Source organism: Phoenix dactylifera, chromosome 1 (assembly GCF_051530095.1).
Source record: "Phoenix dactylifera cultivar Ajwa chromosome 1, Ajwa_hap1_PhDact_Kaust_v1.1, whole genome shotgun sequence".
In the NCBI taxonomy this organism is placed as follows: domain Eukaryota; kingdom Viridiplantae; phylum Streptophyta; class Magnoliopsida; order Arecales; family Arecaceae; genus Phoenix; species Phoenix dactylifera.
The window spans coordinates 42,930,708-43,001,253 of NC_143190.1; the positions used below are offsets into that span (position 1 = coordinate 42,930,708).

At 43.3% G+C, this 70,546-nt stretch overlaps 5 protein-coding genes and 2 pseudogenes across 23 annotated transcripts; 4 read left to right on the forward strand and 3 right to left on the reverse strand.

Annotated features, from left to right (window-relative positions):
- The first annotated feature begins 2,548 nt into the window (after window positions 1-2,548).
- LOC103721054 (alpha/beta-Hydrolases superfamily protein) lies at window positions 2,549-3,888 on the forward strand. Its single transcript, XM_008811087.5, has one exon. It carries the CDS (start codon window positions 2,684-2,686, stop codon window positions 3,674-3,676), a length of 993 nt encoding a protein of 330 aa, XP_008809309.3. The 5' UTR covers window positions 2,549-2,683; the 3' UTR covers window positions 3,677-3,888.
- Window positions 3,889-4,290: 402 nt separating this feature from the next.
- Window positions 4,291-7,631, reverse strand: LOC103721056 (zinc/iron-chelating domain protein). The gene is made up of 5 exons (XM_026810010.4): window positions 7,317-7,631; window positions 7,168-7,246; window positions 7,000-7,087; window positions 6,794-6,906; window positions 4,291-4,585 (listed from the first exon to the last, which is right to left on the reverse strand). The coding sequence occupies exons 1-4, from the start codon at window positions 7,629-7,631 to the stop codon at window positions 6,819-6,821; spliced, it is 570 nt and encodes a 189-aa protein (XP_026665811.3). The 3' UTR covers window positions 4,291-4,585; window positions 6,794-6,818.
- On the reverse strand, window positions 7,453-22,239 carry LOC103721055 (Cyclophilin-like peptidyl-prolyl cis-trans isomerase family protein). Of its 17 annotated transcripts, none has more exons than XR_015967644.2 (14): window positions 21,708-22,039; window positions 15,870-15,944; window positions 15,503-15,763; window positions 15,312-15,401; window positions 13,500-13,595; window positions 13,173-13,280; window positions 13,004-13,053; window positions 10,747-10,849; window positions 9,922-9,975; window positions 9,537-9,692; window positions 9,321-9,443; window positions 8,784-8,833; window positions 8,438-8,636; window positions 7,453-7,771 (listed from the first exon to the last, which is right to left on the reverse strand). XR_015967644.2 is itself a non-coding variant. In XM_039125774.3 (13 exons), exons 1-13 carry the CDS (start codon window positions 21,903-21,905, stop codon window positions 8,525-8,527), a joined length of 1,476 nt encoding a protein of 491 aa, XP_038981702.3. In that variant the 5' UTR covers window positions 21,906-22,039; the 3' UTR covers window positions 8,272-8,524. The 17 variants fall into 17 exon arrangements, 10 of the variants coding, with proteins under 10 accessions (XP_038981702.3, XP_088558213.2, XP_038981704.3 ...); XR_015967643.2 differs by having other exon boundaries at window positions 7,453-7,777; XR_015967646.2 differs by lacking the exon at window positions 15,870-15,944 and having other exon boundaries at window positions 7,453-7,777; window positions 21,708-22,112.
- Window positions 22,240-26,773: 4,534 nt separating this feature from the next.
- On the forward strand, window positions 26,774-27,154 carry LOC148715296 (ent-kaur-16-ene synthase, chloroplastic-like). The gene has a single exon (XM_088704207.2). It carries the CDS (start codon window positions 26,774-26,776, stop codon window positions 27,152-27,154), a length of 381 nt encoding a protein of 126 aa, XP_088560333.2.
- Window positions 27,155-29,429: 2,275 nt separating this feature from the next.
- LOC149768679 (uncharacterized) lies at window positions 29,430-31,368 on the forward strand (annotated as a pseudogene). The gene is made up of 2 exons (XR_016396158.1): window positions 29,430-30,402; window positions 31,171-31,368. The product of XR_016396158.1 is annotated as an uncharacterized LOC149768679 (transcript).
- Window positions 31,369-48,018: 16,650 nt separating this feature from the next.
- On the reverse strand, window positions 48,019-49,050 carry LOC149768680 (kinesin-like protein KIN-14H). Its single transcript, XM_089923964.1, has 3 exons — window positions 48,716-49,050; window positions 48,567-48,643; window positions 48,019-48,186 (listed from the first exon to the last, which is right to left on the reverse strand). Exons 1-3 carry the CDS (start codon window positions 48,860-48,862, stop codon window positions 48,135-48,137), a joined length of 276 nt encoding a protein of 91 aa, XP_089780090.1. The 5' UTR covers window positions 48,863-49,050; the 3' UTR covers window positions 48,019-48,134.
- Window positions 49,051-52,559: 3,509 nt separating this feature from the next.
- LOC149768681 (S-linalool synthase-like) lies at window positions 52,560-58,707 on the forward strand (annotated as a pseudogene). The gene is made up of 16 exons (XR_016395774.1): window positions 52,560-52,702; window positions 52,777-53,077; window positions 53,187-53,585; window positions 53,886-53,968; window positions 54,253-54,341; window positions 54,427-54,500; window positions 54,584-54,634; window positions 54,726-54,938; window positions 55,408-55,575; window positions 56,355-56,470; window positions 56,679-56,908; window positions 57,335-57,450; window positions 57,531-57,623; window positions 57,824-58,037; window positions 58,119-58,248; window positions 58,349-58,707. The product of XR_016395774.1 is annotated as an S-linalool synthase-like (transcript).
- The last annotated feature ends 11,839 nt before the right edge of the window (window positions 58,708-70,546 follow it).

Consider the following 70,546-nt stretch of genomic DNA (forward strand, 5'->3'; position numbering starts at 1 on the left):
ATTCCTAATGGCCAATAAACCTACGGTCAGGACGGGGACAGGAAGGGGGGAAAGACCGGAGCGACTGGAGTACACTAGTATAAGAGGGGAAAGTATGGAGAGCCCTAAGTAGAAGAATGGGGAAAACTCACCGGAAAAGAGGTAAGAACGGCTCCGAGAGCGCCAAAGGAGAAACAAGTGAACAGTCCGACGGCAGCAACAGCTGCGCAAAGGGGAAACTTGAAAATATCTGTAAAGAAGAAGACGGACGGGGAAAGGCCCCCGATTAAATAGGCGGAAAGGCAAGTGACGCCTCGATGACGCCAGAGGACGCCTGGCTGCCGAAGGGTCGCTCGCGCCCCAAAGGCGAATCGACACCATTAAGAAAGGATGTCCGCCGAAATCCTCAGACTGCCAGGTCAGCAATAACCGCCATACGCCATAAAAAGGGCGGGGAGCTCGAAGCGCGCGCGCCTCTCCGAGGAACGGCGGCAATCCCGAAACATCACTCCCTTCACCTGTTCCCCTTCTGGTTCCAGGCTCGGAAGTGGGGGGCTACTGTTACGGGGAAAATAAGCCGCCATGCCCCACGTGACCGGCACGCGCGCCCAGGAAGACTACGGCTGCCCTTTGATCCAGCAATCCGACCCCGAGTCGGACATCCTCGGCTCCGCAGCCCGACCCCGAGTCGGCTGCCCTTTGATCCAGCGCTCCGACCCCGAGTCGGACGTCCTCGGCTCCGCAGCCCGACCCCGAGTTGGCTGCCCTTTGATCCAGCAATCCGACTCCGAGTCGGATATCCTCGGCTCCGCAGCCCGACCCCGAGTCGGCTGCCCCTTGATCCAGCGCTCCGACCCCGAGTCGGAGATCTCTTGATAACGACAGGCTATTCCCCAGAGGCACGCCGCGGCCTCCTGCTCCACTACTCCCTGCAACGGCTGTATCCGATGCTGCTCCACGATCTCCTGCATCAGCCGTACAAAGCGGAGCCCCACTATGCCCTGACGTGGCCGTACCCGGTGCTGCTCCACGACGCCCTGTAACGGCCATGTCAGTGGCCACACCATCGTGCCCCACGATAACGAACCCCCCTGAGAGACCCCCCAGCCAGGTATATATGCGGCTGGGGGGAGAAAGGGGGGGTGAGCAATATCTCCCATAGCACTCTCTTACTTGCGATTATCACCTCTCCTCCTCCTCCAATCTCCTCTGACTTGACCGTCGGAGGGCCATCACCACCCTGGTGGTGGTGCAAGGCTTGTTTGCAGGTTTCTTGGCGGAAGGTGGAGCGCAACCAACACCAACCAAGACAACTCAGACGGAACCCCGTTCACACCGCAGTGCCAATCGTTCTCGGTTTGGACCACCAGCAACAAGATTTATAACCCACAAAGTTTTAAAAGAATTGTTGTAACCTCTAGGTATTTCTAATTTCATTTGGAAGTTTCAAAACTCCCCATTATATCTTATTATGGCCTTAATAAGACCTTAAATATTCAACCATTATGGTTGAATTACAAAAGGCCTATATATAGGAGCCATTTCTTGCACCTAAAAACACACACACTTAGTCTTCTTCTTGCTCTCATAATCTCTCCCTACCACCATTCTCTCTTATACAATTACATATATTAGAAAGAGGAGCAATATAATTTGCTTTAACCTTGAGAACTACCTTTTTAAGTTCGAGACTAATTGGCCAGTCATGAAACTTTTTGTGGCAAGCTGGATAATGTCGTTGGGGCATGTCAGCCAACAGTTTGGCATAAAGCATTTGACATTACAAACCATGGTGTGTACATACACCGATTACTTCATTGCCATGGCTGTTACCTGCAAGAGGAAGATTTTTCAATCCATGGATTATAGCCTTTACTTCTTTCTATGAACATCCGGTGCTCCAGATGATCCATTTGTGCTAAGCACAACTGCTTCAATTCGTGCTCAATCTGGTTCAGTATGTAAACATAAAAAAGTTTCCAAATTGAATTACCATATTGTTAAAACCATAATTTAGATTGTCGATCCATTTTACGGTTTAGAGGCAACAATATCACTCTTTATTATCACATATAACATCAGAATAATACATAACACCTTGATATTATAAAACATAATTTAGATCTTTAACACGTATTAATTATATCGGAAATGATAATCATAATTTCAGCGAAAAAGCAACCATATCACCATGTCGTCAAAAATTGAAGTAGATTACATTTCAAATTATTAATAGCAGTCACCTTGACACTATCATTTCTTAATAATTTTAATAATTATAGTGTCCCATCATTAAATGTATAATTGCATTGTAGTTAAACACGAAAGATATCCAGATTATTTCCATAGCACAACCAAAACCAATAATTTAATTATATTGTATCAGCCCAAAGAGTCCCAACCTTTGGTTGGGCCTCCCTGTAAGAGCCCAAAGAGTCGGAGAATGATAAAATCATTCCCAAACTTTTTTTTTTTTTTTTTTTTTGCGCCCCATAAATAAAATCATGACCGTCAATCAAAAAATGATGCCCTCTCAGCCACCTCGGATCACAGTCGTAGAGGCAGATGCCTTTTAGGTTAGCCACTCGAGAGTCAAAATGTTGATCGCTCTTATTGGACAAAACAAACCCCATTCTCCGGTAGGTTCAGCGAGGACCCTCCTCCCCCTCTCGACCGTCGCCAAATCACTCCTAATCGGTTCGGGATGGAGGAGGCGGCCGGCCGCAACCAACACCACCACCAGCAGCAGCGCCACTTCTGGGGGGACGATCCCGCGGACGAGGAAGAGTACTACGCATCGCAGGGCATCCGCGGCACGAGCTCGTCCTTCGCCTCGCCGGGGGGCTTGTCCCTCTTCGCCCGCTCCTGGCTGCCCTCTTCTTCGCCCCCCCGCGCCCTCGTCTGCATGATCCACGGCTACGGCAACGACATCAGCTGGACCTTCCAGGCCACCCCCATCTTCCTCGCCAGCCACGGCTTCGCCTGCTGCGCCATCGACCTCCCCGGCCACGGCCGCTCCCCCGGCCTTCGCGCCTTCCTCCCCGACCTCTCCGCCGTCGCCGACGACTGCCTCGCCTACTTCGACTCCGTCCGCCGCTCCCCGGAGCTCCGCGGCCTCCCCTGCTTCCTCTACGGCGAGTCCATGGGCGGCGCCCTCTGCCTCCTGATCCACCTCCGCGACCGCCGCCCCGAGGCTGTCTGGCGCGGCGCCGTCCTCGTCGCCCCCATGTGCAAGATCTCCGACAGCATCCGCCCCCGGTGGCCCATTCCGCAAGTCCTGACCTTCGTTGCCCGGCTCGCTCCCACGCTGCCCATAGTTCCCACGGCCGACCTCGTCGACAAGTCGGTGAGGGTCGAGGCGAAGCGGAAGGTGGCCGCGAGCAACCCCCTGCGGTACCGGGGGAAGCCGAGGCTGGGCACCGTGGTGGAGCTGCTCCGGGCCACCGACGACCTGGGATCCCGCCTCTCGGAGGTGACCCTTCCCTTCCTCGTGCTCCACGGCAGCGCCGACGTCGTTACCGACCCGGCGGTGAGCCGGGCGCTGTACGACGCGGCCCGGAGCGAAGACAAGACCATCAGGATCTACGAGGGGATGATGCACTCCCTGCTCTTCGGCGAGACGGACGAGAACGTCGCCCTCGTCCGCAACGATATCCTCGCCTGGCTCAACGAGAGGTGCGGAGGAGCTCGACGATGAAAGAACAAAACAAAACAAAAATTACATTGTGCTCCCTTCTTCATAGCTGACACTTTCTGAAGAAACCGATCTTGTATTATTTTGATGCTGCTATTATCTGAAACAGTACATCACAAAAAACTAAATTGGTCCTTTTTTTTCCCCCCTTTTGGATGTTCCATTCCGAAATAAAGCATACGAAACACCCAATCGATCATTGATTTCTCGCTTTCTGTTGTCTGTTTCGTGCTTACATCCAATTTCCCAAAGGTTGATACAGGGTAGATCCAATTTCTGATGTCTAATATTCCAGTAGATAATAATCACAAGCCAGACTTGATCTCACCAGTTCGATCAATGGCTTGTATGAATGTATGCTTCCAAAGATTGATAGCTTATTAAAAAAGAATAAGATGATTCTGAACAGAGGAAGGATCAGCTTTAGCTTCTACGAGTGATTAAGATGCCAGAGTAAGAGCAAGTCCGTTGCAAGACACCTGCAGCTGTGAGCTGGCATGACTTTGTGAACGTCAGTACTACTAGTTGTTTACAGATGTTACTGTACGACGCGTCCAAATATTACTCTGGATGAGCTTGCTCATATGCAAATCCAGTGCTCTTGAAACACGGCATCAGATTCTTAAACATTTGTAAGTATTAGAATATTTTTACATAAAAAACATTACAATGTCCAAACTGCAGAGTGCAGAGTAGTAGATGGAAGCATCATACTTGCGATTTAAAAGCAATTCCTTAATGTGACAATAATAATGATAATAATGACAATAATAATGAAAGCAACATGTTCAGCAGCCAAGCAGATTTAAGTTCGATCTGGTAATAAAAGGTTCCTGTGCTTTTGCAGAAACTTTGCTAATGGAATCAAGTCCATCGTTTAATCTGTGCTGGTATTTCTCTCCTGTTACATATCTGTATACCAAAACAGAATATATATAACACACCGCATTTGCAAGAATGAGGAATCACTTATTATTTTCATGAACTGATCTTTATAAAGGGATTCACATAAAGAGTCATTAACCAGTAAGTATAATACATGACGTCGCAGCAGTAGTAGATTCAAGGAATACCCCAGAACAGAAAATCAACCTTGTAAAAAGATAATCATCCTAAGCCATAGTGCAGGGTGGGGGAAATTACAATTAGAACTATACGATTGACAAAACAATAGCACTTGTGGCATAAATAGGGTTTTGATAAAACTACAAACATGAAAGTGGCATGCAAGAAACTAAGATACCCATGACAATGTTGATTTAAATTATATGCCAGCTTCAGAATCACTGTGAGTTACAACACCCATCAGTGACAAAAATTGACAAAAATTCAGGAATATAATTCAATGTTCTCCAAGTTCTAGCACACAAAGCAAATGAACTTTTCAGAAATTATGTAAAACCATTGAATCAACATAAGAACTAGAATATCTTTACATATGTCAGCACTCACATGTGCAAATAGATGAAGCAGATCAGTTGACTTTGGACCAACATAATATTAATACATGAAGTGTTCACAGCATGAAATCTTGTCCCTTAGTGCTACATTATGTTCGTAAGAGGAACCAAGTTATCATAGTTCACAGAACAAGAGTGCCCACATCATGATGCCAATTATGTCATTGTACAATTTATAAATCCAAAAACAGTCCTATACATCTTTATATTGGTAAGAGTATTTGACCATATATCGGGATTGAGTTAAAACTTGAAAAAAGAGGTCTGATAGCATCAAATTCTCAAAGAAGAGAACAAATATATATGTAGAAAACCCTCTATCTCAATTTCCATAGAAAACCAACCAAAGCCTATCCACATGTCATATCTGTACTGGAAAGCTGCTGAAAAAGTGTAGTGCTTACATTTTTCTGATCATAGAGCTTAAGGAATAATTAAGATGGTTATGCATACATTGCACAGTCCACATTATATGCCACTGCAACTGCTCCATGTACGAGTAGTTTAACATTGCACCATATCAAGGAAAAATGGATCAATTGGGGCCTTTATATCGTCAAAATTTGGGGAATCAACGTTTTTCAGGTAAGATGGGTTATATATTTATGTAATGACCATTTGGAAATGTATAGGCACCTTTAAGTTTTAACCATCCAAATAAAAGAAGCTGTGCTGCAGTCAACCAACTGTAGCAGAAGAGATGCCAGATCTCCATTGTTGCAGAATTTCTTGATTTGTTTTTAGGGTTATTTCTATAGCATTCCTGGAGTAGTCATGTGACATTTAAATTTCCATATAACTTTCTGAAGTCGTGCAAATTTTAAATCAGTTATGCAAGTTTTTAGTTTGTGAGACAAGGAGGTAAAATTCAACAGGAAGAGTTTAGGTATGGTCCAGTAATACATCATTTCACAAAGTTTGGACTGAGTATAGACTATAGACCAGTTTTGAATTCTTCAAAACACATGTTATGGAAACGATAATTGGAATTAGAAATCCATGGAAGAATCAGATTTATTCTTATTTTTTCAATGATCTGGCTCCAAGATGAGAGCGTGCACTCCAAGTGATGACCCTAGACCCTTATTCTTGGTAGCAAACAGTCTAACATAGCTACTGCTGCAACTCAAGCTACCTCTTCCATGTGTGGAGTGATATCTGTAGGTTGAGTCTTATCATCATTTATTTAAGGAGAAGTCCACCATATTTTTTATTTCTCTCTTTTATATGCAAGTACTCTGTTGTCTTTTGATTACTTTAATCGAGCAAACATTACATTTCTGGTTCTCCCCCCACTCCCTCTTTAGCCTAATTAAGACTTAATTGGTGTTCTGTAAGGATGATGGTTTCACATCGCGCCCTGAGAAGAGCTCTATCACAGGCTCTAGTTTTCGTCCCGCAGGGGATTACCAAAGACAACAATTGCAAAATTCATCTTCTGGGACGAACGGCTGTGAGCTTGTGGATTAATCCTGAAGAGTAATGGGAAACAAGGTAATCGGAGAATGTTTGGCGAGAAGAAGAAAACCAACCCCAAAACCCCAGTGCATATGAGCAATTGAGGAGAAGCTTTTTGCAGGCAGACAAAGATAAAATCATGCAAACGAAGAGATCCTATTCTGAGAACGGTAATCGCGGACGAAGCAAGAGCAGAACTCACCACCACTGAGTATAACAGCAAGCATTTATTTGGGATTTCTAGTGAGACGGTCAAAGTTCTTGAGCTCCTCCGAACCGGAGCCATAAACTGCTTTGATGGTATCCCTGCAGGAGCTGCAAAAAGTGTTAAGTGTGAGCAAGTACGCAGAAGAGGGAGGGAAGTGCCGATTGTGACAATGGGGGAAAGCATCGGAGAGGAGGGCTGACCTGCAAGCCTCTCTATTGAATCTCCTCTCGTCGATGCCGTAGAGCTTCCGGAAGACAGCAGGCTCAACCCGGCAGAAGAAGGGCCGGTCTGCGCAGCACCAGCAGAAAGATCTTGTGCTCAGGAAAACAGAGAGAGGGAAGGAAAAAAAGAACGTGATGCAGACCGACCTGGGTAGATGGAACAGGTCCGGGTCGGATGATGGTAGTGGACGCACCAGCCGTCAGGGCCTATCAGGCTTTTGTAAAGCTGCAATAAAGAAACAGAATAAGAATGACCGGGCGAGCGAGGTTCCGATAACAAAGGGAGAAGAGCAGACCTGGAGGTGGGATGGGTCGTCGGCGAAGATTTCCTCCGGGGCGGGGAAGGCGGGGCCCTTGTCCAGCTTGCAGCAGGCGCCGCAGCCCCGAGCGCACTGCCACACCACCTCGACCTTCTCCTTCTTCCTCTTCTTCTTCTTCTTGCCCGCCGCTCCCCCGAGCCCGAACCCCAGCATCCCTCGGCGCATGTCCCCCTCGGCCTCCATCTTGAACTCCGCACTCTCCGCCTCCTTCCGAGCCCCACATCTCACCAGAGGAGGCGGCGGCGGCCGGGCAACGGCAGCAGCAATGGCACCGCCCGCAGCCAACATCATCCTCGCGTGCCCCCGCAGGATATATCGGTAACCGTATATAATGAGAAGCTACGATGCCGGTGCCGATACCTGGGTATATACAAACGTACAAGAAGCATCCGTCGGGGCCCGTCGCATAACGCTGTTGTAGCCGAGTATACCTATCCCTAAAAAACAATCCACTCCATCATCCCTCGCAAACGAAACGGTAACAGATAAAACAGTAGAACTAATATCTCGTGTAGCGCTTCAAATATTGTAATTGGAAAAAACATGTAATTGAGGTTAACTGTAGTTGCTGTATTTGTAAATGCATTTTTAGCGTTTGGTTCAGGAGATTTCAAATTGTAATAAAATAAAATCTTAAATTTATTCGTCTAAAAAAGAGAATTTAATTATATTAGATTATATTATAAGGACAACATTAAATATTACTGCACTAAGATATCTCTAAAATGTTTTTCAGTTGCAATAATTTATCTTATAACCAATTTGATATTAAATACTGCAAATGGACTCTCAAAATGTATTTAAGTCGATTTATAACAATCCAGAAACGGACCACCTCCTGCAACTAAGATTCACTTACATCCAGTTACAGGTGTCCAAGCGCTATCTAAATAAAATGTAGTGAATCAAAACCAAAAAGAAAATTTAGATGTGATGATAACACACTAAACGAGCTTTTCACCAGAACTGACATGTAAAACGGAAAAATGGAGGTCATGAAAGTATGCTACAAGCAACCACAAGTGCTTGTGTTAAGCACGAAATGCTCGTGATTTTGATGTACAATAAATACATAAGCAATTCATCAATGGCCCGACCTGCAGCTGCCAGAAAACAGATCCATGCCTTCTCTGGAGCAATGCACAAAAGAACGAAAGGAACATAATCAGCAGCAGCAGAGTGGATCAATTTGCATCTGGCAGTATAAGGCGATCTTGGCCTTGTACTAACTTTGCTGATCGAATCAAGTCTCCCGTTTTAATCTGCGAAAGTACTTCTCTTCCAGCAGTTGTATATCTATGTATTGAAACAGCATATGTAGAAGAATTATATTAAAAGACATGTCTAAGTCTAACTCACACAGTAATATATCTACACAGTCTCATGTCATTAATTTCAACGGGAATTACGCATCATTTCGCGTTAGAGGGTTTCGGGGAATACCCAAAAACAGAAAATTGACCTTCGTCAAAAGACAACCCACCTAAGCCGGCCTGCAAGGGGAAAAGGATTTTATAGATATCATATTAAGAATGGGCAAAAGAAATAGCATTTGCGGCAAAGATAGAATCGTAACAAGATCACGTAGCATGAATTCAAAGATACAACAAAATACTCAAAATTATAGTACAACATACTGAACGTGTTTTTCATAGAATGATGCAAAATTCTGATTAGAATGAAAAGTAAAATATAATCGTGTTCCTTGATTGCACATTTTAAATGAATGAATTAGATAATCACATGTCAACTACGGACTAACATAGGCAATATCATATATGGATGCCAACCATAGGCATTAGATTGCAAACTATCCGATGATAGGTTAGGCTCGACTGAAAAATTCATAGAAAGACACTGTAGAATCTCAAAAGGGAGACATTTAGAGAATCTAGTATTTGAGGAGAGAACTTATCAAAAATCATTTACAAATCATTCCATTTAGTAGACAAATGAACAAAACTGTAGCACATGACTCACATTTCTCTTATCATAGAGATAGAAGAAAAACTGAGATGGTGAAGAATACTCATCAGAGTCCACACTATGTGCCATTGCAATTGCTCCATATACAGATAAAGGAAGCACGGGGAGCTCCCCATCCTATACCGATGGAAAAGAGAGAAAAAACAATAAAATATGCAAAGGCCAGAATTCTAATAACTGTAGATAACTGCCAATATCTACGAAACAGACCTGAACACTGAGAGTTGTCTTGTATAGTGGTTCAAACTGTCCAGAAGGCATTACTTCTAGGGGCACACTGTATCCATACCTCTCGGGTTCATTATCTGAAAGAATAGCTTGGTTTGTACATTTCAGCCTCACCCCATCATATCCACCATCAAGCACCTAAAAGAACAACTTGATATTTCAATTTGAAATTTCTGATAAATGATGACGTAACTAAAAAGGCAACAAGTATTTACTTTGAATTTTACAACATGTGTGATTTTAAAAAATAAATTGCCTATAAAGCTTTTTGTTGCCATTAGTTCAAACTTCAAATTAAGCAGATGCCAACATTTCCAAACAGAAAATGGAAAAGAACAAAGCACCAAGACAGATTTAGCTACCTTACCAATTTCGCAAAATTTCCTGCTGTCAGTGGAGCAGAATATCCATCAATGACAACCTAAACATGTCAATAGTGAATTGAACAGCATAGCCAAGCTTAAGAAACTCATACTCATTAACCGTTCCAAATTAAGGCATATGAATCAAATATAGAAGTATTCATACTAGAATATAATCAAGTGAAAAATCACCAATATCGAAGATTAAATAAAGGACCAATGGTGTTGTCAATGCGACATTTTACCATCAAAATGGTATCAGTTTTTGTTATGCTGGTCGATACAGTAAAGTGGGTGGATTACTTGTACATTTTTCTAGGCCCTATGTTGCAAATGTTGTCACAAATCCTTGCATCATAATGTGCTTTTAGTTGCTCCAGCCAAATCTTTCAAGGTCTCACTAGGCCAATAAGAGATATTGCCTAAGTAATCAATCCATCTATAAACTTGTTTCTCAATCCACCACTTATGTATCTTGACGTAGTGCACTTATAAATCTCTTCAAAGCCTACAGTATCATACAAGAGCAAGTAGTGCCTAAGCAGCTTAACAGTTGACTAGAAATGTTTCATCTCAGTTCATTAGATTTGTCGGCGTTTAGGCTAACGCTTTTATGAAGTTAGTTTTTTTTCCTGAAATATTTAGCTCTTTTACATATATATTGACTACAAGCACCGTTTATCTATTTCAATATGGAATCTGCTACAATGCTAGTTCTCATCCAAGGTCAAGCCCTCCTACAAGAAAATATCTTATCTCATATACAGAAATAGAAGTTTGCATGAGCTAATGTTAAACGTTTGTCATCCACAAAATCGACTTAGGCAAACCTGAACTGTAGCAAGGCTTTTTGGTTCACCGCCAGCTGTCGGAAAGAATGTGGAACCATCACCTCTCTCAATGGTGAATTCAACAGTTCCCCTCCCTGTTAACCTATAAAGTGCATAATATGTTATGCCTGATGTGAGCGTCAGTAAACATGCAATAGATTCCAGAACTTCAGCCTTTCCACCAAGGCAAAATATATACATTGATCAAAGCAATATATAGCAAAACAAACTGCAAGGAGATTGCGTACATAAGGCACTTTAACCTCCCTCCCCTTCTGATGCATAAGACACTTATTTTTATGTTTTCACGTCAAGAGTTGTTTACAAACAATCAATTTATCAATGCAGCTTTCCTGATACTGCAGCAATAGCATCATTAGAATGTAATACGGATTATGAGCCCCCCCCCCAAAACAACAACAAAAAAACACTAGAATATTGACATTGACATTAGCTTTCCAAAGGAAAGGCATTGCAAAAACCAAGAAATGCACAATATAATAAAATTCAAGAAGCTAGTCTAAAATAATTTCTATTTGGATAATTCAGCATATTTGTTCCAATTACAAACAAGCCATGTTGTGGTTGCCTGAAACAATTGTATATCTGATTAATGAATTACAAAACAGAGATAAGGAGACTAGAGATCTGTCAAGATGGATGAATGTATTGATAGACAGATGGATAGTTGAATGGAATCATATTTGATATATAGAAATTGTACGAATAGGCACCCCCATTCCTTTGATTGAAGTCTAAATTCCAATATAATGAATATGGAACATCATGCTATATTAGAATTTAAATTCGCCACTACCGTGAGGAAAATATGGAAAGCCTCTTTCTTAAATCAGAAAAGCTTTAGAATTATTGGGCTCCAGTTTCATCATTCATCCTCGAAAATTAACAATATCCTCGAACATTAGCAATACAAACAGAAATAACAATATATTTCTTTGCACCAAGCTAGCAATATGAAGTTAAACCATGATTTTTTTGTCCCTAAGTTTCATGGCCCTCAACAACATTTGGGCACAAAATTAACTTTATCGATATTAAAAAGCCAGTCTATATGCCCCACATTAGAATTACAAGCAACCAAGGTCCGCCGTACCGGGTCCGGTAGGCGTACCGGTTGCCTACCGGTCGGTATGGGCCGGTTCGTACCGTGCTCCGGGCGGTACGAACCAGGAAGCTCTTTCCCGCCGGAACCGGGGAAGAAGAAGAGAACCAGAGAGAGCGCGGGGAAGAGGGAAAGAGCCCACCTTCGGCCGCTATCGGAGAGCCGCGGAGGGGCGTCGGAGGGCGGTGGGGGGCGGCGGAGCCCGGCGGGGGATGGGGGAACCCGCGGGGGCAACCGATTTGCCAACTTCACTTAAAATCCCTAAATTAAAAAACGCGGCCGCGGCCGCGGCCTCCGCAGCGCCCCCGCGGGTTCCCCCATCCCCCGCCGGGCTCCGCCGCCCCCCACCGGCCTCCGACGCCCCTTCGCGGCTCTCCGATGGCGGCCGAAGGTGGGCTCCCTCCCTCTCTTCCCCGCGCTCTCTTTTTCTCCTCGTCTTCTTCGTCTCTGGCGAGGAACCGGCCTGTACCAGTTTCAACGGCTCCGGCGTACCGGTAGCTGGCCGGACCGGTTTGTACCGGCCCGTACCGGCCGGTACGGGCCGGTTCGGCATACGCTGCAAGCAACATTTCCTTGACATATGGCACTATCATCCATCTTCAATAACCAGTAATAGGACTTTGCAATGAAAGCAAAAGGAGCTAGAGAAAAATAAGGAGCAGAATTGCCAGAGGCAGAACTTCCACCAAATTTAATTTTTATGCCAGTTCCAACACCTTATAGTAGAAAAGATGCTTCAAGAGGTTAAATCCGAAACATGTCATGTCTTACCATTTTTTAAATAAACTTTCTGCCACTTATTTGTGTTAATGGGTTATAAATCCACATAGGATTTTTTTCAGTAGATAATCCACAGAGAATTTATGAAAACTATTTAAAGCACTTGTGAATTTCACCTATGGCTTTTAAATGCTTATGCATCTCTGTAGTCATTAAATGAATATACCAGAATATCAGAATAACTTTCAACATCCATAACAAACAAATGATATTGTACATCAAGTAACAATACCAAGTACTAACACATAGAAGTCAAATTACAGAACCAAAAAGTGAATGTCAAGTATTAATCTTGATACCAGGGCAGAAGGGGAAGAGGAGGAGGGAGGAGGTGGGGAGAGAGCTCGATGTCACCTTGGATATTTCAAGTACTGCTCAGGCAATAGAAATGACAATCCTGGAGCCTATACCACGAAGTGCACATATTAGACATCCATAAGTTTAAGATGTTACTATAATAGGATGTTTTTGTCTTCTCACTCACATTTTCTAGTGTTCATAATATAACATGAAATAATGTTACCTGCAATAACTCCAGTTCCGCAACAGTGTCAAGAGATAAAGACAGACCTAAAGATACCTTATCTGGGTCCTTTTCCTTTATAAACTCAATGAGGTTCTGCAATCCCCCCTGAAAAATTTACAAAAAAAATAATGTAGTCAATAACAAATCTTCTTTTAACTAGGTTGACCTCCATCTTCTATAACATTACATGGGATCCCAAAATCAAAACAGTAGTAGTGTCAATAAGAAACCAAAAACCAGATGGACAATATTGAGCTCCAGCATCAATTTGGAACCAATTTTTATGAAAAAAACTGCATTTTTTTCTTTTGACGACTGATGCACCTTTCCATCTAGAAGAGAAGCATACAGCATAGAACCCTTTTCCTTAAATTCTTTTGGTATACTGCCCAAGATTGATTCTTGCTCCTCAGTTGCAATCTGAAGACCAGAACAACTCTAGTTTAGTAGTAGATTCCATTGTTAGGAAAAGCAAACAGTGTATATCAGTAACTTTAGTATATATTCACAGGATTCTTTACTGAAATTGCGTAAAAGTTATAAGTTTTGCATATGCAAATTCAAATCTTTTAACTATAATATCTGGCCATATTAGGACACTGATTAAAAACTACAGCCATCCAAACAATACAGACTACATTATATGCCTACCAACAGATGTCATTAATTTTTTGTTGGGAAAGAAAAAGCAATATGACAGGAAGAAAAACAATGTCAAATGCAAGCCATTTGCTCATAACATTATGCAACATGTGATCATGGAAGCATAATTTCATCACCATAGTAATTCCTTGATTTATGGAAAGAATATTCATTGTCCGTTAAGTCCACAAAAAATCATCTTAATTATTCTCTAAATTTTCTCTAAAGAGTTCAAGCATGACTTAACATAAGTAAAAGTTTTTTAAAGTGATCTACAAAAGCACAATGATTATTGACCAAGACATCAATTATTCCTCTAATGGTACCTGAAGTAGACACTTAATTTTTTCATGAACCCTAGAAATCTATAATCCGTCTAATACTATCTAATGAGCTGTAATTTTTTTGTTCTTCAAATGATCCCAGAACCTGGCAGTTTTGCACCCCAAACAAACCGAATAGATTAAGAAGATATCCACATATTTCATCCCTCACTGTCCAAATCAACCATGGATTAGACTCAACAGGTAAAGATTGCTGCCCTTCAGCATCAACAAAGGAATATTGAAGCACTTCCCATTTTCACCACATGCAAGAACCATCTTGTGCTTAGTAAATGGAAACAGTACCAATGACATTATGTGTAACAATTATACCATGTTTCCAGCCTAGCTTCTAAAGGTTGTCAAGCATGGGCTTTCAAGAAAAAACACCAAGTTATAACAAATATTTCCATGATAGCTTTTATTTGCAAATTAGTTCAAGAATTGAATATGACAAGCCATGACTAGTCAAGAACATAGTGAGCCCCACAACAATGTCCCCTTTGACCTCCTTTTTCCAGCACATTATCCATCCTGGATGAATTGGATGAACTGAAGGCTCTACTCAAATCCAAGCACCTCTATTTTTCAGTCTAAATGACCACTAAATCACCACCATCCAGGGGATAGACATACATTCAACCTGTTCATGTAACGTCTTCACTCCCTTCCTCAAATTTTTAAGCTTGCCATAGAATACTCCAGTCAAAGAGAGAACCAGGCTATACCTCTGCAAACTCCTGTCTTCCCTATGCTTTCCAAGTCTTAACCTCTAGGACCATTTTCCTGGAGATGCTAGGTTCATGCCTCTTAATTCACTTGTTCATGTTTTATTACTTCCTTTTGAGTATCTTCAAATTCTACCAATCGAAGGAGAATGCCACTAACTTTAATTTATCAAATCTAATTGATGATATTAGCACAGTAAAGATATATAGATTGAAACAAAAAAAAGAACAATTCTGCAGTGTACGACCTACTTTGAAGAACATTTCGATAGAAATGTTCGACTGATGCTTAAATGAATTATATCGCCGTTATGGAAATAGAGACAAATTAATCAATCAAGTCAATATGTTCATAGCTGACAGCAGCATAAATTTCTAAATATATACAGGTTAGCGACATTTTGTGCATATGAATAGTGCCCACAAGCTCTGTAAGGCATCACCTTTATTGCTTTCTTGACATCACCTTCCATTGTACCATAAGGCTTTCTCTGAGGTATTCTTAACAAGTATGAGATGTCCTCCAGAGACTCCTACAGGAAAGGTCAGATAGGTAATGCAGACATAGCAACATACTCTTAGCACGAATCGCCATCACATATGACTAACAGAACTTCAAAGCAAATATATGTACCTGTATTGCTTTCATGTTAGCATTGGCAGGAATAGCCCTCCTCAACGCAAGTTCTCCAGTTCTTGGAACCTTGGTGTCAGGTGAATAAAGCACTGCATTTGCAGTAGAAGCCAACCATGGGCTCCAATTGCTCATAGATAGTGGAAATGATATTTGAGCAAATATGAGCATTGCAGCAATTGCACACTCATGTCCCTTCAGTCCATGATATAACCATGAGAAGACTGATGATGTTGGAATACGACATGGATCTGAAGACTCCTGGAAGAGTTAAACACTACAGCCTTGATAAGCAGTCCATCCTAGGTTCAAGAAAAATCATCAAATAAAAACCATTGATTTCATCTATATTAGCACATTCCAGCACCTGTGAAATTGCAGAAACATGGTGCTGCAAGCGAATCATGTGATTTCTCGCTATTAGCTTTTTGTATCTGTAAAACTGCAACTTTTTTATTTCGAAATTAATATGGATCATAACATGTGCGCCTTTAAGGTGAAAACTTGAAACGAAAAAATATAGTTAAAATAAGAAATGAGAGGTCAAAAGCATAACTTTTTAAAGAACTTTTTGTTGGAATCAAACAAATTTTGTGGGAAGAAAACAAGAGAAGAAAGTTGTTCTCTTGATGAATAGTGAAAAAAAAATAGCAAGCCAATGGGTTGTACTACAAATAAACTTTTCTTCTCAGGTTCTCATATATTTAAAACAACAAGTTACATGACCCTTATATAGGCCCTCCAAAGCTAATCCGAGATTAAGAGTATTAATCTCGTTAGCATTCCCTAAGCATCAAATAACCACCGGATAAAGAGAAAAACCATCTCCCCATGCCACTTGGGAAACCAAAAGACATTTGACGCTTAGGAATTACAAACATAGGGAAACAACACATCATAAATGACTTGGGAAAATAAAAGGTCTAGCTTAATTTCTAACATCCCCCCTTAAGCTAGACTTTGACCATGCCAAGTTTCTTCTTCAATTTGTTAAATGCATCAACTTTTAATGCCTTGGTGAAAATATCCGCCATTTGATCTTCCGTTTTGCAATACTTGATCTCAATCTCTCCATCTTTGACCAAATCTCGAATAAAATGATACTTGATTCGAATATGCTTGGCTGCTTGCTTTTTCCATGAAAGACTGGATTTTTTGTAAGTGCAATAGCCGAACTATTATCACAAAACAGTTTTGTTCTTTCATTTTGAGAATGCTTGAGTTCTTGTAGAATCCACCTTAGCCATAATGCTTGACAACCCGCTAAGGCTAAGGAAATATACTCCGCTTCCGCCGTAGAGAGTGCCACAATTGGTTGTTTTTTTGATGCCCATGAGATAGCACCTGAACCAATATGAAAAACAAAGCCAGAAGTGATTTTGCTATCATCAATACTTCCACTCCAATCACTATCACTGTAGCCAACCAAGCTTGAATTTGAAACTCTTGCATAGTGTATGCCATAATCAATTGTTCCACGTACATATCGTAGGATTCTTTTAGCAACCTCCCAATGGATTCTCCTTGGTGACTCCATGAATCTGCTTATTAGGCTTACAGCAAACATGAGATCCGGCCTTGTTGCAGTCAAGTACATAAGACTACCAACAAGACTTCTACAAAGAGTTGCATCAATCATTCTTTTGTCATCATCCTTAGTTAGCTTCAACCCAACTTCCATTAGAGTGCTTACAGGTGAAGCATTTTCCATATGAAACTTCTTCAACAAATCACGTGCATATTTCTTTGAGATATAAGAATCCCATCTTTATTCTGCTTTACCTCAATTCCAAGGAAGAAATGAAGAAAACCCATGTCGGTCATCTCAAACTCATGCATCATATTTCTTTTAAAATCTTCACATATGCTAAGATTTGCCGGTAAAAATTAAGTCATCAACATAGAGGCAAATGATAAGAATATCACCTTGAGTGTTCTTCTTTGAGTAGAGTGTGTGCTCAAAAGGACACCTTTTGAGTAGTGGTTTTTCTACGATCCGCTTGCTTGAACGGCTTGATTGAGTTATACCAAGACCTTGGAGCTTGTTTTAGGCCATATAAAGCTTTGTTGAGCCAGCAAACCTTGTTCTCTTCACCTTTCTTCACATAACCTGGTGGTTGGTCAATGTATATCTCCTCTTCTAGAACTCCATTCAAAAATGCCGATTTGACATCCATTTGAAAAACTTTCCAACTTCTTTGCGCCGCCAAAGCTAGAACCATGCGAATTGTTTCAAGGCGAGCAACAGGAGCGAAGACTTCATGGAAATCAATTCCATATTTTTGCTTGTACCCTTTTGCAACAAGTCGTGCTTTGTGTTTTTCAACTTCTCCATTTGCATTTAGCTTTGTTTTGTATACCCATTTCACACCAATAGAATGCTTACCACTTGGAAGCTCCATGAGTTCCCAAGTGTTATTTCTTTGAATAGAATCAATTTCTTGATCCATAGCATGCCTCCACTTGTCTTCTTGAGATGCTTCTTCAAAAGTAAGATGATCGGCATCAGCAAATAAAGCAAAATTAGTCATGTCTTCTTCAGAGAGTCTCCTAGACATTTCATAAATGTCCCTTATGCTTTTGGTTTTTCTTGGAGCATTTGAATCACTTGAGGATGATGATGAGGATGGAGAAGAAGATGAAGAGGAAAGTGGGGTTATATCCTCTTCATTTCTTGCACCATCACCACCATTCAATTCTTTGTCTTCATTAACATCAACCATGATTGATTCTTCATTCCTATGGTCGCCATCCCAATCCCAAGATTCTTCTTCATTGAAGTTGACATCTCGACTAATGATAATTTTCTTGGTGATGGAATTGAACAACTTATAGGCTTTGAAATTTTCACAATAACCAAGAAGAATGCACTTTTCAGATTTGTCATCTAGCTTGCCTCTTTTCTCATCTGGCACATGCGAATAAGCAATACTACCAAATACTCGTGACTAACACAAGGTTTAAAACCACTCCAAGCTTTTTGAGGAGTTTTTCCTTGAACACTTTTGGATGAAGCACGGTTCAAGAGATAAACCGCATATGCCACAGCTTCCGCCCAAAAATGATTGCTTATTCTTTTTGATTTCAGCATGCTTCTAGCCATCTCCATGATGGTTCTATTTTTTCTTTCGGCAACGCCATTTTGTTGTGGAGTGTATCGAGTTGTGAGTTGATGCCAAATGCCATTTGCTTTAAGATAATCCACAAACTCATGGGAAATGTACTCACCACCCCGATCGGAACGCAAAGTTTTTAGCATGAAACCACTTTGCTTCTCAACCAAGGCTTTAAAGGTTTTGAAAAAACCAAGAACTTCTGATTTTTCTTTGAAAAAATACACCCATTTTTTCTACTGAAGTCATCAATGAATGTGAGAAAGTATCGGTTACCTCCAAGAGAAGTTGTCCTCATAGGTCCGCAGAGATCTGAGTGTACCAATTCAAGAGGCTTTGATGCACGCCATACTTTTCCTACCGAAAAAGAGTGTCGATGGTGTTTCCCAAGTGCACATCCTTCACAAACTTGATCATGCATAATGATATTAGGCATGCCACGCACCATATGATTCTTACACATATGAGTTAAAGTGGAAAAACTCAAGTGCCCATAGCGCAGATGCCATAGCCATGATGAATCTTTGATGATGGTGTTGAAGCAAGGAAGACCTCCATGTTGCATCTTCAATGGAAACATTTTGTTTGGAGTCATTTTCACCTTGGCAATAAGAGCATTGTTCATGTCTTTAATTTCACATGAATCATCTTTGAATTGAATATTGTGCCCCTTCTTTAAAAGTTGCCCAACACTTAAGAGATTGTGTTTTAGGCCAGGAACATAGAAGACATTAGCCATATGCTTAATGTCGCCATTCTTGGTATGGACAAGAATATCTCCGCTTCCTTTCACCAAAAGCTTATTATCTTCACCCGTTCTGACTTCACTTTGGAGAGATTCATCCAAAGTTGCAAAAGCATTTCTATTCCCCGTCATGTGGTTACTACAACCACTATCAAGATACCAAACATCAAGAGAATTAGATTCTTGTGCCAAACAGGCAAGAAAGAGAGTACCTTCTTCTTGAGTTTGATCTTTCTCTTGCATGAAATTTGTCTCCTTGTTATTTTCTTCTGTCATTTTCTTTCTACAAAACTTGATAGTGTGGCCAAACTTTTGACAATGATAGCATTGAACTTGAGATAGAGAAGATCGACCTCTGCCTCTTCCTCTTGTGTTGAAAGATGATCCATATTCTTGTACTTGATTTCTTTCTCTAATGTTTCTTCCTCTTCCAAGATTTCCACGCCCCCCCCACGTTGGCCACCTCGAGTTGAAGTTTGTGCTTGAAAGGCTTGCTCAAATGAGGGTGGAGTAGCTTGAACAATACGATGCTCATGAGGTTGTAAAGAACCTAAAAGACTTTCCATGGTTAGAGTGGATAAGTCTTTTGATTCTTCGATGGCCACAACAACATGATCAAATTTTCTTGTCATACTTCGTAGAATTTTCTCTACAACTCTTTGTTCTTCAACTTGGTCACCATTTATCTTCATTTGATTGACGATAGATGTGACACGGTTAAAGAATTCTTCAACCGTCTCATTCTCCTTCATTCGCAACATATCAAACTCACTCCTTAGAGTTTGCAAACGAACCATCTTAACTTTTTCAGATCCTCTATAGGCAACATATAGAATTTTTCAAGCTTCTTTGGCGGTGGTAGCTTGAGAAATCCTCTCAAAGATAACCTCATCAACGGCTTGATAAATAAAAAACAACGCCTTTTTGTCCTTCTTGCGATTGTCCTTCAACTCATGCAATTGTTATTGAGTAAGAGAGGCTTCATTATCGAAGTCGACAAAACCCTTCTCTACAATATCCCATAATTCTTGGGATCCATAATGAACCTTCATTTGAAGACTCCATTGGCTATAATTCTTTCCGGTGAATTTGGGAAGTTGTGGTTGCAACATATGGGAAGACATCAAGATAAACTTGTAACCTTGCTCTGATACCAATTTGTTGGAATCAAACAAATTTTGTGGGAAGAAAACAAGAGAAGAAAGTTGTTCTCTTGATGAATAGTGAAAAAAAAATAGCAAGCCAATGGGTTGTACTACAAATAAACTTTTCTTCTCAGGTTCTCATATATTTAAAACAACAAGTTACATGACCCTTATATAGGCCCTCCAAAGCTAATCCGAGATTAAGAGTATTAATCTCGTTAGCATTCCCTAAGCATCAAATAACCACCTGATAAAGAGAAAAACCATCTCCCCATGCCACTTGGGAAACCAAAAGACATTTGACGCTTAGGAATTACAAACATAGGGAAACAACACATCATAAATGACTTGGGAAAATAAAAGGTCTAGCTTAATTTCTAACACTTTTTTTACTCTCTCACCGTTCTTTTGTGCTATAGATCCAGGATAAATTTGATCACTTTATTTTTTTTGGGGAATTTTCACACTTGCCTCCCATTATTCAAATTTAGCATCCAAGCCAAGACTCTTTTCATCAATCAACATTATGCCATTTGTAAACAGAACACACCAAATCAAATCTTCCTCAAAAACTGCTGGTACTTATAACTTATTCAGAGAGATATTGCTCAGTCTGTCAGCATAACTGCAATGTGACTACACAACCTTTTTTTAATACCCAGCAAATTACCTCTTCTTGCTACAATATCATATGATCTGTTCAAATCATGGGAACACATCTATCACTTCACAAAAGTTCAAGAAGAAGGAAAAAGAAACTTGTGAATCAATCTATAGAATCCTGGTTCGAAACCGGATTATTTCAAAAAAAAAAAAAAAATCGCTCGAATCACAAAGTCAGCACACACTATATGTTTACTATTTATAAGGTCAAACCAACCCTACTGCTAACCATGGAACAAATTCAAGCCAAGAAGCGCATATCTCAGATTGGTTCTTGCACATATCAATAGGTATTCGAAGATAATGGATATATGAAATCAACAATTTCTATTAAGACAAATTATATCTCCAAACAAAATGTCTCTCATTCAGAACAATCAGGCGCATCCAGAGCGGAGAACAAAAGTAACGAATGTTGTCATATAAAGAAGAGAAAGAAAAAAAAAGAAGAACATCTGAGGAGTAAGGAAAAGAAAAGATAGAAAGAAAGAAAGAAACGGAGATCAAAGATGTCGTCAGCAGAGAAGGAACCCACTCACCCGAGGGGACGAGCGGTTCTTGGACGAGGCGGCGGCGGAGATTCGAACGCGAGCAGCCCTCTTCCGGTCCGTCGGCTGCCAAAGAAGAGGGGAGGGGACATGAGGAGCTGGCCGCTTCTTCCTGAGAGGAGGAAGGGCGGAGGCGTCGGACGAGAGAGAGACATGATAGTAGGCGAACGCCAGGGGAGCCGCCGCCATGGAGATCGGGGAGAAAATAGCCGTTACCGGTGGTAGCGGTGGTGCCGGGGGTTTCTTTCCTCTTCTACTCTTGCCGCATTATCCAGTTCGGTCCACCGCAGACCATCATCCCCTCTCAAATTAATTCTTCATCTTCTGGACGATAACGCTATAACAATTTTTATTTTTGCCCTAATAGCCATTTCAATATACTAAAATTTCAAAGATACCTCCGCGACTTCCACCAAAACGTTACAATTAGTAAATCGAGAGCGAGTGCAATTAATCCCTTTTTATTAATATAATTAATCATAGCAGTATTGTGACGATCTTATACACATACCTCAAATATGTTATTTATGCATATGTTTATTGAAATCATTTCTTTATTCTTCTTGATATCCTGGGTGACCGGAATTATTGAAATTGTTTATCTTCTTCCCCGTTTGGTTCCATGCCCCTATAAAATGTGAACCAAAAATAATCCAAATTTTTAGTCTATTAATATGTCAAAATAATCCGTAAAAAAAAATCATTCCCGCTCTATATCATTATTCCCTTCACAACAAATATTGAAATAGCGTTCCGAAGCATCCTTTCATCCCTCCCTTTTTCTTTTTTTCTTTTTTTTGTAGTGCATCGGCTCTTCCAACTCTTTCCGTTGTCATTGCTTCAAAAAACATAGATAGCTCGATTTTGATGGTTATTTGTTCTTATTATATATGCATGTATGTATGTATATATATGCATGTATATATACATGCATATATATATATATATATAGGGAACTGATAACCTACTCTCTGTTATGGTATGTTATCAATCTACCTATTTTTCATTAGACAAAAAACCCTTATACAAACCTAACTCGTTATTTTTTCGGGTTCACAATCAATCTAGTTGGTTTTCCAAAGGCTTACCAACCAAAACCTATACCAATTGTTTTCCATGTTCACAATTAACCTAGTTGGTTTTCCAAAGGTTCACCAACCAAAATCTTTACAAAGTCCAATTAAGGTTTGGACCCAACCTTTTCCCAAGTTTCAGCAGCTGAAACTTGTTACAAGATAAGTATAAAAAGAGTTAAAGTATAAAAACTACTGCCCAATAAATAAAAATATAACTGATCAAGGAGAACAATACAGCATTGTTGGTGATTTGAATGCTGTCGTGGATGCTTCACCAACTTCCAGAGCTATAGATTTGACGTTGAATACTTGCAATAGACACTCTTAAGCTTTTCACTTGGTTGCTTACTCCTATGCTCTGGTTTTTGGATCTCTTTTATGATTTGGACATTTGGATAGCATAGCTCTCTACTATCTGAGGTAGTTCCCTTGTATTTATAGTCTTTGATGTGGCAGAAACTTGATTCTGGCCGTTGGAGACAAAATAGAGCCGTTGGGAGTAAAAAACTAGCAGTTATCCCTTCCAACAGTTTTTGAGTCGACTCGAGCAGATCTTGAGTTGACTCGGCTGAAGCAGGAGTCGACTCGAGCTTGTCGGGAGTTGACTCAAGCTCGAGCTCTTCAAAATTGAATTTCTGTCTTTTCCTGCGGGAGTCGGCTCACGCTTGAGTCGATTCAAGCTTGAGTCGGCTCGAGTACTGTTCATCTGAAAATGTGTTTCTGTCTTACTCTGCGGGAGTCAACTCACGAGCTGCTTGAGTCGACTCGAGAATTGCTTGAGTTAGTTCACGAACTACTTGAGTTAGCTCGAGCTCTGTGCATGGATTTGATGAAGCAGTTGTTCCATTTTGTTCATTAAGGTTTGGACCCAACCTTTTCCCAAGTTTCAGCAGCTGAAACTTGTTACAAGATAAGTATAAAAAGAGTTAAAGTATAAAAACTACTGCCCAATAAATAAAAATATAACTGATCAAGGAGAACCATACAGCATTGTTGGTGATTTGAATGCTGTCGTGGATGCTTCACCAACTTCCAAAGCTATAGATTTGACGTTGAATACTTGCAATAGACACTCTTAAGCTTTTCACTTGGTTGCTTACTCCTATGCTCTGGTTTTTGGATCTCTTTTATGATTTGGACATTTGGATAGCAGAGCTCTCTTCTATCTGAGGTAGTTCCCTTGTATTTATAGTCTTTGATGTGGCAGAAACTTGATTCTGGCCGTTGGAGACAAAATAGAGCCGTTGGGAGTAAAAAACTAGCAGTTATGCCTTCCAACAGTTTTTAAGTCGACTCGAGCAGATCTTGAGTTGACTCGGCTGAAGCAGGAGTCGACTCGAGCTTGTCGGGAGTTGACTCAAGCTCGAGCTCTTCAAAATTGAATTTCTGTCTTTTCCTGCGGGAGTCGGCTCACGCTTGAGTCGATTCAAGCTTGAGTGGACTCAAGCTTGAGTTGGCTCGAGTACTGTTCATCTGAAAATGTGTTTCTGTCTTACTCTGCGGGAGTCAACTCACGAGCTGCTTGAGTCGACTCGAGAATTGCTTGAGTTAGTTCACGAACTACTTGAGTTAGCTCGAGCTCTGTGCCAAAGTTACCATTTATGCCAGAGTCGACTCGAGGTTTCCAGGAGTCGACTCAAAAACTATTTTTTGGAATTTTTCTTATAATTGCTCCTCTAACATGAATTCTTTGATCTTGAAACTTGGGCCAATGAAGTGTAGCTTTCTTCCAAATTTTCTTGAGAACTTTTGAGGCCTTCTTGTGTTCTTCCAACTTGCCATATTTCTTGCAAAAGAAATTATCTTTGTTCTTGCAACACAAAGATTAGTAATTATACTTCAAGATTTTATGATCATCAAAATCAATCTTTGGATCAATACCATTGTTTTAGCAATTTCTCGGTGATTCGCCGGCTCCAATTTTGGTAAATAAGGCCAGAAACAACAGAGAAGAAAGAGAATGAGAAGGAAGAGCCTTACCTTGGTTTGGTGAGGCGCTCCGGCGGCTCTCCGACGATGAATCGAGGAAGAAGGATCCAAAAGAGACCTCGGATTTTGTGGTGATTTCTTTTCTAGTCTTTGACGACTTTCAAAGGAGGAGAATGTGATCTTAAATAGGCGAGATCCGGTCTACAGATTACCTTGAAATTTTTGGTTTTCCGACTCGATTGCAATCGAGATCGGCAAGAAAGAAGACTCCCAATAGTAGTCTTCCTTTCTGTCCCTTCACGTGCTCTGCATATGAGGCCTTGTGGGCCTGACCACTCCGGGCCGGCCCACAAGCTAATGGGCTATCATAGAAGTAATAGGCATCTTTCTTCTTTTCCAAATTTTATAGATAACAGATATAATAGATTAAAAACTAATAAAATTTTTGCATATTAATAGTATATGATAATATTAGTATAAAAATTTTATTGTGAAAAATAATCAAGCTCATATATCTCTTATATTCTATTATATTTTAGTTATCAATTCTATTACATCCATTTTACATGACTTTTCTAGAGCAGTTGGAAAAGGAGAAAAAATTGTACCCATGTGAAAGGTGAAATTAGGGAAAGTATTAAAAGAAGATGAAAGCTAACAATTTAATAACTGCCCTGCTAGCTATAAATACTATAAAAACTTTGTAATCCAGCATGTAACCCGCACGATGCACGTTGTAGCTTTTTTTTATAAATTTATACCTCCTCTATTATTATAATATCATAATAATATTAATGTTTTAATATTATAATAATTTAAGTTATAGTTAAATTCAATCTAATATTATAAATATTATATTATTATAATAATAAAGTTTCTGCCCGGTTAAAATCTAATTTTATATTTTTCCCTTATATACATTGCACCCGTTTGGACTCAAAAATGTGCATGCTATATTTTATTTTTATATTATTATTATAAATTAGCAAGGTGGCTAATTTTAGCTTTAGGAGTGCTCCAAAGCTGCAATCCCGCAGGTCGCAGCTCCTCCCAGAGCCCCCAAGAGCTGGTTATATTACAGTATTATCTTATTATATATTGTAGAGCGTTGTGCAATTTAGTTTTTAATATAGTTTTGCATAACATATATCCAAGGCTGCACTTCGCGTGACAAAGTTTGAAGCTCCAACCCGTACATCGTACAGTATTTTAATATAAGCATTGAGGCCAGGGCTCCCCTCTGGCATCGTACCGGTGGTCTCCTTTTTTTTTTTTTATTCTTAACTGTTGATGGATGCACGTCACGAGATTTCCTTGCGGAAACGCAAATTACATTTCGTACATGATAGACTTTGGTAATTGGTACCTAACTTGAGGTTGCACAGGGCCGGCTCCCTCCCAAGTCCCAAGCGTTCCGGTGCTTATCGGCAGTTCACAACACATGATAGGTTTATTTAACAAGAACAAATCAATAAATCAGTGAGATCCGTTTGTCATTTATGGTTTCCAATGAAGAAAAATTCTCTTTAATAAATTTAAAATTAATCTCCTTTCTCAAAAATTTAAATAAATAAATAAATATAGTCCTACAGTCCATCTTGCTCTAAAAAAAAAAATAGTATGAAAACCAGCTCAGCAAAATATAGAAATTTTCTACATTTAACATGGCAAATGATTATTACTCCATTAAAGTTGCTGGAAAAAAAAAGAAAATTTGTCATTTTCCCGCCTATTGCAGAAGCTGCCTACAGCTAGAGTTATAGAATATTTTGGGATGCACATGGGTGCTGAATTTTCTAACTTTTGCGAATGGCTCTCCTCAAACTTGCAGTGGTAGCTCTCTGGTTTCGAAAGGAACAATAAAGTCTTCCAATTTGTGGCGATCGACATCTCCGGGAACAATTAATAGTCTTCCAATAGCTGTTGGATTGCCGCACGTACTGTCTCCCTCCCATCACACTATAAATACACCCTCCAGGAATTCAGCCAAGACATCCAGACACATCTATCTTAATTTCCTTCTTCTTCTTCCCAGTTTGTGCTTCTGTAGACATGGAGGAGTCATTGGAGTGCCTCGTCGAGAGGGTTAAGGAAGAAGTTTTCTCTCCCTCTGCTGACGTACAAGCCTTCTTGCCATCGTCTGCCTACGAGACTGCATGGGTGGCCATGATACCCGATCCTGAACGCCGTAGTTGTCCTATGTTCCCAAATTGTTTGAGTTGGGTGCTCCACAACCAGAACTCTGGAGGGTCATGGGGAGAGCTTGATCTCACCATAGACCATTTCACTGCTACTCTGGCCAGTGTTATTGCGCTTAAGACCTGGAGCGTTGGCTCTATAAATATAGATGAAGGTATAACTAAGTCATCTTCATTGTTTCATTCTTCAATGCTTCATAGTGACATCCATCAACAGAAAAAGCACAAAAGTTGACACCCCTCCTCCACGTAGGAGCTTCGGTTATAAAAAATAAATAAATAAAGGAGCTTCTGAGTTTGGATATATTATTGTTTTCTATTTACTCTATATAATTCCATTAGTTTAGGCTCCCATTTTTATTAGCACTTTTCCATTGACTGGGATTTTAGCACTCAATCCAAGTTTCAAATTTTCTTTAGTCCTCGATCCCTAGCACTTTTGTATATTCTTATATCCTAATATGTGCGGAGTTACACACACACAGCTTCCCAAATTGCCCCTCTGCAGGCTAGGAAACTCTCCACCCCCCTTCCATCAAGGGGGGAAGACTCGTAGCCAGCTCCTGTTGGTCACGGTCAGGTACAGAAAACAGGACAAGGAACCTCCCTACCCCCCTCTCTCTTTCTCTCTCTCTCTCCTCTCCTCTCTTTATTTTATCGCAAGTCGGTGCCTTTTTACCTTCTTCCTTCCTTCTATGGTTATGGGCTGAGGCTCGGCTCGGGCCGGCCCTGTTAAGCAGCACAGTTGTTCAATTACAAGATAAATAAGGAGATGGACAGACTTGATGGAGAACATAAAGGCGTCAGGATTGTCTACTTTACTTCAGTTCATGTATCCCGGTTAAGCTAAGGCCTGTTCCGTACCTTAAACTCAATCCCATCCAAACAAAACCAATGACAAGAAACAGGTATCTAAACAGCGGCCTAGGCCGCACTTCGCCGCATCTAGCTAGCCTTTTAAAAAAAGTGATTGAAGAACCTATTTTTCTTGGAAGAACCTAATATTTTGTTTGCTTATTTGATTAAAAATTCACAAATTTGAAAATATCCATCAAAAAGTTTCATCTTTTCCTTCGGTTTTGCTTGCAGTCAAGCATAAATACAACTATTTGCTTTAGTAAAACAAAAAAAAAGGGCAAGCTAATTTTGACTATAAATAAAGTTGATGATTACATACTGATGGGAGGTAAAATGGATCGTCCTACTCCAGCATGAAACCATCCAAACCCCGCCAAGCGAACCGACCTCAGCCAGAGACCAAGCCGACCTCGAACGAAGAAGGTGACCTTGGCCAGAAACTGAGGTGACCTCCACCAGAGACCGAGTTGACCTCGGCCGAATACTGGGGTCAACTCTTCAAGCACATGCCATAGCCTCCAAGCTTGTCTGACCTCGGCCCAAGGCCGAGCCGACCTCAGCCTTGTCCACCTCAGTCTCGCCGCCTCCAAATCCTCATCGAAGATCCCGTGGATCCTTAGGACAAGACTGCAGAAATATCTCCTAAATCCTCATCAAAGACCTTGCGGATCCTCGGGACAAGACTGGAATGATGTTTTCCGGATCCTCCGCGGGCGGGATCAGTCTCCAACAGGCGAGCAGCGATTGGCCTGGTCTACAGCTGAGCTCATACACATGGTCTAGAATATTATTGCTCAAATTTATGGCTCTCATTTTTTAGGACTTCAAATTTTTTCTTACTTTTGGGCTCCAACATTATGGCGGATCGATGAATCCGCCGGAGTCTGCAGTTCCCGCCTCAAAACTTTTGGAAGAGTTTAGCTGTCCGCCACCAGTGTGCATCCCTAATATTCTATTACTGTAGGCAGTTTCTAAAGGAAATGACATTTTTTTTCCAGCAATTTTAGCCCAATCAAAAACATTTGCAATGTTAAATATAGAAGATTTATACAATTCGGTAGTTGTCGTTGTTGTTACTATTATAATATTCTAAGATTAAGAGATATCGTATCTTTGGATGATTGGCATCAACTGGAAACAAGCATCACTACAGGAAAAAGAGATTTTAACGACATGTTTTTGCCGACGCTTGCTACAAGCGTCGGCAATGTCCCGCAGAGCGCCAAAAATAGCCGACGCATTTTAAAAGCGTCAGCAATTTACGACGCTCGTTAGCGTCGTCGTAGAGTTGGCCTAAAACGACGCTTATTAGTGTCGTTGAAAACCAAATACCCATCAAAACCCGCGTCCGCCTCCCTCCTCCATCCTCGATCGACATATCAAGCCCTCCTCTGCCTCCTCCTCCCTCCTCTGCCTCCTCCTTCTTCTGCCTCCTCCTCCCTCCTCTCCGGCGCCGACCAGTGTTGCAAGAAACCGGTTCTTCCTCTCCCTCCGCCCGCACCCATCCCGCCTCTTCTCTCTCTCTCTCTCTCGCTCGCTCTCTCGCCCTCTCTCGTTTCTTCTTCACCCTGATTCTTCTCCCTTCCCCCCTCCCGCCGCCTCGATTCTTCTTCATCCTCTCCCTCCGAACCCCACATCGCCTCCCATAAAAAATGACCGACGCCGAGCCCTCCTCCCCCTCCTCCGCCGCCTCCGCCAACTCTTCATGCGCCGCCGTCTGCTCCACCTCCGCCACCGCGGCCGAGGCCAGCCCGCCGCTGTCGTCGATGTGCTCCGCCTGTGGCGGCCCCACCGCCTCCATCTCCTCTGCCGCCGGCCGCCACTTCCTTGGCTTCGTCGCCGATCTCTCCCACTCTGTCCGCGGCCGCAAGATCTCCGACCCCGTTCCCCCCCTCCCCCAAACCGTCACCTCCCTCCTCTCCCTCCTCCAAGCCCTAACCTCTTAAATCGATGAGATTCCCCCCCTCCCCCACTCCGCCCGCTACGGCAACCCCGCCTACCGCTCGTCTCCGCCGAGGCCCCCGCCCTCCTTCCCCCCCTTATTACCTCCGAGGAGCTCCTCCCCGCCGCTGACGAGCTTCTCCCCTACCTCCTCGACTCCTTCGGCAACGCCTCCCGCATCGACTACGGCACCGGCCACGAGACCAACTTCGCCGCCTTCCTCTACTGCCTCGCCCACCTCGGCCTCATCAGGGAGGAGAACTACCCGGCCCTCGTCACCCGGGTCTTCGTCGCCTACCTCGAACTCATGCGCAGGCTCCAGATCACCTACTGTCTCGAGCCCGCTGGGTCTCACGGTGTCTGGGGCCTCGAGGACTACCACTTTCTCCCCTCTATCTTTGGCTCAGCTCAGCTTATTGATCACAAGTATATGAAGCCCAAGTCGATTCACAACCAGGACATTCTTGATAACTTCTCCCACGAGTATATGTACTTGGCCTGTGTGGCTTTTGTCAAGAAGGTGAAGAAGGGGGTGTTTGCTGAGCACTCCCCGATGCTTGATGATATCAGTGCGGTCCTGACATGGAGCAAGGTGAACAGTGGAATGCTGAAGATGTATAAGGCTGAGGTGCTTGAGAAGGTGCCCATCATGCAGCATTTTGTCTTTGGTTCGCTCATCAAATGGTACCATTTCCATCTTTCCGTTGGCATTTGATTAAGTAGAAACTTTATCTTCTTTCACATGTGAAATTGCTTCTACGCGCATGATAAAATTAGTTATTCTTTGCGATTATGATATAATGTAGATTTGGGCTCATTAATATTCATTATGGCATTTATTTTGATTGTTTTTGTGTTCCTACCATTTTCATCTTTCCCTTGGCATTTTGATTAAATGGAAACTTTATGTTCTTTCACATGTGAAATTGCTTCTACCCGCATGATAAAATTGGTTATTCTTTGTGATTATGATATAACGTAGATTTGGGAATTGATCTCTTGAGTTGTTCAAACTATTTGAGAGGTATACCATAGTTGTACTTTTTATTGGTAATTCATGAGCTTGTGCTTGTCAAATAATGTAGTTGGTCATGATTGCAATTACTTTTGGGGTTTATCCATGAACCAAAGACAGCCTTAGTATTTAATTGCTGTAATTGATCTCTTGGGTTGTTAAACCTTTTTGAGAGCTATATCATGGTTGTGCTCTTGATTGGTAATTCATGAATTTGTCCTTGTCAAATGATGTAGTGGTCACAATTGTTGTTTCTGGTGCATAGTGTTTAAATTACTATAACATGGTGGCAGCTATTTTGAGACTTCCAGCTATATAGAGGTGACATATTGTATATATGCTTCATTCTAATAAGGCCTCTAAGACTATTGGTCTACACATCATGCTGATTTTCTCCCTTAATTCCGTGATTCTTAGACATGAATTTCTAAATGCAGGCAAGCAAAAAGATAGCCGATGCAAAGCATGCAAAAGATTTCCAAGCAGTTCTGAAAGAGTTTCAGAAAGCTCAAAGGCTTACAGTTGAGAGGGAAACTGCTTATGCCCCTTTTGTTCCTCAAGCAGTTCTTCCTTCGAGGTACTGATTTACTCACTCAGCTCTTATTAGGTCTCAAGAAGTCGTGAATAATGATTGTCAGTCATGTGTGTTTGTTTTTGTTTTTTTTGGTTGTGCAAAGCTATTTAACATAAATTTGATGTATTCTAATGAATTTTCACTAGTAAATAGTAGTTTTCATAGTAATTGGTGTATTTTCAATACTGCATTTCTGCATATTACAGTATCAATACATGATACATTGCGATCTTTGTGCCCTGCTGATCATCTGATTGCTGTAGCCTGGTTATTTTTGTGCAGCTATACTGCTAGAGAGAGAGAGATGTTAGTGCTGATAAAACATCTGAACAGCGTGCTCTGCTTGTGGAATCTAGAAGGTGAGAGGTCTTTCTATTTTAATCCTTTGATGCATAATGATTATATAGTTGAGTCCGTTTGTGAAATTGCCATGCTTGGCACAAAAGACTGTAGTACTGATATTTAAACACTTCTAGATGCTGTGCCAGGTATTATCTTTTTGACAAGATTCTCTTTAAGTTAATTATTCATATCAATCATTATATAATTCATTTTACTACATTTAGCTTCTACTTAGATGAAGAGTTAGGTCTCTCAACTACATTTAATATTTATTAAATGGATTTTAATTCTTTGATCCTGAAAAGTTGGGTTAGGTCTTGTATGGCTATGAATGCTCCATCTTTTTGACCCCTGTTCCTACTCCCCTTTTCATTTCCATTATTTCTTTGTGCCACTGAGTTATATTTCTGGTTTCATAAAAATATACTAATTGGACCTGGCTAGTATCATATTTTTTAATGGTAATCAAACCCATGAAATCATCAATATAGTCCATATACTACATCTTAGCTGGAATGGCCATGAGATCCGTGTTCTTGGAGTATAGTTTTTATTTCAGTTCTGTTTGTTTGCTTAGAATATGAATATATATATATATATATATATATATATATATATATATATATATATATATATATATATATATATATATATTGTGGGAATTGGTGTTTGTTCCTGGTTAGTAATCGTCACTTCATCTATTCCAACCACAAAATGATCAAGATTTTCTCTCCACGAGGGTGGATATTATGTATAAATGAACATCAGCAACCTTTCCTGCAGTGTTAAAATAAGGGCTTCTGTCTGCATCAAACTTTTGATATTTTGTACGATCTCTTTCCTCGTGGGAATATCTGCTTTCAAGACATTAGAAAGTCATCATGCATCATTTATTATTTGGTCTTTCTCTTCTTTTCTGTTTTGTTTGGGGATTGGGAAACCTGATGCAAAAGTTTTGTTATTTGTTATTGATTGCAGCAAAGTCAAATGGTGGATGACATGGATGAGGATCTTGATGAAGATGATTTTGGTGCAAAGGGTTCTGCTTCTGTAGAGCATGAATCTGATGATGAGATCGTTGAATCTGACATTGAACTTGAAGGAGAAACTGTAGCACCTGATGATGATCTGCCACAAAAGGTGATTTGCAATGTATATCATATTTACTGCTTATGAATGACTCAAGAAGTTGTGAGTGTATTTTCAGTATTTTCAACTGCGGCTTATTATTACTACTTTTTTCTGTCCAGATGGGAGACCCATGTATTGAGGTAACAGAGGAAAGTCGTGATGCCTCTCAAGAGGCTAAAGGGAAAGCTGGAAGCAATTTCAGAAGGTATTTCAGTATCTGTTGCATTGTATCTAAGCCATACTTGCTCTGAAACATTTGGTATTGGCTAATTGTCAGGGGTTTATATAATGCTGTGTTTTTATAATTTACATTCGTATTTTTATTTTTTTAAAAAATAGTAATCCCGACGCTTTAAAGCGTCGGTAAATAAAAGTTGTGGCACGCCTAGGCCGACGCTAGAAAAGCGACGGCAAAAATACATTTACCGACGCTTTAAAGCGTCGGCAAAAACAAAGCTTTTCCGACGCAAATGAAAGCGTGGGCAAAAATGACATTTACCGACGCTTTAAAGCGTCGGCGAAAACACAGACTTGGCTATCCTTTACGTTTTCCGGATGCTTTAAAGCGTCGGCGAATGTCATTTTTGCCGACGCTTTCCTTAGCGTCGGGAAAGCCTTGTTTTTGCCGACGCTTTATCTTAGCGTCGGCAAAAACTTTTGCCACTCCAGTATCGCCAACGCTTTTGCGACGCTTCTGTTTGCGTTGCGGGAACTTTAGCCGACGCTTATAAGCGTCGGTAAAGATTATAAAAAGCGCCGGAAAAGATGAGTTTTCTTTTAGTGCATATATCTTATTGCTCAAGTGGAAGGGATGATATGATCGAAGCAAGTGCTTGATAATTTTTTTTGAGAAAATGATGATTATTCATCACCACTCAAGTTTGAACATGAGACTTCTCGCTTAGAAAGAGAGATACCAATGAGCTAAGCTAACATATGTTGGTAGCAAGCACTTGATAGTTAATTAGGTGGCAACCTTTAATTCTCTTTCTAGTTTTTGCCATATAAATTTCAATGCCAAAGGTGATTTTTAAGCATAAAGAGAATCTTGCAAGGAAATAAAATTTTTTTTGACAATTCAAAGATCCATATTTGCCAAAAACTTTTTATAGGTTAGGTTACACCAATATTGTAATCTATTTCCATTTGAGATCATAAAGTAAGTTGGTTTTGGTTAGGATCTAGTTTGAAGCAGAGCCATAGAGACACCCAATTAAATTGGTTTTGGGTCTAAGATTTATGCTGGCTTGGATCCAATATCACTTGGTTTGGATTCGGACTAGGTTGTATCTAAATTGGATTTGAGATTTAATGCTACACTTGAATTTTTGAATAGATTGTACGTGGATCATATCAAATTCATTTAGGTTTGATCCAATTAATTCTATAATATCCATACATGATCTGCTAGGTCAGGTCTTAACTTGGAATCGAGTCTATGTTGGGTTTGGAACGGCGCTTGAAAAATACACTTGCCCCTCACCCTCTTCTGACTCATCAAGAAGATTATTTATTTATTTAATAAATTTTTGAGAAGAGAGATTAATGTTAAGCTTTTTAAAGTGAATTTTACTTCATTAGAAAATGTAAATAACAAAAGGATCTCACTGTTTTATTTATTTGTTCTTGTTAAATAAATCTATCACGGAACAAAATGACATGAAAATTTAATAACTTGAGGTGCATGAAAACGTGACGGCAAGTGTGGTTTCAGCTTTTAGGATTTCCCTCGCGACCTGTGTTGTTGGTTTGCCTGACAATCCTTTTTTTTTTTTTTTGTGGTAAAAGCGGCTACTCATTTCATATAACTCTAACGTGAGTACAACCTGCTAAATCGCGGGAAAGTAAAAGATGCAAATAAGGATGAACGTCATCATCAGACGTCCAAGTAAAATCTTCGGAATGCCGGGCAGCATGAGAGGCGACCCAGTCTGCAGCCCTGTTCGCCTCTCTGAACACATGTTCTATCTGAACATCGCCCATCAACCATACCATCCTACGGACCTCTCTAATGAGGGGATGACCATCCCCAAACCGATCCGCCCCTCGGAGCCACTCGACAACCACAGATGAATCTCCCTCAAGGCAGACCCACTCCACACCAAGTACCTGCCACACATAGGATATACCCTCCCAAGCCGCCCGCAGCTCTGCTCCGACCACAGAGAGTCCAGGCGTGCGCCGCCCTCCTGCCGCTATCATCCTGCCATGGTGGTCCCTAACCACAAATCCAACCCCTCCAACCACACCATCCACTGACCGACTGCCATCGAAATTTACTTTGAGATAGCCAAGGGGTGGGGGTACCCAAGAAACAAGGGCAAAACGGGGCGCTGAAGCAGCGTGGAGAGTACCCCAGATGTCCTTGGCTATCCTAGAAGAAAATCATATGGTAGCCGCAAGAACCTCCCTCGCAGATAGCGTCGCTCTATCCACCACCCTCCTCGGGGGCGACCTCCTCCCCTCAAACAGACCGGCATTCCTATCCAACCAGATGTGATAGGACAAGTATGCCACCAGAATCCCTACCTCCACAGATCGGGGGCTCAGCGTGAAGGCTCTCAACATCTGAATCATATCCTGCGCAGAGACTATCGAATCGGGTAGTAGGACCGGTGATCTCCTCCATATCTCTCTGGCTCTGGGACACTGCAGAAGGACATGCTCGATCGTCTCCTCACTATCTGCACACTCCTCACAGCACTGAGAGACCGCCATGCCACGCCGGGCTAACAAGCTCCTCGTAGGAAGGCAACCCCAGGCCACCTTCCAGATGAATAAAGCCACTCGCGGATGAATCCGCAACCTCCATATCCAGCCACCCTCAATCTGACGAGCTGGCTCCCTACCAGTCAATGCATGGAGATCTCTGACCCGTACCCGCGTCCGTCCCGTCGGAACCCATACTAGCCTGTCGCCCCCCCACCAATGGGAATCGGAATAGACAGAACCGACTCCGCCAATCGCTCTCCAAAGACCTCCCGGACCATCTCCTCCCTCCATCGAGCCCCCTCTAATGTCAGCAGCTCGCTAACCCTGCAGCCAGCTAATCTCGTCGCATCAACCATGGTCGGCATACGGCAGATCGGTATCTCGGTCACCCAACTATCCTCCAGCACATCAATAGACCGGCCATCGCCTATGATCCATCTAATCTCTGGAAGCACCACCCCAGCTCTAGTGCAAATCTCCCTCCAAATCGGAGAATGGTGACGGCCAGCTCGCGCCCCAGGAACCAAGGCACCATATTTGGCCCTCATCAGTGAAGACCACATACCCTCGGGCTCAAGCATAAATCTAACTGCATGTCTAGCAACTAGTGCCTCCCGCGTGGCCACCAAAGACTGCACCCCCAATCCTCCATAGCTAGCCGGCTGGCACACAACATCCCAAGCCACCAAATGGACTCCCCCTCTGCCACTGCACCTCCCCCAAATAAAGTCCCTGAACAGCTGCTCAAGGGACCTCAGGACTGTAACTGGAATGATAGTATTGGAAAGTAGATAGATGGGGACCGAGGTAAGAACTGAGCGAACCAAAGTGATCCTACCCATCATCGAAAGTGTATGCATCTGCCACCTCTCTAGTCACCGTCTGATACTGAGCTCCAGAGCTGCACAATCCCTCCGCTGCAACCGCTGACCGGAGAGTGGGACCCCTAGATATGTCATCATGCCCTCCTGCTCTCCCACCCCCAGGATCTCCACTATCGAACGCCTCACAGCTACTTTGGTCTTTGGGCTGAAAATAATAGATGACTTGGACTGATTGACCCGCTGTCCTGATGCTGCACAATAGTCCCGAATAATCTCGCAAATGATCCGGGAAGGAAGGCTGGGGAAGAAATTATACCTTGGCGGTGCATCATGCCAATCACGTGTCTCGCTCGTTTCGGATTGCCACATGTGCTGTCTCCCATCACTCTATAAATACACCCTCAAGGTATTCAGCCAAGACATCCCAGATACATCTACTCCTAATTTTCTTCTTCTTCCCAGTTTGTGCTTCTGTAAGACATGGAGGAGTCTTTGGAGTGCCTCGTCAAGAGGGTTAAGGAAGAGGTTTTCTCTCCTTCCGCTGACATGTACTCCTTCTTGCCATCGTCTGCCTACGAGACTGCATGGGTAGCCATGATACCTAATCCTGAACGCCGTAGTCGTCCTACGTTCCCAAACTGTTTGGTTTGGGTGCTCCACAACCAAAACTATGGAGGGTCATGGGGAGAGCTTGATCTCACCGTAGACCAACTCTGGCCTCTGTTATTGCGCTTAAGACCTGGAGCGTTGGCTCCATAAATATAGATGAAGGTATAACTAAGTCGTCTTACGTTGTTTTCATTCTTCAATGGTTCATAGTGAAATCCATCAACAGACAAAGTATAAAAGTTGAAAAAGGACTATAGTCCAATTCCCACCCCTCCTCCACGTAGGAGCACTACAAAAGAAGTAATTTTTCCCGGCGCTTTGCAGAGCTTTTACCGACGCTTATACGCGTCGGAAATTTTCCTCCCCACGCGTCCAAAAGCGTGACGAAATCGTCGGGCAGGTGGGCGTGGAGGATTTTCGTTCCGACGCGTTTCGTCAGCGTCGGCAGATAACCCGACGCTTTTAAACGCGTCGGCAAAAGCAATTTTTCCGACGCTTTTATGCGTCGGTCTATTACCGACGCTTTTAAGCGTCGGTAGTTCTTGTATTACCGATGCTTTTGTGCTTTGGTATACCTGTGCCGGGAGAGTTATTGCCGACGCTTTTAAGCGTCGGCAATAGCATTTTTTTTTTTTAAACAAATTCGTAGAAACAAATGTTAAACCTGTATACAAAATACTTTGAGCCCTTCTTTGGCTTCTTTTTCAGAAGCTTCTGAGTCAAGCACTTTCCTGGCAACCATTCAATTTCAGTCCAAATGAAATTTTATGTATAATACATATGTTTCAATTGTCATATTGTAGTTTCAACGTAAAACAAACTCAACAAAAAAAAAATCATTCACATGGCTAACAATGGAAGGGGCTGGAGTATAACTTCCATAAAAAGTTCCTACAACTTAATGATGTTCTTGGAATGGCAGAGTAATACATGCAGAGTAATACATATGTTTCTGTTGCTGGGGGTCCAAACCGAGAACGATTGGCACAGCGGTGTGAACGGGGTTCCCTTTGAGTTGCTTTGGTTGCGCTCCGCCCTCCGCCGTGAAACCTGCAAGCAAGCCTCGCACCACCACCAGGGTAGTGGGGGCCCTCCGACGATCAAGTCAGGGGAGATCGAAGGAGAAGGAGAAGGAGAGGTAGCAGGTAAGATGATACTCTGGAAAATCTTTCTTACCCTCCCCCTTCCCCCCCCAGCCCCATATATATCAGGCTGGGGGGTTTTTCTGCGGATTGGTCATCGTGTGGCACGATGGGGTTGCCACTGACGTGGCCGTTACAGGGCGTCGTGGGGCAGCGCTGGGTACGGCCATGGCAGGGCGTAGTGGAGCTCCGCTTTGTACGGCTGTTACAGGGGATCGTGGGGCAGCGCCGGATTCGGCCGTTGCAGGGAGTAGTGGAGCAGGGGGCCGCGGCGTGCCTCAGGAGAACAGTCTGTTGTTGTCAAGAGATTGCCGACCCGAGGTCGGGTTGCTGGATCAAGGGGCAACCGACTCGGGGTCGGACTGCGGAGCCGAAGATATCCGACCCGAGGTCGGATTGCTGGATCAAGGGGCAGCCGACTCGGGGTCGGGCTGCGGAGCCGAAGATATCCGACCCGAGGTCGGATTGCTGGATCAAGGGGCAGCCGACTCGGGGTCGGGCTGCGGAGCCGAAGATATCCGACCCGAGGTCGGATTGCTGGATCAAGGGGTAGCCGACTCGGGGTCGGGCTGCAGAGCCGAAGATATCCGACCCGAGGTCGGATTGCTGGATCAATGGGCAGCCGTAGTCTTCCTGGGCACGCGTGCCGGTCACGTGGGGCATGGTGGCTAAGTTCCCCCGTAACAGTAGCCCCCCACTTCCGAGCCTGGAACCAGAAGGGGAACGGGTGAAGGGAGTGACGCTTCGAGATTGCCGCCATCCCTCGGAAAGGCGCGCGCGCTCCGAGCTCCCCGCCTTCTTTATGGCGTATGGCGGTTGTCGCTGACCTGGCAGTCTGCGGATTTCGGCGGACATCCTTCCTTAATGGCGTCGATTCGCCTTTGGGGCGCGAACGATCCTTCGGCAGCCAGGCATCCTCTGGCGTCACCGAGGCGTCACCCGCCTTTCCGCCTATTTAACCGGGGGCCCTCCCCGTCCGCCTTTCTTTCCACAGGCATCCTCGAGTTTCTCCCTTGTGCTGCTGCCGTTGTTGTCGGACTGTTCGTTCGCTCCTCTTTTGATGCTCTTGGTAGCGTCTCGCCGACTCCTGACTCTTGAAGTTCCTCCGGCACTAGGCCAGGCATCCGAGGATTAGGCCTCAGGAAATTCTTCCGGCGCTAGGCCAGGCATCCGAGGGTTAGACCTCAGGAAATTCTTCCGGCGCTAGGCCAGGAATCCGAGGGTTAGGCCTCAGGAAATTCTTCCGGCGCTAGGCCAGGCATCCGGGGGTTAGGCCTCAGGAAATTCTTCCGGCGCTAGGCCAGGCATCCGAGGGTTAGGCCTCAGGAAATTTTTCCGGCGCTAGGCCAGGCATCCGAGGGTCAGGCCTCAGGAAATTCTTCCGGCGCTAGGCCAGGCATCCGAGGGTTAGGCCTCAGAAAATTCTTCCGGCGCTAGGCCAGGCATCCGAGGGTCAGGCCTCAGGAAATTCTTCCGGCGCTAGGCCAGGCATCCGAGGGTCAGGCCTCAGGAAATTCTTCCGGCGCTAGGCCAGGCATCTAAGGGTTAGGCCTCAGGAAATTCTTCCGGCGCTAGGCCAGGCATCCGAGGGTTAGGCCTCAGGAAATTCCGCTCATTGGTCGGCCAAGGCTGGCGCAAGCCGAGGCGACCGGTCGGGGCTTCAGGCTAGTCTGCTCCCGGGATGATCATCGGGTTAGCCTGGCATCCGAGGACTGAGCCTCGGGGAATTCCGCTCGTTGGTCGGCCAAGGCTGGCGCAAGCCAAGGCGACCGGTCGGGGCTTCAGGCTAGTCTGCTCCCGGGATGATCATCGGGTTAGCCTGGCATCCGAGGGCCGAGCCTCGGGGAATTCCGCTCGTTGGTCGGCCAAGGCTGGCGCAAGCCGAGGCGACCGGTCGGGGCTTCAGGCTAGTCTGCTCCCGGGATGATCATCGGGTTAGCCTGGCATCCGAGGGCCGAGCCTCGGGGAATTCCGCTCGTTGGTCGGCCAAGGCTGGCGCAAGCCGAGGCGACCGGTCGGGGCTTCAGGCTAGTCTGCTCCCGGGATGATCATCGGGTTAGCCTGGCATCCGAGGGCCGAGCCTCGGGGAATTCCGCTCGTTGGTCGCGCGCCTATCACTTGCCGCTCGACGGGGTTTCTCCGTGGCCAGCTGCGATCGTATTTCTCCTCCTCTCGAAGCGTCGCCTGGGGAACACCAGAAGGCTATTAAATGCTAATTGAGGCGTTACCTGGAAAATCGGATCGGCCAGTTGCTGCTTGCGAGGAGTGCCAGTTAAGCGGCCGCGATACGCGCGTTCTTCGAGGCGGATGCGGCCTGGGCGCGTGCGGAGATACGTGGGCCGTGGGATACACGCTGCCCGGAGTGTCCTGCATGAAGAATGCAATTAAGGAGAACGACGCTTAGGAGGTCGTGGGAGGATACGCCTCGAGAGCCGGAACGGCTCCGGATTCGATGCGCCCGCATTTATTGGAGCCACCCGCATAGGAACGACCGGGGGGCCACAGTTTGGCTATAAATATAAGTGCAGGTGCGGTGGAGCCTGCCAAGCCGGAGCTGTTCAGGTTGCCATGAATCGTGGACCTCCTCTCCGGTGCGTGGCTGGGAAACCCCTGCCGGAGGAACGGGAGGCGCGCCCCTCGCGACTTCCGCCAACTAGCCGTTTCATCTGGGATCAACAAGGAGATTCTCTCCGGCGGAACTCCGCTCTAGGCGTTTCATCCGGGATCACATCCCCCCTCTTTTCAGTCCCACCTCCCGATTGAGCTCTGCGCTAGACGCTTCATCCGGGATCGCGCCTCCTCGCGCTATTCTCCCTTGTATTCCTTTCCTCCCCTTCTCCTGGGGAGGACCGGAATATCCCTTGGAGGTGGCGTTCCTCTAGAAGCAGTGCGAACTTCTTCTTCGTCCGCGCCGGCTCTTCGTCTTTTGCGTGAGGCGTCGATGGCGCCTCCGGGGGGAAGCACCCACGCCCGGTGGGATTGCAGCTGCTTCGGATGGAGGGCTCGGGATCCCAGATCCTCAGCTTAACGGAGTCCCCACCTCTTCCTTACTTTCTTTACTCCCCAATTCTCCTCTGGGAATTCTTTGTAATCACACGAACACGCCATTGTAACCAGGAATTATTGAGATGAAAAGGACTATACATTTTTTGAACTGTCTTTCTGGCTTTGTCTTTCTACTGGTAATACACCCGTAGGTTAGCGGAATTCCAGCTCCTTGGAATTTCTCGACCATCTAGGGCCTCCAACTGGTAGGAGCCAGGTCGGTTTACCCAGCGAACCCTATACGGGCCTTCCCAATTTGGCGCCAGCTTCCCACCTTCCGTGGGTTGAGATGCTTTGGCTCGCCTTAGCACCAGATCTCCGATTCTGCAAAGTTTTGGTCGGACCTTGGAGTTATAATATCGGGCCACCCTCCGCTGATACATCGCCATCCGAACCTGCGCCATTTCCCTCGCTTCTTCCAAGAGGTCCAAGTTTCCTCGGAGTTGCTCCGAATTGGCCTCGGGTCGGTGCGTAGCCACCCGGGGCGAGGGGAGTCCGAGCTCCACGGGGACAACCGCTTCCGTGCCATAGGTTAGGCTGAAAGGCGTCTCCCCGGTAGGGGTCCGATGCGTGGTCCGATACGCCCAAAGGACGTTCTCGAGTTCTTCGACCCAAGCTTGCCCCGTCCGACCGATTCGCGCCTTAATTCCTTGGAGGATTGTCCGGTTTGTCACCTCGGCCTCACCGTTGGTTTGGGGATGCGACACAGATGTGAACCGATGCTCGATCCCGAATTCCTCGCAGAAGTCACGGAAATGCTTGTTGTCGAACTGTCGACCATTATCCGAGATGAGGACCCGGGGTACCCCAAATCGGACAATGATGTTTTTCTTCACGAACTTCCGGACTTGCGCCTCCGTGATAGTGGCCAGCGGCTCTGCCTCCACCCACTTGGTGAAGTAGTCGATTGCAACAATCAAGAATTTCCGCTGGGCGGAAGCGACGGGGAATGGTCCGAGGATATCCATTCCCCACTGTGCGAAGGGCCAGGGTGCGGTGATTGGTGCCAAGGGGACAGAAGGGGCTCTCTGGACGTTGGCGTGGCGCTGGCAGGCGTCGCATTTCCGTACGTGATCCTTTGAGTCCTCCAACAAGGTAGGCCAATAATAGCCTTACCTCATGATCTTGTGCGCCAAGGACCTAGCCCCCGAGTGCGATCCGCAGACGCCCTCATGGACTTCGCCGAGGACGTAGGCCGCCTCCGAGGGGCGGAGGCACCTTAAGAGGGGGGCGGTAAACGAGGTCCGATACAGCCTCCCTTTATAGAGTACGTAGTGGGCGGACTTCCTGACAAGTCGCCGAGCTTGATCTTCGTCTTCAGGGAGGATCCCTTCGGCGAGGTAGGCGACGAGCGGGTCCATCCAAGACGGCTCCGGATCAATCGCCATCACCGCTCCAGCCTCGCCGATGCTCGGGGCATCCAGGGTCTCCAGGTAGATTGCCCTCGACAAGTTGTGCGCCTCTGCGCCCACCAAGCGGGACAACCTGTCGGCCCTGGCATTTTCGCTTCTGGGGACCTGCTGGATGTCGACACTGCCGAGGTCGGGAATGAGTGCTTGCACCTTCCGGACGTAGTTCTGCATGGTCGGGCTCCGGGCCTCGAACTCCCCATGGACCTGCCCGACCACCAGCTGGGAGTCGGTGAAGACCTTCAAACGCCGGATGCCGAGCTCCCCGGTGAGTTTGAGTCCTGCGACTAGGGCCTCGTATTCCGCCTCGTTGTTGGTAACTGGAAATCCAATCCTCAAGGCATACTCGGCTATCACTCCATCAGGACTGGTAAGGACCAGCCCGGCCCCTCCACCCTCGGGGTTCGACGACCCATCGATGTGAAGCGTCCAGGTCGGGAGGTCGAGGCTGGGCGTTTCCGGCGGTCTAGGTTCCGCCTCCTGCACCGTGCACTCAGAGAGGAAGTCCGCGAGCACCTGGGCCTTGATGGCGGGTCGAGGCTGGTAGCGGATGTCAAATTCTCCGAGTTCTACTACCCACTTCACCAGCCGTCCCGCATTCTCGGGGTTGCTGAGGATCTGTCGTAACGGTTGATCAGTTAAGAGGGTGACAGAATGGGCCTGGAAATAGGGACGGAGCCTCCTGGTCGCGGTCAGCAGCGCGAAGGCGATCTTTTCAGCCTTCGTATACCGCATCTCGGCGTCCCGTAGGACCCGGCTGATGTAGTACACAGGCTTCTGGAGCTTTGCCTCTTCCCGAACCAGCACCGCACTGACCGCGGTTGGGGAGACCGCCAGATAGAGGTAGCGCATCTCCCCTTCTTGCGGCTTGGACAGTAGGGGAGGAGACGCTAGGTATTCCTTGAGCTGGTTGAATGCTGCTTGATATTCGGCCGTCCAGAGGAAGTCTTTTGGGCGTTTTAACACCTTGAAGAATGGTTGACAGCGTTCGGCCGATTTTGCCACAAATCGTCCGAGCGCGGCGACCCTTCCAGCGAGCTCCTGAACTTCCTTTACTTTGGTCGGAGGGGACATACCTTGGATGGCCTTGATTTTGTCCGGGTTGGCTTCGATACCCCGCTGGTTGACAATGAAACCAAGGAACCTCCCGGCCGAAGCGCCAAAGGCGCACTTCGCTGGGTTCAGCTTCGTGCGAAACTTCCGTAAGGTGGTGAAAGTCTCCTCCAGATCCACGATGTGCTGGTCTGCCTGGCGGCTCTTCACCAGCATATCGTCCACGTACACCTCCATGTTCCGGCCGATTTGCTCTTTGAAGATTTTGTTGACGAGGCGCTGGTAAGTGGCGCCAGCGTTCTTCAGACCGAAGGGCATTACCTTGTAGCAGTACAGCCCCCGGTCCGTTATAAAGGCAGTTTTCTCCTCGTCCTGTGGGGCCATCATTATCTGGTTGTAACCGGAGAAGGCGTCCATGAAAGACAGCAGCTGATATCTGGAAGTCGCGTCGACCAGTTGGTCTATCCGCGGAAGCGGGAAGCTATCCTTAGGGCACGCCTTGTTCAGGTCGGTATAGTCGACGCACATCCTCCACTTCCCGCTCGCCTTCCGGACAAGTACAATATTTGCCAGCCACTCGGGGTAACTCACCTCCCTTATGAATCCTGCCTCCAAGAGTTTGTCTACCTCCTGGTCGACCACCCGGATCCGATCCGGGGCACAGTGTCTCTTCTTCTGCTTCACTGGCCGGTGGGTCGGGTCGACGTTGAGGGCGTGAGAAATGACCTCCGGGTCGATCCCAGGTACATCGGCCGCCGACCAGGCAAATACATCGGCATTGGCTCGGAGGAATTCCACCAACCGGGCCCGAGCTCCCGGGTCGAGATTGGCGCCGACCCGGACCACCCGGTCCCGGCGGCCTTCCTCGAGGGGAACTTCGACCACACCCTCGGCCGGCTCCCCCTGCCGCAAAGCCACCTCGTCTCTGGCATCAAGGGACTCGACGCTTAGGGCTTCTGCGGGCTTCTTCCCTTTGAGGGTCGCTAGTAAACATTGCCGTGCGGTCGGTTGGTCGCCTCGGACCTTCCCGATCCCGACCGCCGTGGGGAACCGCATGAGCAAGTGGTACGTAGAGACCACCGCGCGAAGGGCGTTCAGTCCGGGTCGTCCGAGGATAGCGTTGTAGGCCGAGGGAACACGGACGACCAAGAACCCGAGTCGCACCGTGGCTTCTGCGGGTGCGACGCCCGCAGTCACAGGCAGCTCAACGACACCTTCCGCCGGGACAGCGTCACCGGTAAATCCTATGAGGGGGGTGGATATTTTGTGCAACAATTGTCTGGACAAGCCCATCTTTTGGAAGGCCTCGTAAAACAAGATATCAGCTGAGCTTCCACTATCCACAAGAACACGCCTTACATCATAGTTTGCCATAGTGAGGGAGATCACCATGGCGTCATCGTGGGGGGTCTGAACCCCCTTTACATCCTCATCACAAAAGGTGATTACATTGCCGACCCTCTGTCTCTTTGCGACGGCCGCCCCTGACGCTTCCGTCGGGCCCCCTGCGTTCCTCACGGGCCGGGGGTAGCCCCCAGTGATAGTGTGGATCACGCCCGCAACGGGTCGATTCTGCTCCCGAGGCTCCGGAGGGGCCGGGTCGGCCGGACGCGGGTCTGCGGGGGGACGTCGGTCGCTCACATATCGACCGAGACGCCCCCGGCGGATGAGAGCCTCGATCTCGTCCCGAAGCTGGAAGCAGTCCTCCGTGTCGTGGCCGTGGTCTCGGTGGTACTCACAGTATGCCCGGGAGGGCCTCTTCCCAGAGATCCTCCGCATCTGTCTCGGGGCCGGGAGGTCCTCCCGCCCCTTGATCTCCATAAGGATCTGGGCCCGGGGAGTCAGGAGAGGGGTGTACCGGTGAAAACGTCGGGGCGGAGAACGAGGGCGTGGGGCGCCGTGGTTTTTCGCCGGCGACGGGCTTCTGCGCCGACGCTGAGGCGTCGGGCTCCTCCTCTGGCGTGCCTCTTTCCGCCTTTTCTTCCCAAGCTTTTGAGGGATCTCGGCGGCCTCCTTGCTCCGGTGGGCGGCCGCCTCCTCGGCGTCCGCATACTGGTTCGCCCGGGACAACAGCTCTGGGAAGCTCTGCGGCAGGCGTTTGTCCAGGGAGAAGGTGAGTCTGCCCTTCCGGAAGCCACGCTTCAGGGCTGAAAGAGCTACCTCCTGACTCAGGTTCCGGACCTCCAGCGTAGCCCTGTTGAAGCGGGTAAGATAATCCCGCAGGCTTTCTCCCTCGTTTTGCCGGACATCAAAGAGGGAGTCGGAGACCAGTCGCCGCCGGCTACTGACGGCGAAATGAGTGATGAAGAGGCGAGTGAACTGGTCGAAGGACCGGATTGAGTCAGCCTCCAGCCCGGCGAACCATGCCCTCGCCGGGCCACGGAGGGTTGCCGGGAAAGCCTTGCAGAGAAGGGGATCTGATGCTCCGTGGAGGAGCATAAGGGTCCTGAAACTCTCGACGTGATCTCGCGGGTCCGCCGCCCCGTCATATGGCTCGATCGCCGGCATTTTGAACCCCGGCGGATTCGGGGTCCGCAGGATCCTCGAGGCGAGCGCCGGCTGGGAGGAGATCTCTAAGTCGGCGAAGGGATCTTTGGAATGGCCCTTCAGGACCTGGAGTTGTCGGTGGAGATCGTCCACCCGCCGGTCCAGGGAGCGCGACCGGTGGGTGGGAGACAAGGAGCGGCGAGAGGGGGACCGACTGGAGCGCGGGTTCCTCGAGGACTGGGGGGTCTGGGAACGCGCCCGGGCCCGCCTCTCGTACCCCGAGCAGCTCCGGTGGGAAGGTCCCGACAGAATGGAGCGTGCTCGAGAATCCTCCTCGCGCCGGCGCTCCTCCCCATGGGAGAGGAAGGAGCGCGGGTTGAGGACGGGCGAACGCTCAGGCAGCAGCGGCTCCTGAGCCCGCTGCGGCGCCCGGGACATCGCACCCTGCAGATTCTGCACCGCCTCCGCGAGGGTGCGAACCTGCTGGGCTAGCCGGTCGAACTGGGCGGCTTCAACCGTCTGAATGGGCGGTGGGGCGGTGGAGTGTTGCTGAGAGTGTGTTGGAGATGCAGCGGCCTCCCGGCCAGAGGCGCGAGAGGCCCCGCGACCGGAAGCATTGGAAGCTCCACGACCACCTCGCCGTGCCATTACGATCGCTCTGAGATCCGGGCCCTCCTTCTAGCGCCAACTGTTGCTGGGGGTCCAAACCGAGAACGATTGGCACAGCGGTGTGAACGGGGTTCCCTTTGAGTTGCTTTGGTTGCGCTCCGCCCTCCGCCGTGAAACCTGCAAGCAAGCCTTGCACCACCACCAGGGTAGTGGGGGCCCTCCGACGATCAAGTCAGGGGAGATCGAAGGAGAAGGAGAAGGAGAGGTAGCAGGTAAGATGATACTCTGGAAAATCTTTCTTACCCTCCCCCTTCCCCCCCCAGCCCCATATATATCAGGCTGGGGGGTTTTTCTGGGGATTGGTCATCGTGTGGCACGATGGGGTTGCCACTGACGTGGCCGTTACAGGGCGTCGTGGGGCAGCGCTGGGTACGGCCATGGCAGGGCGTAGTGGAGCTCCGCTTTGTACGGCTGTTACAGGGGATCGTGGGGCAGCGCCGGATTCGGCCGTTGCAGGGAGTAGTGGAGCAGGGGGCCGCGGCGTGCCTCAGGGGAACAGTCTGTTGTTGTCAAGAGATTGCCGACCCGAGGTCGGGTTGCTGGATCAAGGGGCAACCGACTCGGGGTCGGACTGCGGAGCCGAAGATATCCGACCCGAGGTCGGATTGCTGGATCAAGGGGCAGCCGACTCGGGGTCGGGCTGCGGAGCCGAAGATATCCGACCCGAGGTCGGATTGCTGGATCAAGGGGCAGCCGACTCGGGGTCGGGCTGCGGAGCCGAAGATATCCGACCCGAGGTCGGATTGCTGGATCAAGGGGCAGCCGTAGTCTTCCTGGGCGCGCGTGCCGGTCACGTGGGGCATGGTGGCTAAGTTTCCCCGTAACAGTTTCAATTGTCATATTGTAGTTTCAATGTAAAACAAACTCAACAAAAAAAAAGTGTTCACATGGCTAACAATGGAAGGGGCTGGAGTATAACTTCCATAAAAAGTTCCTACAACTTAATGATGTTCTCTTGGAATGGCAGTTATTTCACATGCAAGATTCTATTCATTAAATTCACAAATTTGCTCAACATAAAAATTCACTCTTATAGCTCTACGGAGCAGAAGTCATAACTGGCTTGGTTAAAATAACAAGCAGAAGGTATAAGCATTTCAAAAAAATGATGCAAGATACATTCAGCTTATTAAACGAAACCGTAGCCTTGATTTGGTCAACTCTCATACCAATGTCATCTTTATAATATTTGTTGAAAGTCTTTTTTCAACAGTCCTCTGACACCCATGCCAGAGTTGAAAGGCAAAAGGGTTGGGTCTCAAGAATGTCCCAAAAACCTCGACCTGCATTTTGTATTTCCATCCCTGACTTTGTAGAGATTGGCTGAATATTTCCATCCTCTGAATATTTGCTCCAGAGATCGGGGTATAAGCCCTTTCTGCTCAGGCGGTTCTGGCGTGCCCATCATTGTATAAGTTTTACCAGAACCTGTTTGCCCATAAGCAAATATGCATACCTGCAACAACAGACAATTCATTTTCTTAAATTCAGCATGCCATCACCAGAAAAAATCAAATAAAGGTGGCACTTGTTAAACAAATAATAAAATGGCATGAAGTAGATGCTGCATATTAGAGATGTAATACAAGAATGGCATCAGAGCCACCATTAGGGGTCAAAAGGATAAGAGAATCGGTAGAACTGGCCAGGCAACAAAATGATCAGAGTGGAAAACCTAGGTTAAGTCACCGCAAGAACATTAGAGAATATGAAAGTCCAGACTAATACCAAAAAACAACTGACCCCTCTGTAGGATGTAGGATAAGAAACAGGGCGTACTCTACAAAACAGGGCGTACCAAGAGATTCAAGTGATGTAGGATAAGAAACAACTGACCCCTCTGTGCCACCACAATCACTGCCAGGTAAAACAGGGCGTACTCTACAAAACACTCGGATATTTCCTTTCAGTTCCTACAGAACGAAGAAGATTTAGCACCAAAATTATTGGCAAAAATAATCAGCCACAATAAGTAACATAAGTACCAGTATGGTGTTGTGCAGCTTTTTGCGCAATTTCTTTGCTTCCAAGATTTGAGGCTCTGCATCTGCAAGACGATCTTGCAAATCTTTTACAGTCTTCTTCTGTCCTTCATATTCTGTCATTGTCTCGATGGCAGTCAAATCAGCCATCTAGAAAAATAAACAGAGTTGTTAAAACTGACTGAAATAGCTAAATAACATTGAAAAGATGTTTCTTGCTTTACTGCTGCCAAAACAAGTTCCTTTCCCTAAGGCATGGAACAAGAATATCAAATATTGCTACAAAGTCAGATATTACAATTCTCGAAACTCAGCTGTCACAAACCTTCAACTTTTTATTTGCTGCAGCAAGCTGATGCTGCAATACCTGTATCTGCTCTCTTTGGGAAGAGAATGCGCATATTTCAGAATTTAACTAGTTTCCCTTTTGTATATTGCTTGAGTTAACGATAGAACTGTTCTGTTGTCATATTCTGGTGATCAAAGTGATAAACCACACATAAACCTGTAACATTATACGGACATATTACATGCATTTATAAATATTAAATCATCTTAATTATTATGATTATCTTATAGGTGTATACCCTTCTGTGCAATCTAGATTGGCAGGGTCTGCCAAACATATCCATGTAACAATAAGATATTACTGTCTAAATTGACTATATCATAGACTAAGAAGGTTCTTGGAGCCAGCAACAGTAGAAGAAAAAGCATTATACAGGAGTGACGCCAAACAAACTTTAAGGTACATAGAGCAACTCAAAGCTGTCAATATGTTTCATCCATGATACAAAATAGACTTAAATGATATCTTCACATTAATGCAAGTCATAACAAGGGACAAAAGCTCATGCTGAAATTGCCAATTAATAAGCTAGCAATCATTTTTGTCCTACATAGTTCGCTCTTGACCAAAACAATACATAAATGCAAACATTCATACCTAAAATAGTCTGTGCAAATAATATGAACACTTAAATAAGTCCATGTATACATGTACATGCGCACATATGTTACAAATATTATACATCTCACTGAACATATGCATGAATCTATGCATGTGCATATGCATTTACATAAACTATTAATACATGCATATCAATGAATATACATCATATGCATGAATATATACACACATATAAGTATCTATGTATGAACAATGTAAGTATGTATATATATTTATATGTATACACTGTATCATATACACATTTTTTTTTAAGAAATTTGAATTAATGGAGGCTCTAAATTTCTGAAAGTGCATTTTAATAACATATTTTAAGTCAGGCATAATTCCACAAGATTAACTAAATATGAGAATTACTTCTTCAAAATGCACCAAATTATGTAGCCCAGAAATTTGAGTATGCAAAAATTACTGCAAAAATCTATTAGTAACCCAGAAGTGCTGAAAAGAGTCTAGACAGTAGGCACGATCTTGTCGATCCTAATCCATCTTCTCCGCAGAGAAAAAATTTAGTAGGTGGCTTATCGTTTACAGCACATATTGATGTCTCTAATATCAAATGTTGCTCATCTCCATTACAAAGGAGGCACTAACCTAGTTTGAGCTGCTCCGATCCCCTTAAAACATATTTTTGCCATAGTTGGTGTGATTCTCGAGGACGAAGCTCGATCAAGGCTTATACAAAAGAAGAGGAGAAGGAGCGTGTTGAGGAAGGAGGAGAAGGAGGAGAACAAGCGAGACGGAGGGAGAGAATGGAGTAGGAGAAACTACCTCGGGCGGAGCGCACGATGGGGTCGGTCGGTCGACGCCGGAGAGGAGGTAGGCCTTCTGGAACGTGGCCGTTGGCGTCAAGGAAGTCCGATTCGTGGCTTTCAGCCGCCGGAGAGGAGGGAGATGGGGGCAGCGCCGGAGACTAAGGCAAGGGCAGCGCCGGAGAGAAAAATAAGGGGTATCGGGAGTAGCTAGGGCAAGAATGCGGGCTTGGGGTCGGGCGCTGTGTTTTAAGGGGGCCTTGGCGACGCTTATAAGCGTCGTTTTAGTCTCAAGTCTACGACGACGCGTTTAAGCGTCGTCCAATGCTTCAAATTTTCCACGCTCACCAAGAGCGTCGGGAAAGATTGGCGCGGGAGCAGGAAATGCCGACGCTTTCCCTTAGCGTCGGCATTTAAGCGTCGGCTTTTCACACTTTTACTGTAGTGGAGCTTCGCTTATAGTAAATAAATAAATAAATAAATAAATAAATAAATAAAGGAGCTTTTGAGTTTTGATTTTATGTTATTGTTTTCTATTTATTCTATATAATTCAATTAGTTCAGGCTCCCATTTTTATTATTCTAATGTAATGGAAAATACTGTCACATCATTTCACTTTCCTTTGACGGGGATTTAAGCACTCAATCCAAGTTTCAAATTTTCTTTCTTTAATCCTCGATCCCTAGCACTTGTATATACTTACATCTTAATATGTTTGCGGCCACAAATAACTATATATATATATATATATATATGTATGTATATATATATGTATATATATATATATGTATGTATGTATGTGTATATATATATATATGTATGTATATATATATATGTATGTGTATATATATATATATGTATGTGTATATATATATATATATATATATATATATATATGTATGTGTATATATATATATATATGTATGTGTATATATATATATATATATATATATATATATATATATATATATATATATATATATATATATATATCTATACTAGTAAAAGTGGATGCAATACATGTATGTATAAATCTCATACGAATATGTGCAGGACTAAAAATTAAATTCTGATGGTCAAATGATTGTATATTAAAGTCCAATCAAAGAAAGTACGAGGTGTTAAAGTTCCTTCATAAATTAAGGTTCCAAATTAGAACATATAATTACTCTACTACTAAGTTTCCCCAAGAGAACTTTAGTACTGTTCTTTGATGTGATCATAGAAATGTATTTCATTTATTTCTAAGATGTGCACATCTTGAACTAGAGCCTTGACATTTGTCTCCCAACTTTTCCAAAAACTTTTTTTTAAAAAAAAAACAGGATGGAAATTTCTTCATGCAAACACGGAGAAAGTCCTTATGAAACACCGTGGTGGCATCCCCCGATGGTTTGCCATTGTATTCCCGGGCATGCTTGAGCTGGCGATGGCTAAAGGCTTGAAGGTCTTTCCTCAAGGCTACACAAGAGCCGTGGAAGATGTCTTCAATGAAAGGGACAAAATTTTCAAAACGTAGATCTTTCTTCCAATATTTTTCTTTCATATTTATGCAGCTTCCTTCAAATTTACTGGCTAAAATGGGTATTCTTCATTCCTGATACCTGTCTACTTCATCTGCAGGCAAGAAGCATCCTGCGGTGGTCACCATCTTCCACTTCTACTGTACCTCGAGGCCTTGCCAGGAATCTACCGAGGGAAGCATGAAGATATTCTTAAGCATAAGAGAGAAGATGGGTCCTTGTTCCATTCTCCGTCTGCAACTGCTTGTTCCTTCATGATCACTGGAGATAGAGATTGCAAGGACTATTTGGAAGCCATGGTCCAAAGATGCGGTCATGGAGTGAGTTCTAAAATAGCGATAGATCCGAAAGATGGTATTTACTTTGTCTCTACATCACTACAACAATAAAGGGTTTTGGCGACTCTATATTGCCGACGCTACAAAAAAGCGTCGGCAAATTTTTTTTTGCAACGGTAACTGCCGACGCTTGTGGAAAGCGTGGGTAAAAAACGTTCCGCCGACGCTTTTAAGCGTCGGCGTAGGAAAAAAATACGACGACGCTTATAAGCGTCGTCGGACTTCACTCCTCCCCTCCACAAAACCCCGTCGGATGGAGGTGGGCTGCCTTCTTCTCTTTCGAACCCTCTCCTCTCCTCTCATTCGCCCTCCTCTCCGTCGCCATTCCTGGCCAGTCCCGTCCTCGCCTCTCCTTAGAGCCTCCTCTTCCCCTCCGCCTATTCCCTCTCCTCCCTCGGCTTATCCTCAGGTACGCAGCCGTACCCTCCTCTCTTCTCCTCTCTCCTCTCTCTTCTTCTATAACTTGGTTTCTTTGGTGCGAAGGGGGCTTACAGAGGCCCGAAACCCCGGCGGGATTTGGTAGGCGACTGGGTCTCCAACAACGATGGGTTCGTCCGGAGCTTGCCCATCTTCGTGGGCGGCCTCTCCTTGCTCGCTGTCCTCCTTAACCGCGCCTTCTCCGGCATCGCCCCCGAGTTCTTGAACGACGACGGCGACGAGACGAGGGTTCTGAGCTCCACCGCCCCATCCTCCACTCCCTTCCTTCATCGCCGTCTTTTTTCTAGAATCGAATCGAAGCTGCACACGGTCTCTCTTGGCCTCTCTTTCCCCATCTGTTCTTGTTGTAAGTACTCCAGCTCTAATTTCCCTTCCCCTAGTCGCCACGCTTGATTTTTCTCTCGATCTGTTTGCAATGGAAAGAAAACCTGATGCTCGTTTCCTTCTAATCTCAGGGTTTCTCTCTCTCCTTCGGAGGGAAATTACATGTGCCGAATTGTGGTTTTCGTTCGTTCGGGAGTGATTTCTCTGGAGATGGTTCCGTCTATCATCCGGAAAGGTATATCTCAGCAGCCCCCTCCTCCTTACTTCCAGCCATTGCAGGAAGGGATGTGCTCTGTGCTCACAGGCCATGAGATGTATCAACCACCACTGGAAGAGGAACAAATGGGAGGTGGTGGGATTCCGGGATTGAAGAACTGGGTCACCAGGAGCTTCGGCGCTGGCAACAACGGGCTGGGTGAGGAAGGGGGTGTGGGATCTGGTGGTCCTCTTGGTGCAATGGGGTATGGGGACTTGCAGAGATCCATCGATACATTTGGCCAGAGAACATCTCAGTATAGAGGTGTCACAAGGTCAGTATGTAGGAGCTCTTAGTTTCTTCTACAGCTGATGGCTTGTTTTCTTATTGGATCTTGTTCTTTCTTCTATATATTGTTTATTGCTCTAGTACAGTCCTACTTCCTTTGTTCATCTCTCTTCATATTTTTAATGCTCTGTTTATATATAAAAACTCTTGCGTAGCTGTTGTTTATTTCCTATATATGTTTGTAAGTTTTTTGTGCTTATGTGTGATGTGGGATGGCTCTAACCATTTTGTTTTCTTTTAGAAAATTTTTCTATGATCATATAAAGACTCTGGTTTTGTGCATCAGGCATAGGTGGACTGGTAGGTATGAAGCCCATCTGTGGGACAATAGTTGCAAGAAGGAAGGCCAAACAAGGAAAGGAAGACAAGGTTTTTTTTTCAAACAAACTATATCCACTACCATCTTATGATTTCAACTATCATATTCAGTCTATGGTACAAACTGACTATTTAATCATATTTGGTTTGCCATGTTCTTTCCTGGGAATGTCATGAATGAAATCTATGTTTCTTGTGCAGTTTACTTGGGTGAGCCCCCGCTCTCTTTATCTACCTCTTTTATCTATTTTAATCTTCTTCTTCTTCTTTAGGATATTCTTGTTGTCTCCAAGACATGAAAAATTTTACTCAGCTCTCTCTTCTCTGGATTCCAGGGGGGTATGACATGGAAGAGAAAGCTGCAAGAGCCTATGACTTGGCTGCCCTCAAATACTGGGGACCTTCCACACATATCAACTTCCCGGTATGATTGAATCAGTACAGGCTTTTAGTTACTGAAATTTAAACTCCTTTTTGCTGGAAACACGTCTGAAATCGTTTTCATTCAGTTGGAAGATTATCAACAAGAACTCGAGGAAATGAAGAACATGAGTCGACAAGAATATGTTGCTCATTTGAGAAGGTAAATGTTCTTTCCTTATGTTGTAGGCCACTTCCAATGCTTGGTGCTTGTAATATTTTATTTCATGTTCATCTCTGTTGCAGAAAAAGTAGTGGGTTCTCACGAGGAGCTTCTATGTACCGAGGCGTGACGAGGTTAGTCTCGCCGCTATTCATGATTAAACGACATCATTTTCTTATTTGTTCAAGAATTTTTTATACACTTGCTGCTTCTATTCATCTCCAGGCACCACCAGCATGGAAGATGGCAAGCTCGAATTGGGAGGGTTTCAGGAAACAAAGATCTTTATCTTGGAACCTTCAGTAAGTTTTTGAGGTTAGAAGTCCAACCGCTATGCTGCACCCAATCTAAGATGCTGAAATTTCAGAGGTCCTGTCGAAGAATGTGGTTACTGGCAATGACTCTGGTTTTGTGCATCAGGCATAGGTGGATTGGTAGGTATGAAGCCCATCTGTTCGGGAGTGATTTCTCTGAAAATTTTTTTTAAAAAAAAATAATATTCTAACGACGCTTTAAAGCGTCGTTAAAATCACGAAATTTTTTTAAAAAAAAATAATATTCTAACGACGCTTTAAAGCGTCGTTAAAATCACGAATTTTTTTTAAAAAAATAATATTCTAACGACGCTTTAAAGCGTCGTTAAAATCACGAAATTTTTTTAAAAAAAATATTATTCTAACGACGCTTTAAAGCGTCGTTAAAATCACATTTAACGACGCTTTAAAGCGTCGCTAAAAAGCGTCGCTAATTTCCGACGCTTTTAAAAGCGTCGGAAAATATTTTCCCCACTGTAGCATAGGCGACGCCTTACCGACGCTTAGGAAAGCGTCGGGATGGTTTTTACCGACGCTTAAAAGCGTCGCTAAAGGCCAAAAAAAAGCGTCGCTAATGCCCAATTTTCTTGTAGTGCATGGAAGAGGATGACCGGGTACAATTTGGTATATGACACAGTTCCTCCCACGTATCCTGTGGACCAAGACCTCATAAAGCTGTGTCTGTTGGACCATTTGATGCGACTAGGATGTGGTGACCATTTCACTAAGGAAATGGCAGATGCCATGGATCACATTTATCGGTTAGCTTACAATTTTAGCCTCTCTTCCTGCTTGAATATTTTTTAATTTTTTGGTCATGTTATATCATCTTCATTTTTATTTTTTTTGAATTTCATCAACTTATCGCAATCTTCTGCAGGAGAGGGAAAATGCCAGCTCGTTTATAGTTTCCATACTGTTTTCCTCAAATGTTATATCATGTTTTGAGGTCTCTCATACACGATTTTTTTTTCTAGTTATCATCACCAATGATCACTTAGCTGAAGCACGGTTCCGTGCAAACAAGGGCGATTAGTTGACAATTCACCAGCTATTAATTTGAACTTTAATTTTTTAAATAGTTTATTTTTTTAAAAAAATAAAAATTGAAAATTAGAAGCTTCGCCAAAGATTATGTGTCTAGTGGTTACTTAATAACTCTACAATATTATCCATCTAGCTCACAATGCATTCTATTACCTACAATATCTTTCTGATAAAAAATAATCTTCAAATCTTATTGTTGTTATTATCATTGTTTTTGTTGTTGCTGTTATTATTACTATTATTACTATTGTAGCGCTTATATGAAGAATGATATGTAGATAAATTTTATAAAAGGACATATCAACCATCATCAAATGTTTGCATGGTATTATTTCTCATCCGAACTTTTGTTTTTGAGCGAGAGATGGAAGTTCGATTTTGGATGGTATAAGCCCTTGCTCCAACTTGCCTGATCATAGCCGACTAGTCTAAGGCGTTGGAATATAACATAGCCATGCTATTCATGAGCCCATAATTGGTACTCCTCGTGTAGGAATTGGGGTACGGAGGAGCTACAACTGTCTAAAATGCACAATTTGCCGCTCCAAATATTCAGGGATTCTTTAGCTTTTCAACTCCTGAGGAGGCACGGCCATCGAATATCTCCAGGTAAGGATTCTACATATGTATCTATATAATATATATATACATATATATATACATATATATATATATATATATATATATATACATATATATATATATATATATATATATATATATATATATATATATACATACACAGACATCTAGATAAATATATACATCATTGCTCTTACATGGAAAGGAAAGTGGTTGATTGCTTTTTATGTCATAGAGAGGTTTTGCTGGTTTATGCGTGATCCGCAAATACTCTTGCACATAGAAGAGAACTACCAAGACTTCTTGGGAGCCATGTATACCGTCTACAGAGCCACGCATTTGATGTTTATAGAGGAATTGGAACTTGAAAATGCCAAAACTTTTTCCAAGAAAATATTGCAACAGGGATTGCCAAGCGAAGATTTGAAAGACAGCCTTTGGGCTCTTTCTGATCTCCAGAAAGAGGTAACTAAAACGACTTCTTTTTTTCAAAAATTGAGGTAGCTAGATAGCTTGCACTACTAGTTCTCTTTCAGCCCCACCAAAGTTTCTCGCACCAATGAGTTACTTGGCGTTACATGGCTCAAGTGAGCATCCCCTCGTGAATCATGCATGCCACATCAACATCAAGAAACTTTTTTTATCAGTGGTTGAAGAGTGACGTTACTCTTTCAACAAATTTTCTCTTTCACATGGTCAATCTAGAGTTGAAAAAGGCAAGAAGTGCTAAATATCATAAGATGTCAAAGAATGTGCTTGGCCCACAATCTAGTTCAATTCGTGTAAATTGCTGAAGTAAATATTTATCATCTAGACATCATGTTGTACATTAGTGGTTTCAACAACTAGTATTTTAATTTGGTAATTTTTAATGTCTGTATGCTAAATCAGATTGAGCATGAGTTGAAGAATCTGTGGTTAGCACGAATGGATCATCTAGAGCACCGGATGTACATAGAAAGAAGTAAAGACTATAATCTATGGATTGGAAAGTCCTCCTCTTGCAGGTAGCACACATAGCAATTAAGTACACATTATATGTGCTTATTATGGTTGGTGACATCAAATGCTTTATGTAAAATTGCAGGCTGACATGCCTTGACGACATTATCCAACTTGCCACAAAAAATTTCATGACTCGCCAATCAGTCTACAGGACTGAACTTGAGGAACTAAAGAGGTAGGCCTCAAGATTAAAGCAAATTAAATGGTTCTCCTCTTTCTTAAGCAAAGTAATAAATGCTCTTTTTCCTTTCTTTTTTTTTTTGAGAAGAAAAGTATTCGATCTTATGGACAGAATGCTATCACATTTTTTCCTCTTTTCCTTTGTTTGGTTATTTAATTGATTCTCTACTATATGATATCAATACATCATACTAGGTGGTCCAAAGATATAGGCCTTGCCAACATGGGCTTTGGACGAGAGAACAACAAACTGCTACTTCCTTGCTTCCACTCCCATTTCCTTTCCTTTAGATTCTGAGGCGCGAAAAATTGTGGCAAAGTGTGCAATCTTAGTTACAGTTGCAGATGCTTTTTTTGATGAGCATGGTTCATTGGATGAACTACAATGCCTCACTGAAGCAGTCCAAAGGTATTGTTAGTTGCTATATGAAGGTTGAGGAATTTGTACATTGTTACTATTTAATATTGATACTTAGTTTGATGGTAATAGGTGGGAAGGTGAAGGCTTATCTGGGCATAGTAAAGTTATTTTTGATGCTCTTGATGACCTTGTATGTGATATTACATTGAAGATTTTCAACCAACAAGGTTATGATATAAAAACACATCTTCAAGATATCGTAAGTTTCTCATGTCCATCTTTTCAAAATAGATGTGTACACTACTTTCATATGAGTAACTGCAGTTTGAGCCAGTTCGAATATGTTGTTGCATATGAAGTGGCGAGACATGTTCAATGCGTGGTTGAAGGAGTCCGAGTGGAGTGGAAGCAGACATGCACCATCAATTGATGAATACCTTCAAGTTGGCTTGATCTCTGTAGCTGTACAAGCAATGTTTCTCCCCCCATGTTATCTTGCAAGTCCAAAGCACCCACAGGACACTCCAGGAACCCGTTATAGCAAAACTACCAAATTGTTAATGCTCTCGACTCGCTTATTGAATGACATTGAAAGCTATGAGGTTATACTACTCCACCATAATTTTCATGCCTATTTGTCTCATTATTGTTGTTTTCAAACTAATGCAAAATCATTTCAAAAGAGATGAAACACGGAAAATTGAACATGGTTCCACTGTACTTGAAAGAGAATCTAGAGGCAAATATTGAAGATTCAATTGCATATATACATAACAAGCTGGATAGACTGAAGAAGCAGCTGCTTGAAATTATTATGACTAATAGCAATACCGAAATACCGAAAGAATGGAAACAAGTCCATCTATGTGCTTTGAAGGGGTTTCAGATGTTGTATAACCCCTATAATTTATTTGACTCTCCTACTGCGCTACTCCAGGACATTACCATGGCTATCTATGAGCCATTAGTTATGGATGCCCAGAGAATGCTTCTGCCACCATTTGTGCTTAATGCTCATGAGTCAATTAAGAAGAATAAAAGACAGTCTATGGATGATACTTCTGAGAAAGAACTATCAGTGAAGGCTCAAGGACGGTTTTAAGGAGTTAATTGTAAAATAGTTTATAATTCAATAGCAATGCCTTCCAAAATCAAGCAGTCACTTACTATGGGAGGCCCAAAAGATTTCTTACATTACGGTGCCCATCTTCTTACATGTTTTTAGCTGTGCCTCCCATTTCTCCAAGTCCTTTGTTGAAGATGTAGGTGGTAGTATTCAGGTGTGCGTGTTCAAGAAATATTTATATCTATACTATTGTATCTTCTGTGTTGTTACCGAAAGAGTGCATATTATAGTCTTTTGTGCACAACATATTGATGATAATAAAGGAAATGTAAGTGCAATAAGAATTTATGGTTGTTTTCTCTGTACCCTTATTCATGTTTATACATACATGAATTTATGGTTCTTTCAGAGGGCCCAAGTTGCATCATCCTCTAGTCATATATTGGCTATTGGCCAAGTCCGTTTTGGTACCATTTGTAACATCTTGTGACCTTACCCAAAAAAGCTACCTATAAGTTATTTAGATCTTTTGACCTTGTATAAAAATTCAAGATGTTTTGGCGCATAACTCAAAATGCACATCCACATGGATCCTCATACATTTCATTTAGATTACTTTTATATCCAATATAATTATATCCTTAGCCTCATTAAAGCATGTATAAGTATGTTATTGAAACTAATGAACAATTGAGGCCTCAATGCAAGAACTATTGGTCTAACAAAGCATCTCAATTATTATTCCTATCTTAAATTTCTTAATCAACCTGATCTAATCCAATTAATGTGTCTCAATCCAACCTAACTCGACTAGCCCAACTCTAATCAAGCTTAAGCTAAGGTAGTATATGGTTGGGTTGAGTTAGAGAAATCCCGATGCAAGACTAGGTTGAATTGGATTAGGTTAAGAAGTAAAAAGATAGAAAGGATAGGAGTGCTTGAAATAAATATAACCACTGGACACAGTAAATTGCCAAAAGATCTTTTTGTCATGTTTGACGGGACTTCGGATGTTATATAACAACTCGAATATTGCATTTGACTCGCCTATGGCATTACTAGAGAACATTAGCATGATGATTTATGCACCTTTGGTGGTACGTTCAGAGAACATCTGTGCCATATTTTCTGCCACATGGTTGCAAATCATAGAAGGAGAGCAGTGGACAGATTCGGATAATGCCCATGAGAAAGAATTGTTGGTGAAAAATGGAGGTGGGTTTCAAGGACCGAACAGCAACATAGCTTTTAATTCAAAAGCAACACCTTCTACAATCAAATGCCTCACAAAAAGAAGCCTTCTGAAATCAAACACCTATGTGAGGCTCAAAAGTTTGAATCAATTAGGGTGCCTCTGTCCTACACGGTTCTTTCTCGGCGTTCCTTTATTCTAGTACCTTTCTATTCATTCAGGCATGGGTGTTGAAGCAGCTGTGAGGCGAACAGGGCTGTAGACTGGGTCGTCTTATATGCAGCCCACCACTCTGGATTTGTATTTTGAGATCCTTCTGATGATGTGCCGCAGGTATTAGATCGTGTTTTACTTTGCGATAGTTCTGGGCTCTCTTATCGTCATATATAGGAAGAAGCTCGTTCGAAAAAAAAAAAAAATTACTGTTTCTATATATGTGCTGTTTTCTCTTCGTTGGGTGCGATACTGTCCACGGTGTAGTGGATCTTGCAAGTACTATACGAGTGACTAATATCCGCATAAGCCCGGATGGGTGCCTCGAGAAAATAAGCAGTGTTCAGCGACAGAAAACGGAATGATTGGAATCAGCGAGGCACAGATATTTTTAAGAAGCAACTGAACGTCCGCTAGATTGTGGCCCTTGACGTAGAGAACATTCTCTTCGGGAGGTTTAATTGTGTATCAAGGGGACATGGGTGGTCGTGGCCCCTCTAATGGCTGGAAAAGATCCCACTCGAGTGGCACAGAGGGCAAGCAAACCCGCAGCCGGCCCATAGCTTGGCTCCCCGGGTGCCAACGTAATCTGCTTTGCTACCGAACATGTTGCTTTCGTTATTATTGTCATTGTTATCGTTATTGTTGTCAGATCATGTTGTTAAGAAATTGCTTTTAAATCACTAGCATAATGCTTCCATCTCCTACTCTTGAGTTTGGACATTGGAAGGTTTTGTATAAACCCATCTAACACTTACGAATGTTTACAGATCTATACAAATAAATTTGCATGGCATAAGGTACTTGCCTGATATGTAGTAATATTTGAACCTGCTGTACATTAGCATTCTGTATTTATATGTACATGTATATGTATATATGTATATGTATATATATGTATTTGTATATGTATATATATATGTATATATGTGTATGTATATGTATATATATATGTATTTGTATATGTATATGTATGTGTATATATGTGTGTGTGTGTGTGTGTGTTTGTTTGTTTATATTTGCATCCTACACCAGGTATGCCACACCAGCTGTAGGCCAGGCCAATAAGCGAGGGATCATCGTTCTCATCATCCCCAGGGAGATCGAAGGGTTTCGCAGTGGCCATCTCTGTCGTGACAACTGGGAGCAGTGTCGAAGGGGTTGGAGGAGAGGAGGCGGCGTAAAACATAAAGGGTTTGGAAAGGCGGTCTCTCGCTTCTTCCCAGCTTCGAGAGGCCTTTCAGGAAAGGAGAAACCCCACAATTGTTGGGGTTTTCTGGTGCAAGTTGTGGGATCCATGCGAGAAGTGGAATCATGCCACGTTCGTCCTTGCCCTTCAATGCAGTTGCCGTTTACCCAGCAAGACGGCCTACCAGAAGAGCAGGTCCATCGCAAGCGCCACTGCCTGGGCCAGCAACAGCCCACGTCTCCACCGCTGCACGCCGCCTCTCTGCAGCAGGGTTGGTCTAACTCTTAGGTGACGGAAGCGATCGCCTAAGGCTCCAGTCCAAAAAAGGCCCACCGCAGAAAAGGCCTCAAAGACAAAATGAAAAAGAAAAAGATCCCCCGGTGAGTTCGCCTTAGGCCGGTCCACTACAGAAAAAACCTCAAAGACAAAATGTCCTTAGGCCTCCAAATACATTGGGCCGCTCCTATGAACACACCACGTCCATCTAAATACATTGCTTCTTTGCGCAGCAATCCAACAAACTGATTGTAAACGATTAGTTTGGGGCACCTCAAGTTCACTAGGAAGTCCTGGGGAAATTTCTAGTTTTTATTATAATTTTCTTGCCGATCTGATGATAATTATAAGCTTTTTTATAATCGTATTGGTTTATTGGAATTTTAACTTGTCATCTGGCATTTTAATCAGGTAATCTTTTAGCTGGCTTTTTGATCAGCCATAAGAGATTACAGCAAGCAGTTAGAATCCTTTAATTTGTGGCGGATCAGGAGTCCTATTTATATTGGCATCTGAAGATGTCTGCAACAACCCAGGACCTCACCCAAAATGGCTAGCCGGAAGGTATTATTTGAGTTCCTTGATTCTGTATAAGTACCCAAGATCTACCCAGTAAATAATCGATGTGGGACTAAACACACGTCTGCACGGGTCCTCACATACCCCTCCGTTCAAGCTCCGACGTCCTCGCCAGGCTAAGAGTTCAAATCTATTCAAATCTAATCACAAACACCATGATTGGCCCGTGGTCAACCCCAATGGATCCGTACTGCAATATCCTCTAGTCTACATAGGTTATGGGCCGGATCTGCTCTGATATCATTTGTAACCCAGGACCTCACATGCTCCGCGCAGGCGGGGGCGTGACATTTGGTATCAGAGACGAGGACGGCTCTTGTCCGATGGTGGGAAGGGTGTGAGGCCCAATAGTCCGACATCGGAAAGACTCGTTCCAGAGCCTGGGCATATGAGGCGGGTGTCTCCTAATCCTGCAGACGCATTTTGGGAGGAAAATAAAACCGGAGAGGGGTGAAGGACGCTTGCGTGAAGCTCCGAAACCGGACAATATCTAGCAGGGGAGCCCTACGGTCCCCCCTCATATGGCCCCCACATGGGCACTGGGTGCCTCACGTGCCCCGCAAAGGCGGAGGGGTGACATTTGGTATCAGAGCCGAGGACGGCTCTTGTCCGATGGTGGGAAGGGTGTGAGGCCCAATAGTCCCTCATCGGAAAGACTCGTTCCGGAGCCTGGGCATATGAGGCAGGTGTCTCCTAATCCTGCAGACGCATTTTGGGAGGAAAACAAAACCGTGAAGAGGTGAAGGACACTTGCGTGAAGCTCCGGAGCCGGACAATATCTAGCAAGGGAGTCCCACGGTCCCTCCTCATGTAGCCCCCACGTGGGCACTGGGTGCCTCACGTGCTCCGTGCAGGCGGGGGCGTGATAATGTCATAATTTAATATAATGATAAATCGGAAAATTTCTAGTTTCATCAGGATTGGGGTCTTGATATGGTTCTAACTTCTTAACATGCACTTCTAATGGGAGCAGCACTGAATAGAAATATCAATAAAATTTTACAACACTTTCTCCCCTTCCCTCAAAGGTTTAACTCATGAAGTAACAGCATCTCCAAATCTAGGTGCAAATTCATGCGTTCTTTCAGTTAATGGTGATATGCCCATCTAGTTATCATTTCATATTCTAATTAAAATTCGTATCAAACTTACAGAATTTCTTGAATCTGTTCCGCATCCATTCTAAAACAATCTAATCCTAGATTCTTAATGATCAGAACAAGAGCCATCTTCTGCAGTAGAAAGACCCTTGAACCAAAACTGCTCTATAGAATCTCTCTCAAACCTCAACTAAGTCCACAAAATTCCAGTAAACCATATATAATCATTTAGCTAGAGAAAACAATTGGCTATTATTGAATCATGAAAACGTTGGTTATATTTGGTCTGGCATTACGATGTGAACCAATAGAAAATAAATGGATAATATGACTGACAGCTACGAAAACTGTTGAATTAAATCAAATATTTTAAAATTTTGAAAACCAAATTGGTCAACGGCTAAGTGGTAAGCATCCGCGCACAAGCAAGGGAGCAAACATGGAAAAATTTCCAAAGGAAGTAGGCCATGACAACTGTCATGCATCTAGCGCAAGAACAAGCATGGAAAGGCCCCCAAAGAAGGAAGGAAATATGGTCGACCAAAATGCAATAAGCCGAAGGATCAAAGGAGCACAAGAAGACACGTCATCAATCTGCGAGAGGAAAATCTGCTTCTTTTGACGTGCCTGAACCTATATAAAAGGCTCTAGGGATCATTTCAAACTTCAATCAAAATTTTCTCTTTTTCCTATTCCAAGAGTCTAGATAAAAAGGACTCTAGGGATCATTGGGGAGAAAAGAAATAAAGAAAATTTTTTTCTCCTCATAATTTTTCTAAGTTTCTTTTGAGCTATCTGCAAGCGTGAATGTGCTCTTCTTTCTTCCCTGGAGGCGCACTGACGGAAAAAATGTGGTTTTATATTGGGTCGTTGTATCTCTAAACGATCTGTGCCAGCAGATCCATTCGTGGGAGGTATAAACTTTTCTGGGATAACGCATCAGCGTGCTTCGATCCATAGGCCATCATCTCTCTCTTTCTTCATTTTATTATTATATTGTCAAGTTAATTATTTGCTAGTTTATTCTTCTTATTTACTGTTTTTGAATATTAGAAATATTTAATTATCAATTATATTTGTGCATCTAGGCTAACAATCCAGGAAAGTTTATATACTGTTAGCACTAGATTTTAGATTGGAACATTTATTATATATTTTGTTGCATAATTGTAAATTGTTATATTTTAGCTGTTACACATTTATGCTAGCTTTACTTTAGTACTCAATTTTCCAAGTAAAATATTAGCTTGCCTAACCTCCAAGAGGTTTATTAATACCTCCATTTGGACTCCTTATGGAATAATTTCTAGATTTCATTCAAATAGAAATTTAGAAATTGGTTAATTCATAGGAGCTAGCTTAATATTGCACTTAGGATAAAATTGAACAATATCTAGTGAAATTATCTATTGAATAACGGTGTCTAAGAAAAGCTTGTCAAAAAGGCATACGTGCCTAAGAAAAGCTGGTACTTAAGTGAGCCAAGTGCTCCAACACCAATCTGGAGCTGATCTGGCTGTTACTCTTTGGATTTTTCAACTAGACAACTAAAGTTCAAATTAGATATCAGTGCAATAATTTGGCATAAACCTTCTCATTTTTACAGGTGTCAAAACTGTGTTAAGCTACAAATAATGGCTTCCTACACATATGAAAATCTTAGTGCTAGACCTGAAAAGTTTGATGGTCAAAACTTTAGAAGGTGGCAGAATCAAATGCGATTTTGTCTCACCACCCTAAGCTTGATCTCCGCCATTGGTGGGTCTAACCCATCTGCTTCACGACCTGCTACTCGCAACAACCCAAACCCTGCTCCTTCCTCTTCTCAAACTACTGTTGCCTCCTCCATTAGGACTTCAGAAGAAACCAACTACCGCTGTTTTCATAGAATCCTAGGAGCCCTTTCTGATAAGCTTTATGATATTTATTATATAGGTAAGAGTGCCAAGGATCTTTGGTATAGCCTAAAAAATAAATATGGACTTGATGATGCCGGGGTAAAGAGATTCAAAGCCTCTGACTTTAGCAAGTTTAAATTTGTTGATTCCAAACCAATGAATAATCAAATCCATGAATATGAAACCTTGATTCTTCAACTCCAGGCAAATGGAATCCACCTAGGTGAGTTTTTCCGAGTTGCCTGTATTATAGATAAACTTTTCTCTACCTGGTCAGACTTTGCCAAGACTTTGAGCCACATCCAAGGTGATCGCCTTAGAGAAAAATCCCATTCCTCCAATCCTTTGCCCAAAGTCAACAATGTTGAATCCAAGCCCAAATCCAAAATTAGAATCGTTCTTTCCGTCCCAACCACAACAAGTCCTTCAAGAAGAAATCATTCAACTATAGAATCTCCTTTCAACCCAACAACAAAAGACCCAACTTCTCTTAGAACCAGAAGAAAGAGAAAGAAGGAGAATCTGTTCATTACTGTTTTGTCTGTGGTCGGACCAACCATATGGCCAACCAATGCTTTTACAAGATCACTACTCCTTGTCAGCCTAGAAGTAAGGGTCCTGCCACTTCTGGCGCTCAGGCCAACATGGTGATCTATGGGGTTGACTCCTCTGAGACTGCTATCAGGTTTGTTTCCTTCATACCTGAAGTTAATATAACGCAATTAGCACTTAACTGGTAGATTGATACCGGAGCTAGTATACATGTTTGTTCTGATCGCTCCTAGTTTTCATCTTATCAGATCTCATGTAGAGGAACTGTGACAATGCTGTGGCGCGCGTGCTTGGAGTGGGACAAGTGGATCTGACACTTACCTCTGGAAAGATTCCTACTCTGCAAGGTATGCACCACGTTTCAGACATCCGTAGAAATCTAGTTAGTGGATCCTTGCTTGTCCAGCAAGGATACCGAATTGTTTTTGAATTAAATAAAGTTGTAGTAACCCATGGTGTCTCTTTCATCGGAAAAGGTTTTTTTTGTGATGGGTTGTTTAAACTCAATGTAATTATTCCATCTATGAATGAGAATTCGATTGTTCTTCATATTGACTCTCCTGTTGTCTGGTATGGTAGGCTGGGATATGTAAACTATAGTTCAATTAAAACATTAATGCACTTAAATTTAATCCCAAATCAGAACTTAAGAATAATGATAAATGTAAGATATGTGTAGAGGCCAAATTACCTATAAGACCCTTTCACACTGTAAGTAGAGATTCTGATCTCCTTGAACTCATACATAGTGATGTATGTGACTCAGGAAGAACCTCAAGGGATGGAAACAAATATTTTGTAACTTTCATAGATGACCTTTCTAGATACTGTCACCTTTATCTTATCAAAGCTAAAAATGAAGTCTTAAATAAATTCAAAATCTATAAAGCAGATGCTGAAAATCAACTAGATAAAAAGATTAAAATCTTAAGGTCTGATAGAGGAGGTGAATATTCCTCATTTGAGCTGACCCAATTCTGTAAAGAAAATGGAATAATTCATGAAGTGACAGCTCCTTATTCACCCCAATCTAATGGAGTAGCTGAGAGAAATAATAGAACCTTGATGGATATGGTTAACTCTATGTTAATTAGTTCAAGTGCACTAGAAAATCTTTGGAGAAAAGCACTGGTAACTGCATCTTATATCTTGAATAGAATTTCATTCAAACATAATGATACAACTTCATATGAAATCTGGAAATATAAAAAACCTAACTTAAAATATTTAAAAGTGTGGGGGTCCTTAGCTAAAGTAAAAATTTCAGAAAATAAAAGAAAGAAAATTAGACCCAAAATAGTAGATGCAATATTTATAGGATATGCAATTGAGAGTAATGCTAATAGATTTTTAGTATTTAACTCTCAAATAAATGAAATTAATAACAACACCATAATGGAAGCAAGAGATGCAATCTACTTTGAAAGTATATTTTCCTTTAAAATAAGGATAAATGAACAAATAAATACCAATAATAATTTGAGGACCAGTTCTAGCAGAACCAGATTTAGAGAAGAAGGAGAAGAAGAAGAAACTGAACTTAGAAGAAGTAAAAGAACTAGAGTTGAAAAGAACTTTGGAGAAGACTACTACACATTTTTAATAGAAGACTCCTATTTCTTTAGAGGATGTCTTGAAATCTCTAGATGCCCCCTTCTGAAAAGAAGCAATAGATAATGAAATGCAATCCATAATTCAAAACTACACTTGAGAATTGGCAGACCTACTCCCAGGAAATAAACCCATAGGGTGTAAATGGATTTTTAAGAAGAAACTTAGGCCAGATAGAACTGTAGACAAATATAAGGCTAGGTTAGTAGCCAAAGGTTTTACTCAAAAATCTGGGATTGACTTTTTTGATGTTTATGCCTCTGCAGCTAGAATCACTACCATTAGGATCCTTGTTGCCTTGGCTTCCATTCATAAACTGGTTATACATCAAATGGATGTTAAAACCGCTTTCTTGAATGGGGACCTAGATGAAGAGAGCTACATGGACCAACCTGAAGATTTTATTATCCCAGGTCAAGAGAAAAAGGTATATAGGTTGATTAGATCTCTTTATGGTTTAAAACAAGCCCCCAAACAATGGCACCTTAAATTTGATGAAATAATCCTAACTAATAGATTTAAAATTAATAACACAGATGAATGTGTATATTATAAAAAGAAGAATAACAAAATTATAAGCTTATGTCTATATGTAGATGATATCCTAATTTTTGGAACATACTTAGAAATTATTAATGAAGTAAAATAATTTTTATCTCTAAAATTTGACATGAAAGATTTAGGAGAAGCAGACCTAATCCTTAATACTAAAATCATGAGGAATGAAGATGGAATAACTTTGTCCCAAAGCCACTATGTGAAGAAGATTCTTAAAAGTTTCACTACTCTGATTATCATCCTGTATCTACTTCCTATAATCCATCTCTTCATCTAAAGAAGAACTTAGGTGATCCAGTCAATCAAAGCTTGTATGCCCAGATCGTTGGTTCTTTAGAATTTCTTGCAAATTATACCAGACCTGATATTGCATACTCTGTAAACCGATTGAGTAGATATACTCACAATCCTAATAATGATCATTGGACTGCTCTAGAAAGAATTCTCAGGTACCTTAAGGATATTATATCTCTGGGATTACACTATTGTGGTTATCTTGTTGTTCTGGAAGGCTATATGAAACCAACTGGATCAGTGATATAGTTGACACCAAATCCACCATTGGTTTTGTCTTCCTTTTAGGAGGTGCAACTGTATCATGGAAGTCTACCAAACAAACTATAGTAGCTAGGAGCACCATGCAATCTGAAATGATTGCCCTATATACCACTAGCATTGAGGCCGAGTGGCTTAGAGATCTACTGATAGATTTGCCTCTTGAGACTTCACCATTACCTTCTATATCTATTCATTGTGACTGCAGATCTGTTATAGATAAATGCAATCAAGAAAATGCAACTATGAAAATGAATAGGCACTTGAAAGTGCGCCATAAATCATTGAGATACAAATTAAAGAATAATTTGATTGCACTAAATTTTGTAAGATTCGAAAGGAATCTAGCTGATCAGCTTACCAAAGAATTTTCTAGAATAGTGGTTCTAGAGTTGTCGAGGGGGATAGGGATAAGTAAAGTCACCATGGTGGTAACCCAACCTGAAAAGGTTCAATGGGTAGAAACAAGCTAGATAGGTGACTAATGAAGAGCACTATTTGTTTTTCCCATCCCTAGGGCAATAGTGCTCATAAAAAGCAAGGGTTAGGTTGAGTTTTTACTCTTAATGAATCCGAGACCCATAAGGCAGGGTACCTACTTGCTCGTACCCTATTTAGGATTCACCTATATGCGTGTATTCGTGAGGCTGCGACTATGGAAAGTGGGCTGTTCCCTAATAACACACATGAAGAGATACCTGTGCATGGCCGTAAAGTGCAAACCTGCTTCGAGCATGTTCACGTTATATTATGTGTGCTGTTGATGAAATCTGAGCCATGGACCAAGGTTCAAGGCATAGTCCACCTTGGCTCCACAAAGATAATCAATTGTCACTAAGTGAAGGTTCAAACCGAAAGGTGCCTACACGTATTACATAATATAAGATACTCAACATTTTATTTTAATTTTATTTTGATTTTAAATTTTTAAATATTTAATTTACATGGGAGATTGTTGAATTAAATCAAATATTTAAAATTTTGAAAACCAAATTGGTCAACAGCTAAGTGGCAAGCATCCGCGAACAAGCAAGGGAGTAAATATGGAAAAATTTCCAAAGAAAGTAGGCCATGACAAGTGTCATGCATCCAGCGCAAGAGCAAGTATGGAAAGGCCCCTCGAAGAAGGAAGAAAACATGGACGGCCAAGATGCAATAAGCCGAAGGATCAAAGAAGCACAAGAAGACACGTCATCAATCCGCGGAAGGGGAATCTGCTTTTTTGACGTGCCTGAGCCTATATAAAGGGCTCTAAGGATCATTTCAAACTACAATCAAAATTTTTTCTTCTCCCTATTCCAAAAGTCTAGATAAAAAGGACTCTAGGGATCATTGGAGAGAAAAGAAATAAAGAAAATTTTTCTTCTCCTCATAATTTTTCTAAGTTTCTTTTGAGCTATCTGCAAGCGTGAACGTGCTCTCTTTCTTTCCTAGAGGCGCACTGACGGGGAAGACATGGTTCTGTATTGGGTCATCGTATCTCTAGGAGATCTGTGCCAGCAGATTCGTACGTGGGGGGCATAAACTTTCCTGCGACAACGCAGTAGCGTGCTTCGATCCATAGGCCATCATCTCTCTCTTTTTTCATTTTATTATTATATTGTCAAGTTAATTATTTGCTAGTTTATTATTCTTATTTACTGTTTTTGAATATTAGAAATATTTAATTTATCAATTATATTTGTGCATCTAGGCTAACAAAAACATAGGGTGAGTTAGTGACACCAAGCTGTTGGACCAAATTTGGCCTTTTGAATGCTTCATAGAG

Coding starts and splice junctions, on each gene's coding strand:
- LOC148715296 (XM_088704207.2), top strand. CDS start 26,774: ATGGAGGAGTCATTGGAGTGCCTCGTCGAGAGGGTTAAGGAAGAAGTT.
- LOC103721056 (XM_026810010.4), bottom strand. CDS start 7,631: ATGATGTTGGCTGCGGGCGGTGCCATTGCTGCTGCCGTTGCCCGGCCG. Junction 7,247..7,316: donor ACGACCCATCCCACCTCCAG/GTCTGCTCTTCT, acceptor TCTTTATTGCAG/CTTTACAAAAGCCTGATAGG. Junction 6,907..6,999: donor TTCAATAGAGAGGCTTGCAG/GTCAGCCCTCCT, acceptor CACTTTTTGCAG/CTCCTGCAGGGATACCATCA.
- LOC103721054 (XM_008811087.5), top strand. CDS start 2,684: ATGGAGGAGGCGGCCGGCCGCAACCAACACCACCACCAGCAGCAGCGC.
- LOC149768680 (XM_089923964.1), bottom strand. CDS start 48,862: ATGGCTGATTTGACTGCCATCGAGACAATGACAGAATATGAAGGACAG. Junction 48,644..48,715: donor AGCTGCACAACACCATACTG/GTACTTATGTTA, acceptor TTCGTTCTGTAG/GAACTGAAAGGAAATATCCG. Junction 48,187..48,566: donor GATTGTGGTGGCACAGAGGG/GTCAGTTGTTTC, acceptor CTGTTGTTGCAG/GTATGCATATTTGCTTATGG.
- LOC103721055 (XM_039125774.3), bottom strand. CDS start 21,905: ATGGCGGCGGCTCCCCTGGCGTTCGCCTACTATCATGTCTCTCTCTCG. Junction 15,402..15,502: donor CTAACATGAAAGCAATACAG/GTACATATATTT, acceptor CCTTTCCTGTAG/GAGTCTCTGGAGGACATCTC. Junction 10,850..13,003: donor CAGTACTTGAAATATCCAAG/GTGACATCGAGC, acceptor TGCACTTTATAG/GTTAACAGGGAGGGGAACTG.